We start from the raw sequence: 72,089 nt of genomic DNA, 5'->3' as shown, positions 1-72,089 counted from the left end.
GGCTCATTTAATTTATATAGTTATATAGGGTTTTGTTTTTTTTATTCATTCATTGAACTTATACCCCACCCTACCCCCTACCCCATAGGATCCCAGGATGGCCTACAGTTGTAATAAAATATCATTAAAACAATTAAAACCATAGAAGCTCTTGAACATTAAAAATACAACAAACCCTTAGCGCTAGGCTATTATTGCACATGTGGACTCAGAAATGAATGGTTGTATTAAATGAAATTATCTTGTTAGCGCAAGGGCTTCCCGCTGCAGAACAGCAATTTAAGGATGTTCATGATTATTATTTTTTTACATGCAGACCTAAGGAATATAACATTTTACTTCAGCTTCTATCCATGGCTATGGACTGTAAAATCTACATCCAACACAGAGATCCTCATTATTTTTACATGCAGGTCTAGAAACTGATCATCTAAGCCAGGCATGGCCAAACTCGGCCCTCCAGCTGTTTTGGGACTACAATTCCCATCATCCCTGACCACTGGTCATGTTAGTTAGGGCTGATGGGAGTTGTAGTCCGAAAACAGCTGGAGGGCCATGTTTGGCCATAGCACAGATCACAATTATGTGTGTTGACTTCATAACCATCACATCTCACAACACCCCAGTGTCATAAAATTCCCTTTCTGAGGCACAGAGCCTCATGTATCCCCATGATCTTTATATGCACACCTGAAAGCCACCCATGACTTTCATATCACATCCATTCCTTCTTACACATTGCAAACTAAAAATCACAGTGCACACAATTGCCAAATCTTCCACTTCCCTCAGCTGTTGAAACAATCATTGCTCTGTTGGAAAGACTCAGCCAAATTAGTCTTTTCTAACTGGCATCTTTCTTCAGAAAGAACCTTAAAAGCTTTCATCATTCCCTTTTGAAAAATAGCAATAACGTGTCATGACAGAAATTTGGAGCTGAGTCAGGATGAACACCTTCACCTGAGTCATGAGCACCTTTGCTGGCAGCACGTAGTATATCTTGCAAATCTCCTGTCCAATCATCTTGTCTGTTGGGATTCATATGCAAGTTGCTACAGTATTGTGGTTGGAGTGCCTATTCATTTACACAAAATTGGTATCTGTGGACCTTAAATCCTGCTGGATTGCATTTTCTTGTGTTTTCGATGGAATTTCCATCAGCAAATCTCAGTAACTGCAATTTACTCATTAGCAGAACTTGACGGTTCATAATAATGCACCATTTTAACAAACCTAGCTGTTTACAAAAGGTGAATATTGTATATTAGATATATATAGCACAACACCAGGCTATGCTGTTGTAAGCTTGTCAAAAAAAATTCTTCTCTGCCATAGGATGGGTTTCATATCTATTCTATATTTTTATCTTATGATTTTGTAATTTCCTATTATTATTACTTCTAAAATAAACATAAGTAAAACTAAAGTTTTATGAACATCTTGTACATAATCAGCACAATGATCAACTTACCATTCAATTCAAATTTCATCATGATCTGCTGAATTTTTGATTTAATTAATAATTTGTACTTTGGATCAGCTTCTACTAAGGATTGTTAGCTTGACCAGTCTAGCTGTCCACCATACGTTTAGTAAGTTTCTTTTGGGAGAGTTATGAACATAATATTTCTTGAACACCTGATCTCTAGTTTTCATTTCTCTAAATTCCCCTCTTAGAAGTCAATCAATTTAAAAAAGAGATTCTTTTGTTTCCCAGTCCGCGCCCAGCCTTTCATGCTGTGAGGGGAGAAAAGTCTCATTGCCAGAAAAACATCACAAAAGTCATTGGACGGTTCCAAATGCTACATTCTTCACCTAACACATCTCAGTCACAAATCCGCATTGGTTGAGGCCTGATATTTAACATTTGCATTGGCAAATGAGCAGAACCAAATGTGAAGAGTTTTGTGCCTGTTTTTCTAGGTCCCCAAGTGCCCTTTATATCTGTCTCCTTGCATTTCCCCCACTGTCTCTGTTTGCCACTGCCACCATTTTAAGTTGGGTCTCAGCTTTATCCCTGGAAGCCATGGAAGGTCTAGGGTGCCTAGCCAGCCATCATTTTATTGGCTGGTCCAGTGAAACTATATTCTGACCTGAACTAACCAGAACTAGGGGCTACCCCAGGTGGTATTTCAGAGTTAGAGTGATAAAGTAGTATTGCAACTGGAGCGCCCCTCTGGACTCTGCAGACACTTCCATCATACTCTTTATTCATCAGATTCCACCCCAGCTTTGCTCCAGTCCTGATCCTAATCTCACCATGTGATGGAGAAGCAATACTTTTGAAATCATCCATTGGAAGGTCTACATTAGGGGTCCATTTTTAACAAATTATAGCAGTGTCACTCAAGTAGACTTTCCATTCAAGGTACCCAATAGAGAAAGGCATTTCATCTATTACTGGCTGTAAGTTATATCCAACTATAGTGCAGTGTGTCTAAACAGGATAGTCTTGGTTAGTAGTTTGTACCGTGGAGCTAACACCGTTTGTATGGAAGGTAAATCATTTTGTTTTCAGGTGAACTCTTCCCAATGTGAGCTGAGTATTGCAATAAACATTGTGTTTTGTTTCCAGGTGACATTTCTTTCCGTACGCAGTTTGTATACAGTTGAAAAGTGTTGTTAGGCACAAGGATTACAAGCTGTTTTGAAAAGTGGGCTTGTGGGATTCCTCCCTTCTCACACACACACAGTGATTTGCAGCTAACCGTAGTTTGCCACACTGTCTGAACACAGCAAAGCGTGGTTTGTACATACCATTGTTTGCCAGACCAGCACGCTGGGACCAGAAACCCCTGTGGTTAAGTTCTGCATCCATAGCTTTAAAAATTTATGTTCAATGTTCTGCAAATATAGAAGATAAATTATAGCACACTGAAAAATTAGCAATTGATGTTCTTCCCCTGATTTTCCTTCATTTGATCTCTCTCATACTATGCCTTTAGTCTTTCGTATACACACAGCAACATGGATGCTTACTCATCTGTCCTGTGGGCATTGAAGTTCTTTTCTCTTCCTGCTACAAGAATATGAAATTGCAGTTGCACAATGATTGAGCATACAAAAGGTAAGAGGATTATGAAGAAAACCAAATTTTAAGCTTGTTGATCTTGAACGTTTTTTCCTGAAGACTTTTCTTTTCCATAACTATTTTTTTAAAAAAAGGTTGCTTTATTTGGAAAGCACTTCTTTTCTGGAAGCTTTATGGAAACTGTAGACTTAGCAAATACTTTGTGACTCATGGTGGGATTTCACCCTCAAATTATGTTGCGTCAGCAGAACAAAATGTTGCAGCAGTATAGCAGATTTACACCAGCAATAAGCAGCATTAACATTGTTGCACGCCACCCCAATCTCAGAGCATTGCAAAATTCCAGGGGTTTCAGACAGGTTTCAGTGTTTCCTTCTGGGTGAGGTAGAGCAGAGACTAAGGTGTCTTTAGGTTATATGGTTTATTTACACATATATACAGCTTGAGCCTACAATGGAGGGGTTCACAGTATTAACACCCCAAGAGGATCTTGATTCCTCCATAGTCACAGCCTGGGATTCAATCAGAAGTCAAACATTACTCTGTCTCTCTCTCCAGCTTCCTGCTTTGCTTCTAGCTTACATCACTCTAACAACTCTGCTCTCATCTCTGCCTTTGTCTTTCTAACTTCCTTGAGTTGAGGGGGGGGGACACACCCATTTGCCCTCTTGCACAGTCACCTCACCAGGAAGCTAGCCTGGCTATTCCAAGAAGTAAAAAGGGGGGGGGGGAGCCAAGGCATTAGAAGGGTCTTGGCATACAATCTACCCCTGAAAAAACACCTCATAAAAACTTATTGTGGAATATCAAAACAGAGGGGTATTCCATAGATGGGATTTATCAAGTGGGTACAAGGTGCCGGCACTTATGTGCATTTATATTCAGTGTAAAAAAATTCAAACAGTTCCTTTGCTAGACAAGAAATCTGCCTTCAGGCAAATATTTCTTGTTTGGAAGGAAGTGGTATATATTTAAATACTTCCCCCTTTCCCTTTGATATATATCACAAAGTTAAAGGCTTTGTTCAAGCAGCAGTTGTAAAAATTGAACTCCTATGATTTTTCCTCAGTTACATATGACAGTTATTCTAATGTCATAATGATTTGTGACAGGTGGACATAATTCATTAGAATGCTGCTCCTATGCTGCCGTTCAAACATTAAGCGGGATTGTAACAGACACTTGCTTTGTCCAACATGGAATATAGAAAGAGCAGAAGGAAGCAATTTTCTAAGCAGGGATGGGGAATCTGGTGCAATCCAGATTTTGTTGATCTCTTATCAATCCCAGTCAGCATGGTCAATGGTCTTTGTTCGTGAGAACACGGCAGGCTCCCCACAACTCTGGTTTAGAGGATAACCAGTGGCACAATGTGTCTAGCACACTCCAGATTCAATGAAGGCCAGGGTCAGATTTCATCAAGCTTTCTGGGTCTCTTTCTTCACATCACCTGCTCAGGCAGAGTTTAATCTTTAAACCACCACCTACACACAAATTTGGAATAACTGCATAACCGTGCATTAGTGTAAAGGTAAAGGGACCCCTGACTATTAGGTCTCTTCGTGGCCGACTTTGGGGTTGTGGCACTCATCTCGCTTTATTGGCCGAGGGAGCCAGCGTACAGCTTCCGGGTCATGTGGCCAGCATGACTAAGCCGCTTCTGGCGAACCAGAGCAGCAGAACAGAAACTCCGTTTACCTTCCCGCCGGAGTGGTACCTATTTATCTACTTGCACTTTGACGTGCTTTCGAACTGCTAGGTTGGCAGGAGCAGGGACCAAACAATGGGAGCTCACCCCATCACGGGGATTTGAACCGCCGACCTTCTGATCAGCAAGTCCTAGGCTCTGTGGTTTAGCCCACAGTGCCACCCGCATCCCTGTGCATTAGTGTAAGCAAGCACTAATATTAGTAAATCGCAAGAATTGATGAAATCAGTAATATATATATATATATATATATATATATATATATATATATATATATATTAAAGCAACAATTCTTCAGGTCCCCTTTCCAGGCTAAACGCAGCTATAGAATATGCTGCACTCCTAGAATGTCTCGCTACCTGGAGGCGGGGTGTGATTGTAGGAACAGCTTGGAAGATTCAGGTTAAAGAGAGAGGTATTTGAAGTCATAATTTTGGATGCAAAGAAATCAAGCCAAAATAGACTTATTAAAGTAGGGGGGGGAGGGATTCTAACGGTTGAAAGTGCCAGGAGATAAACAGATTGTTGTGTTTGTTATGAAAATTAGGCTCTTTACATTTCCCAAAAGAATAAAACTATACATGCTTTTCCTCAGGCAGTATTCTGAGATTTCAGAACCACGTGAATAGCTTGAGTGTGTCGGGGGGATTTCTTCTTGGTTTGTCACATCAGAAGCTTCTAGAATGGCTCACTTGAACAAGCTGCCAAATTGCTTATTCCCCTCCCTTCCCCACCCTCCCCCCAATATAAGGGTTCAGTACTATCATGCTGGAAAATACTGCTGGGGAGAATGTAAAGGAGAAAACTGGCTGCATTTCTAGATTTTTCATAGAAAGAAATGGACCCCAGGATTTGAGGTTTGTTACATCCTGCCCATTTCTGTGGTTTCCTTAATGTGATGGCCTGTGGTTGATACAGATAAATGAACTCAGCTGAACTTTGTGGGTGCTGATTGATTTACATTAGCTCCTGCTTCCAGACAGGATACATGTTCTCTCACTAGAAGCTGTTATCAGCCATCAGCAAATAATTTAAATTGCCCCTCGATAACCTACTGCTCTCTCTCAGTTACCATCCATTTTTTCCTGGTGCCCGAGAGTTCAATATTCTAGATTACATCCTTAGTGTTCTAATACCGACAAATTGCTTAAAGTGTAGCCGGATGGGATATTAGGCTTAAAAATGAGGGCATGATCCATTCCTGTGGGGATGAAGATGCTTCATTGTAACTCATCCACATCCTTCCACCTGTCTTCTCCTAACCCCGATTTATAACTGGTCCATTGCATGGAACCGGATTGTATTCTCACCTCTCTCCTTCTACTAACACAGTTCATTCAGCCATTTCCAGTAATACAGGGGTGGGAAAACTTTCTCAAATCATTCCCCTCTGGAATGTAAATGAGTAAAATTGATGGTAACTGCAGCCAGACAGGTTATAGCGAGTAATTGGAAAAACGCAGAAGAGTTAGGGGTGAACCAATGGAGGAAAAAACTGGATAATATTATAATTTTAGAATATCTAACTGTGAAGATACACAGAATTAAAGGGTTTAAGGTCAGTGAGAAAGAGGATTGGTTTGAGAAGATATTGAATTATTTGGGTCGGTTTGAACAATTTGGGGCAAGTAAAATGTTAAAAGTGAAATAAACCTTGTGGATGGAGGAGTGTTAACATATATAAAATTGTACATATGGTTGATTTGAATATGTTATTATTGATTATGTATACCCAATGTACCAGCCGCCTGGGGGGGGTTCACTCTTTGTGCTTTGGTTGTTGGTAAAAAAATAAAAATAAAAATCATTCCCTTCTGGGCAACCTGCCAAGGGCCATATGCCAGTGGAGAGTAGGGCCAGAGGCAAAAGATGGGGAACCAACAGATATTTCTACATCCCCTTATATGTCCCTTTCTATCCTCCATCCAGGAGCAAGCAAAGCAAAAGGCATCAAGGGCACATTCTAGCCAGCTAAAAACAGTCAAGGAGGGTGTGAAGTAGGGCAGGGAGGGGGTGTGACTGAGGAGGCAGCCACAGCACCTTCACCCTCCCTTTTGGTCAGTCTAGGGGTGGGGTGGGCACAGGTGTCCCTTTGCCAACCATAAGGAAAAGGAGGCGCCACCGATCTCATCCCCGGTTTGGGTGTGGCTTCCCTCCCTGTGGTTCCAGCCTCAGTGAGGGAGCCTATCATGAGGGCACTTGGTTTTACACCCCCTCAAAAAAATGTGGCCAGGGCCATGCCCCTGCGGCCACCCCCCCCCCCAAGCTATGCCTTCAAGGATCACTTTTTTAAAAAAAATCTCAATTATTTATAGAAATGTTTAAAGGATAACAAAAACACACCTTTCAAAAAGGCTATGCTCAAGTTTTGCTGCTATAAACAGTGCTTTTCTTGAAATAAAGTCAGGAGGGGGGTGTATGTGTCATTGGGAGACATTTCCTAGAGTGGGATGAAAAAGATAGCAAGTGACAACAGTGCTACGAGGAATTTCAGCTGGAGAAGTGTGGTGGTGACACGGTTCTTGACATAATGAGGCCAAATGCCTTATCTGGCTCTTCTGCAAGAATCATTCCCTTCTGGAGTCTGATCAGGAGCAACTTGACATTACAGTGGTACCTTGGTTGTCAAATGGCTTTGCTCCCTAACAAATTGGCTCCTGAATGCCGCAAACCCAGAAGTAAGTGTTCTGGTTTGCGAACTTTTTTTGGAAGCCAAACTTCCGACGCAGCTTCCAATTGAGTGCAGGAAGCTCCTGCAGCCAATTGGAAGCTGTGCCTTGGTTTTCAAACGGTTCCAGGAGTCAAACAGACTCCCTGAATGGATTCAGTTTGATAACCAAGGTACCACTGTACTTGTTTGACTACATTTGAGGTGTCATCATCTGGACCCACCCTTGCCTTAGGTAAAGGGACCCCTGACCATTAGGTCCAGTCGTGGCCGACTCTGGGGTTGCGGCGCTCATCTCGCTTTATTGGCCGAGGGAGTAGGTGTACATGTGGCCAGCATGACTAAACCACTTCTGGAGAACCAGAGCAGCACACGGAAACGACGTTTACCTTCCCACTGGAGTGGTACCTATTTATCTACTTGCACTTTGACCTGCTTTTGAACTGGTGTGCTAATAGATCCATCCACCTACCTTGTCCCATCTGTCATGTTTTGCTCTGCAACACGATTCTTTTATCCAGCTCAAGACCAAGCAGGGCAGTTCCTACATAAGCAACTTTCCATGTTTTCAAAGTGTTTCTCAACCATAATTTTTGCTTTAGCACTATGCTCCTTCAAAGCTTCTTTTTAATTAGGGGAGAGAGATCTGGAAGCAGAGGGTGTGATGAGGGAAGACATGGGACTGTTCGTTCCTTTTCATTAAAAAAAAAACGGCAGAGCAATAAGGAAGTAGGAGGAAAGGTCTGCACTAATACCCAAAATATTTTCTTAAGTGCATGCAGATGAAACAGTAGATCAGTGGGTTGGCAAACATTCTGGGCACATGAGCAAATCTGCAAGCCGGAGAAACTGTTGTGGGCACCACAGTACACAATTCATCCAAGCAAATGTCACAACCCATTCTAGTGACTACAGCGGAATATAGTGGTACCTCGGGTTACAGACGCTTCAGGTTACAGACTCCGCTAACCCGAAAGTAGTACCTCGGGTTAAGAACTTTACCTCAGGATGAGAACAGAAATCTGGGGGCCACAGCGGCAGCGGGAGGCCCCATTAGCTAAAGTGGTACCTCAGGTTAAGAATAGTTTCAGTTTAAGAATGGACCTCCAGAATGAATTAAGTTCTTAACCTGAGGTACCACTGTACTTATTTTGAGCCTACTTTCAGTGACAGCAGGAACACCTCTTTGGAGCAAGCACACCTACAGAATGTACCTGGGTAACCCTCTGAAGTAGATTAGCTGCTTAATAACTCCTGTTGCTCTTCCTTTCTGTGCATTAAAAATCTTCAGCAGTATATTAACGGTTGTCAAGGCGGGGGGGGGGAGAGAAAAGAAAGAAGATGGCATTACTACAACCAGAAAAATATTGCTTATTGATTGCATCAGAATGCTTTCCTTTGTCCAAAGAACTGGCGTAAAGGTGCATACGCTGTCCCCATTTTACCCTCACAACAATCCTGTGAGCTAGGATTAGTCTAGGAAAAAGTGCCTTGTTCAAGGCAAATAGGTAAAAATATTGCTAGGTAGGGAATTTGAATAGTTAGGACTCAGCTAGATTGGTAAAGAAAAAGTGTTCTATATGCATTGTATATGCAGTATAACACTGTAACACCAGATGGTGCTGTGGAGTCCTGTCTTTCCCTACCAGATTTCCCTGTATGAGTTTGCAACGCGTTTAACTGAATCACTTCTTTCATGTGTCTAGATCCAGCCCAAGTCTTCAGCCAATATTCTATTCACTGAACATGTGGATGTGTTTTATACCATGTTAAGACATTGTTCCATGTGGCCTAGTAGATCTACTCTGACCAGCAGTTCTCCAGCAACCCAGGCATAGGGCTTTCCTATCATCTCGTACAGCTGAGTCACCAGGAATTGACTCAGGACTTCCTACATTCAATACGTAAGCAATGAATGTGCTATGTCTCCAATTTCAGTCCTTGTACAGTACATAGATGGGAGATACTCAACCAAACACACAGATGAAAAAATCCCTCTGAAGTGCACAGCCAATCAGGGCACATGCTACCTCAGCAAGGATCATGCTACTCTGCCTGGTTGCTAAGCAGCACCTCCACCCATCCCACTCTTGGCTGATTAACTTTAACGCTAACATAGTTAACTCTTACATTTCACACAAAACGATCTCTGCTGTTGCACTTCCAACAGCTGGAACACAACTCCCATCAACCCCCGCCAGCATATCTGAGGGTTAAAGGGTGATGGGATTTGTACTACAGCAACATCTGGAAGGTTACGAGTTCCTCACCCACACTTTAAGGTTATGACCTTAACTGAGGTCAGCTACAACCAGTAGATAATAATCTCTATAATAAGCTGCCGGCAAAATGATGCAAGCTGTTAACTATAAAAATTGCCAGAAATAAATGAATACTGTTTACGAGGAAATAGAAATACAGAGAAAATAGAAATACAGGAAATAGCTGACATGGGGACTGTTTCTAAGCAAAGCTGTTTCTAAGCAAAGTGTTTTCTTAAGGCAGTAGTAGTGACAATTCCTGGAATAATTCAGTTTTTTAGAAAAACATGGGAAAGAAGTGCATGTTAAAATAGTCCTGAAAGTGATGATTACTAGGTAGTATCATCTATTCAACCAATTTTCCACAGTGTCCATGAAACTTAGTAAGTTGGCTATCCATAACACCCTTCCAGGGGAAGAGGGAGGAGAGTTTTATTGTGCATCATGCCAAGATTAAAGGGTGTGGCAAAATGTGACTCCTGTCTTGGCAGGCCATGGCAGAGGGTGAATACAGACAACCATTACCCAACTGGCAACTTTCCATCAGGTCAATTTCTGCCAAGTGTTGAGAAAATGCTTATCGTGGTAAAATTTATTATGGCTCTACTTCCCCAGATTTATGATTGGGAACAGATATCTAATAAAATTATCCTGAGCCCTTTGTGCATGTAAGCACTTGAGAAACTAGGAATATGAACATCTTGAACCTTTAACACTTTAAATCCTCTTAGGTCACTACTACTACTCACTACCTGGGTTTTATTCCAAATGGCCCTCCTTTGTTTTTCCTCTCCTCCCAAATATGCTTTTTCATTACTTTTAAATGATTGTAAGCATGTGAGTGTGACCTGTTTTCATTTTTCATTTCTGTACAGTGCCTAATAATTCCATGCTTTCTAAATGCAAGCATGCATGCTGCTGCCAAGAAATAGGGAGAGTTTCACTACACATCTTACTACAGAGCGAGCTGGTGCCCAGCATGAATGAACTCTTGGCATAGTTCCACCAATGCCACGAAACCATAAGGCAGCAGGCAGGTCTCCCCTTCGCTTCAAGACCTGAGCTCCAGCTCCATTGTTGTCGAGCTAAAAGAAGGGTTAAATCTGGTCTACGCTTCATTGGAAGCAATTGCAGCTAGCCTGTGTAATAAACCTGTCTCTTCTGGTGATTAAATGTGTGGTGCAGTCCTCTTTATTACATACTTCAAAGCATTCAAGGATGCAATTATACTGGGACAGCGTGACACTCGGATTTTTAAAGGAAAGAAATGGCATCGTATTTCAACAAACTTACACTACCCGAAGTCTGATGGTTTGCTTCAGGCCAATGGACACTGATACCCAGAGCTCCCCTGCATAAAAGGGCTCCATTCATTTAATTGGACAAAGCAGATCAGCATGCAAGTTGCATGCACATAGAACCCATGCACTTTCCATTGAAGCAAATAGGGCAGACCATGCAACCCTACAGTGGTCTGGTGCAGACAGAACCCTAAACCAGAGACAGGGCATCTATGGCCCTCTAGTTGTTGCAGGACTCCAACAGCTGTCAGCCCCAGCTAGCAGGGCCAATGGTCAGGGAAGATGGGAGATGTAGTCCCAATAACATGTGGAAGGCCACACATTCCCTACCCCTGCTCAAAACTAAAGCTGAGCAAGCATGAGCCTGCTCTCCTTCAATGCTGCCATGAGAAGATCAGATATATCTGCTTTTGTTTCCAGAGTTTGAATGAGCCTCAGATGAAATGACAATTTCATCTGAACTGGGACCCGGGGTTAGTTTTAAATAATTTATCAAAACAAGCCAGGTTCAGAACCAAGAGCTTGAAACTGACTCGTTTGGACAAGCTATAGTTAAAACTAACCACAACAGTCCCAGTTCAGATGAAACAATAAACGGTGGTTTGTTGGAAACAGAAGCAGGTCCTTTCAATCTCTTCCTAGCAATTGTGCCCAGATGAGGGGTGGAGAGGGGGACCAGATGAATCTGAGGCTCATTCAAACAGCTTTAAATTGTGTTTTTAGTCTTACATCCAAATGCAGTCTGTGGAGTGACTGTAGCTATTCATTTATTTTTGGTTTTACTAATTAATGGGTTAACTTTTTGCAGACCAGCACTTCCAAAACATATAATTGCGATGAGGATGAGAGCGGAGCTAATTATTCTGATTTCAGCCTAATGTAAGGGTCTCTTCACCTAACCAATGAAAGACCAGAAGAAGAAGAAAAAATAGATCCTACAGTCTTGCACACATCCAAAACACACAGCATTGGGGAAGATTATTCTCAAACGTTCTCTGCAATTCTTTTGATTGAACTTCTGGGCTTATTGGGTAGGGAGGGCAGAAATGGATAGTATTGTGTACAGTTGAGGCAGGTCACAGGTTCACACAAAAAACAAGGACACCATTAAGCAATGGAGGCAGTGGGTGTTGCACATTCAGCTTTGGGTATCATTTCTCCCATGTGGGTCTTCTGCTAGAGGGCTATAAATGAACAGGGCTGGCTTGTACAAGTTCTAAAATTCTCCATTGTCAGGTCACCTACTGGCATGAAAAATTACCATTAGTCTATAGCAGCGCAAAACCAAAGGCATTCAGGTTTTGAGGCATTCAGAGATAAATCATATTCAATACTCATAGCCAACCTTTGATTATTTGCCTGCCAATGCTGTACAGGAAGCTGTGTGCTTCCGAATCTCTTGATGGTCACACAGCTGTTAAAAGCACAGGATTCCTGCCAAGAAAAATAAAAATGGCAATATTAAGAATAAACCAGGCCCTCCAAGTGTCCCTATTTTCCAAGGACATCCCTGGTTTAGAGAAGCCATCCTGGTTTCTGATTTGATCCAAGAATGTCCCACTTTGCCTTAGGACGTTGGAGAAATGTTGGAGTGTATGGAAGGATGTCCATGTTTTCATTGGAGAAATGTTGGAGGGTATGGAGTTATCTGACCCCTGAGCCGTTTGAACGCAATCCTGTATAGGGAAGTTTTTTTAAAAATGTTTAATGATTTAATATGTTTTTATATATGTTGGAAGCTGCCCAGAGTGGCTGGGGCAACCCAGTAAGATGTGTGGGGTATAAATAGTAAAATTATCATTATGGAATGGGACATCCCTATTTTCATTGGAGAAATGTTGGACAATTTTTTTATTGCTGACCTTCACCTGATTCTGGCTCCTGACAATATTATCTCGTTTGCTCCCTGGATGGAGGTAAACTATTTTTTTAAGTTTTGTAAAAAAATATCTTTTTTTGCAATTGCTTACTTTGCCAAGTGACCTACCTCAACCAACTTAAGTCAAGATTGGGACCTTTGTGACCCTTTTGTTAACCAGAAGATTATGCATTCTCCTATGAACTAATATTCCCCACCCCCAAGCTCAATGCTTTTTCCTAGTTTGTTTTATCTCTGATTTTTAAACTGAGTATAAGGAGATGGGAAAGGGTTTGTTTTCTTTTTCTGGTTGGTACTTTAATTATAGATAAGTACAGTGCTTTTTAAAAAATCTGGCTGTATTTTCGAAAACCAGCAATAAACAACAGAGTAGGCCACCTAGAATGAAAAGACACTGAGCTAGCTACTGAAATTCCCTCCACTGCTTTCAGAACCTCTGAAATTCAGACTTAGACACTTAGGCCTTGGTTGTTATCTTTTTTAAAGTCATGCGCTTTACGGTTTGTGTTGAATGTGGATGTTTTCCTGTTAACCTATTGAGTTCGTATGTTTCTTCTCGTTGATCTGATGTAGGTGCCCTTTGAAACAAAAGCCAAATTAGTCCCATTTGCCTCTTGCTTTGCAAGCTTCAGCACAGCGATAAGGAAAAGTCTTTGCATGACGCAGCACTAATCCATGAGTCACAAGAAAAGTTCTCTGCAAACACTATGGGTAGTGCTGTAGCTCAGTGGTACAGCCTCTGCTTTGCATGCAAAAGGTCTCAACATCTTGAGGTAGGGCTGAGAAAGAATCCCTGCCTGAAACCTGTTATCAGCAGAGTCATTACGGAGCTGCGCACACCTTTCTGTGTTCTGCTGGGAGACCAATATTATAAAAGTGGGACTTGCAACAAACGTTTCAATCTGGAGTGCTCTACAGTGGTACCTCTGGTTACGTGTTTAATTCGTTCCGGAGGTCCGTTCTCAACCTGAAACTGTTCTTAACCTGAAGCACCACTTTAGCTAATGGGGCCTCCTGCTGCTGCCGCGCCGCCGGAGCACGATTTCTGTTCTCATCCTGAAACAAAGTTCTTAACCCGAGGTACTATTTCTGGGTGCTTCGGGTTAAGAACAGTTTCAGGTTAAGAACGGACCTCTGGAACGAACTAAGTACTTAACCCGAGGTACCACTGTAGTTGAAAACACTTTCAAGAGCCCCCTTGGCTCAAGGAACTCTGTTAATCATTGTTTCCTCCCTCTGGCCATCCATTGGTCCTCTCACCTAATTTGCACTGTTTAGATGCCCCCTGCCTCTTTACCTATTTTCCATTCAGTCCCATCCCCAAAGCCATGATAGCTAGATTCCCACCAAACGCAGGGATGTGTGAGTGAGTCCTTTTACAATGAAGAGGACTTGTTTTTGTTTGCTCCAAACCTTGAGACATGTACCAGTCCGTCTGCCTCAACTCACGTTTTCTCACTCACAGTAGCTGGGCTGGTTTGTTGCTTACCACATTCATTCTTGATCCATTGCTTCAAGGTCTGACAGACATAACACTCTCCTTATTGAGGGATTCATTAGTCACTTGGAATGGATATGAGATGAAGGTGAGTTGTAATTGGTTGCTGACTCCACAAAAGCACTAATGGTTTTCTAACCATTAGAAATCAATGGGGTTTAGTTCCTTGAGGGAAAGTGCACTTGAGGGTCTCGGTCTTTCAACAGAACATTGCAGCCGGTTCTTTACAATCCCTCTACAAGCAGGCTCACAAAGAGGTAGGAAATTATTATGGAACATGTGTAACAATGGGATAAATTGCCAAGGAAAGGTAGTGTGTTTTTGCAAGCAGGCTAAAGTGTGCAGGGCATGTACAGCCTGTACTTCAAATACCCAGCTTTGGAGCAGCTTTAATTACCTAGCAACTGCTTCAGTGCAGAACACAATGACATTTTCAGAAAAAGGAGATCCTGCTTACATTAGGTTACAGTGTTCCTAATTAATAATCTCATCTTAAAAGGTCTTGCTGAGATATTAATTTCTTTTGCTTCCGTCTTAGTGTGGGAATCCAATGGTTATGGTTATTAATTCTTAGGGAGATGTGAGTTTCTAGCAAGGTTGCAACAAGCAGAGGAGATGAAGAACAGAGGACGAGTGGATGAACAAATTGACCATTGGATTCAATTTACAAGAAAAAAGGGGTTTAGACTAAACACTAGGAAGAACTTTGAGATGACACAGGTTGTTTGACAGTGAACTGCCTCAGAAGGTGGCATACTCTAATGCATGAATGGCAAACTAAGACCCAGGGGCCGGATCCGGCCCAATTGCCTTCTAAATCCGGCCCGCGGACGATCTGGGAATCAGTGTGTTTTTACATGAGTAGAATGTGTCCTTTTATTTAAAATGCATCTCTGGGTTATTTGTGGGGCATAGGAATTCATTCATTTCCCCCCCTCAAAATATAGTCCGGTCCCCCACAAGGTCTGAGAGACAGTGAACCGGCCTCCTGCTGAAAAAGTTTGCTGACCCCTGCTCTAATCCATTAGCGGTTTTTAAGCAAATGTTAAATGGCCACCTGCCAGAGATGCTGTATTTCTATTGTTACAGTTGTTGTAATTTTTACCTGCCCTTCCAGGGCAAGTTACAACAATTTATCATTCAGAATTAAAAACATATTACATTCACAAGAATAGGGTGATCCTGAAAACATACATTTTGACTGTCAACGGCTAGGGTAAAGATGTGTGTCCCCAGCATTTGCCAAAAGCTGTATAATAGAGAATTATGGGATGAGAATTCCACCACTTAGGGGCTGCCATGTGGAATGCCCCTGGGCCATAACCACCCCACACTTCTGAAGGAGGTGGAACTACCAAGAGGGTCCTCTGTGCTAATCGTAAAACCTGGAAGGTCTATAGGGAGGGAGGTAGTCTTTCAGATATTTGGAGCCTAAGTTATTTAGGACTTTAAACATCAACATGTGCACCATTAACTGGGCCCAGAAATGGCATGGTAGGCGATGCAGTTGTTTTAGAGCAGGTGTTCTATGAATTGATATCTTGCATTAGCAAGCAGTTGGACTAGGTACAGTATCACTCAGTTCTGTGTGGTAAAACTCTATGCATGTTTACTCCAAAGTGAGCTCCACCCAGAAAATAATACTGAAGAATAATACTGAAGCCTAATTCTGTTTGCAAAATGTCATTAAATGAAGGAAGAGGAAAAAACATTGAATCTGTGTGTTTGTTTTTTAAAAAATGCTGTAGGTTTCAAGCCTGTCCTTGATTATCACTCCACTTCCCACTTCTCTGTAGAAGATGGTTGCAGCATCCACCTTGCCATAAATGCCTTGCAAAGGAGGCCGGTCTCACAAGTGGTGTTGCTTATTGTCTGCCAACAACTCCCCTTATTTCCTGTTCACTTTGCCCAGGGAGGAATTCCAGAGCTATGAGCCAATTAACTGCATGGGCAATGGAGCATCCAGCTAATACCTTCCTGTCTCTGAGGGACCAGGGCATCTTGCTTTCCTTGTACTTTCCCTAAGGCACCCATTGGTAGTTTGAAGCCAATTAGTCCAGCGCATGGAAGAAATGCAGTTCCTTGGCCTTGTCACATATGCACTCTTACCCTAAAACCAAAAATAAGGATTGTATTAAGTATGAAATACAAAATGTAACGTAGGATAGTACTTTCAGATAATAAACAAGCATTAAAGAAATAGCTAGCTGATGAAAGACTGCTGGAGGAGCATGTTACTCACACATGGAGGGTCGCCCAAATTTAGATTCTAACATACAACAGCCTTGGATGGTCAAAGATGAGGAAAAAGAAATATTTGCACCATGCACGATATTTATTTTCTTTTCACCTAAGTGACTTTGATTGATAGGTTGCCTGGCACAACTAATGGGCTGAGTAGCACATAGTTGAAGTTGCTCTTAACGCCTTTTGGGAAATGGGCCAATTTAAAAGGATATTGTCCTGACAGGCAGAATACCTCAAAGGAAGGCATAGGCTGTGTACTCATAAGTGGAAGTAAAAACATGACTATGTACTTAGAAGGAGCAGAGGACTGGAGAATTTGTATGTCTCAAAGAGACACATCTGGCCAGGCTAGAACTATGTCACAGTGACACCTTACTATAGAGAAATAAACTTCCTAAGATTAACTGGGACAAGTGTATTGTAATTCCCATCCATTGCAGTAGCCTTCTTCCTTCACTATTTAGGATGGGAAACCTGTGTCCCACCAGATGTTGCTAGACTACAACTCTTGCTGCCTAGAACTGACTGGAGTCAACAACTTATATAAGGACACAGATTTCCTATTCATGAGTTAGAGCCTTTTCACTATATTTTCCAATCTGCTTTCTTCCATATATTATTGACAGTGCTATTATTTATTAGAATTTTCCTCCACTTTCCAACAATGCTCTCAAAACAGCATTCTCACTTTCATCTGCTGTGATATGTATGTGGACATTGGGATGGCTAGAGGGAAGGGATGAAATAGTTCTGATCTTGCACAGTTCTGACTACTTTCACATATCCATCTTGCATACCCTCCAACATTTCCCCCCCAAAAATAGGGACGCCCCATTCCATAATGATAATTTTACTATTTATACCCAACACATCTTATTGGGCCGCCCCAAAACTCTGGGCAGCTTCCATCATATATAAAAAACATAATAAAACATTAAATATATTTTTTAAAAATCTTCCCTATTATACAGGATTGCCTTCAGACAGCTTGGGGGTTGGATAACTCCATACCTTCCAATGTTTCTCCAATGCAAATAGAGACATCCTAAGGAAAAGCGGGACATTCTGAGATCAAATCAGTAACTGGGACAGCTTCTCTAAATCAGGGATGTCCCTGGAAAATAGGGATGTCTGCTGCTTCATTTCCTCTCTGTGCCTCAATTGAGTTACCGAAATTTGGATGTGTGCAGTTATACAAATTCCAAACTCACAATTCTGAGAGGAGGAATTGTGGGATGTGCAAAGATTAGACCCAGGATAATGAGATGACAAACTGGCATAAAATTAAACAAGAAGCAACAAGGGTTCTCGTGCATATACAGTGTGTTGTTGCTGCTTGTCTAGCCTTCCATGGTAAACAGCTGGCCCTGGGATGCAGGCCCTGTGTAGGCAGAATGCGTCTGAATGCCCAGATTTACATAACAGCTAGGATAAGTGCTGCCCAGAAACTCAGCACAGACACATTACAGTCTGTTCTCAGTCTGTTCTCAATTCTGCGTTATCAGTTGTTGCAAGCAGGGAAGAGAAGGCAGTTGGTTGGTCTGATAACACACTTAACTTCATGCAGCCTTCACTGTAGGTCTTACCCTATGAAACACCACCCAGTTGCTCTCTGCCTGTGGGAAAGTTAATGTTTTTCTGAGCAGTTTGTTACAATATGTAACAAAATCCATTGTTAGCGGTCCTATCTGGTTGATAGGCATGCAAACATAAAAATCAGAATGATAGTTTTTGAAAACATGGAGCTCAATGTTGGAGATATATCTTCCTCTTCCCCATTTAAAACTGCTCTTGCGCTATTAATAGAAAGTTCATTCTGTATTAGAAGGTCACTTTGCTGTTTACGTTGAATATACCCAACCCAGGTCAACCATGTTGCTTTCTAGTTGACCCCGTGTGACTCTAGATCAACTAAGGGCAAAGTTAATGTTCTAAGAATATGTTGTGGGACCCATCTGTGAAGGTTCCTGAGTGGTCAGGAAGATAAAGTCAGCTTCATTGGGTGACCCCAGCTTCTTCATCTCTCAGAATACTAGGACCAGGGTTCATCCAAGGATGAGAGATTCAGGGCAGACGGAAAAAGTACTTCTTCACATACCTGATAGTTAAGCTATGAAATTGGCAGCAAGACATTGTATTGTCCACCAACATGAACAGCTTTAAAAGGGGATTGGGCAAATTGATGGAGAATGAGGCTTCCTATGGCTACTGATCATGACAGATATTTGTTACCTCAAGTATCAGAGGCAGCACACTAGGGAGAGGGCTATTGTGCTTCCAACAGGTATTTGACTGCCTAGGGCAGGCATGGCCAAACCTGGCCCTCCAGATGTTTTGGGACTACAACTCCCACCATCCCTAGCTAACAGGAACAGTGGTCAGGGATGATGGGAATTGTGGTCCCAAAACATCTGGAGGGCCAAAGTTTGGCCATGCCTGGCCTAGGGTGTGGAACAGAATGCTAGACTAGATGGGGGCCTTTGGTCTGATCCACCTGGCCTCTTCTTATCTTCTTAAATGTTACTTGGATCTGTTCTGTACCTGTTTCTCCTCATCATGGACTTCCTTTGTGTGCTGTGGCATTCTTAGGCATGAAGCTGATGGATTTCAGCGGAACTAGTGTTTTTTCTTCACCAACTATTAAGTGTGTTATCTGACCAACTTCTGACCAACTACATTGAACATAGGATGCACAGAACCTTTGATGTGCTTTACATTTGGGCTAGGTGTTAAAAATTGTGATTCAAACTCATTCAAAAGAAATCTGACAAAAATGAATGGGAAATGGGATTGATGTAACTGATCCTTAAAGCAATGCATTGCCATTGTGGTGTGATATACTAAAACTATCTTTTTCCTCCTACAGCACTTGTGATTGACATTATATTTGCCTTTAGCAAGATAGTTTTGCAAAACTAGTGTGATGTATTATTTTGCTGTTTCCTGAAACCATGGGTGACACTCATCCCATTGTTGACTTCCCCACTTTTCCTCCTCCTGTATCAGCCTATATTTGCAATGCAAAGAGATGGTACAGGGAAGGGGATGGAGAGCTGCCAATGGCACTAGATCAGATGTTAACACCACTGCAGTAACTATTTTGGGCTATGAGCTTTGGAAGACACCAGACACGAATAGTGCCATCTCTAGAAATAAGTGCTTGTGCATTTTTTTGTTTCATGAACATTTATAAAATAAGGGTCATTGATTGGAAATTGCAGCCAGTCCTGAATAACATTCAGGCTTGACGTTGTTTGTCATGTTCACTCTTCACATTTTTTAGGTGAAATCTTAAAACATCTTAAGTGCTATGGAAACAAATACACCTTTCCTCCCTGGAGAGAGGACAGTCCTATAATTCATGGTAAAGAGACCCTCACAAGTGTTGTAGAAGTATGTGAATGCGTAGCCTCTGTCCTGGAAACAAATACCTTTAAAGGTAAAGAATGTCTAGCCCTTTTCAAGTGTCCCCTCTCACACAATTAACATTGCATGAGGGAAGGAAAGCAGAAAAATTCCATAAGGGCTGGCCCATGCATGGGGCAAGGTGAGGCAACACCTTAGGTAGCAGGAGTCACAGGGGCAGCAGATCCCAACGTAGATCTTTATTCCCCCTTTGTTCTTAGTGTCGATCTTCACTCCCCACTTCTTTCCTGGATGGGAAGGGGTTGCCATTTCGTGGTTCACCTCAGGTGCCAATATGTATTGTGCCGCCCTGACTTCCATCACAGGCACCAGTTGCAATAACCTCCATGCATTAGGGGCTGAATGTTTGTATCAGGAAGCCTTTTGTTGACTCCCTGCATGATATGGAACCCTGAACTTCCAAGATTCTTAATTTGCACAGAATGCTTACATTGAAGTTCAGCCTCCGTGGGAAGCAAGACCAGGGATAGTGAGGCAAGAGAAGCAATGTGGATAGGAAGCACCCTCCCTGATATGCGATGGTAATTGCTGGATGGGACAAGGGGAAGAAGGCCTGAACACGGTTCCTGTTCAAAGCAGTTCCAACACAATTAGAGTGCTAGGCCTGTCTTCACCCACAGCGGTGGCTTTTTTGTGGGGGAAGGAGTTTCAGAGACAAATGTGGAATGCCTATACCATACACACAAGCAGATATTGAGGATGAGGCCTCAAGCCACATCTGCCAAGGGTTAAAGGTAAGGGGACCCCTGGCCATTAGGTCCAGTTGTGACCGGCTCTGGGGTTGCGGCACTCATCTCGCTTTATTGACTGAGGGAGCTGGCGTACAGCTTCCGGGTCATGTGGCCAGCATGACTAAGCCGCTTCTGGCAAACCAGAGCAGTGCATGGAAACGCTGTTTACCTTCCCGCCGGAGCGGTACCTATTTATCTACTTGCACTTGGACGTGCTTTCGAACTGATAGGTTGGCAGGAGCTGGGACCAAGCAATGGGAGCTCACCCCATCGCGGGGATTCAAACCACTGACCTTCTGATCGGCAAGTCCTAGGCTCTGTGGTTTAACCCACAGTGCCACCCACGTCCCTCCCCAAGGGTTGGATGCTGTAATTCCCAACATCTAATGCATGCGGTCAATGCCAAACCTTTGCTCTTTGACATGAGAAGCAGGGATGAATGTGAGAAGCCCAGTGTGGGCTCTGCTATTCTTGTACACAATGTAAGTGTGGTTCCCCCACCCCAGCACAAAGACTGACTTATTTGGAGGGGAGGGGGTTGGGGGATTTTGCTTCCTACTTCTGATTTGGTACTGCAGGGCAGAATCAGGAGGAGAGATTTGCTTTGATCAAACACATGGGCTTTTCCTCCTCTCCCAAAATAATTTACATTTAAACGTCTGGGCTTTTTTTTAAAAAAAGAAAAATAATCTAATAAAAGATGTTAGATAAAAGGGTGCTTGGAAGTGGTGTGAAAGCAAAACTAATGTTTGATCTAAATATATGCTTCACAACACAAAAAGGCTGTGCTGTTTCCAAGATGTGTGGGCTTCACTCACTGCCACTGCTACCCTCCAGTGGGGCAGCCTGAATATGAATGTTGGGACTTTGCCAGGTACCTTCGACTATTTTATCAGTGAGGACCACCACCACCCTCCCCTACTAGGGAAGCAGAGCATTCAACGTGCTTTGAACGCATGTTAAGCCCATACGGCACAGTTGCTTCTTTCCCTGCGTTCTGGAAGCTTGTTTTCCTATCTCAGTGATTTCTGAGTCATCTCATCTCCACCTTGTGTAAATCAGACAGGATGACATCAGTACACAAGATGACAGTGTGTCAGCTCTGCAGCACACACTTTTACACCTTCCAAATCAGGTTGCGGCAGAAACCAAATTTCTCCACTGAACCCAGGGAAGAAAGCTACCACCCAGTATTTTGCTCAGCTGTTTGTTGCATTGATGTGATAATGTATGAACAGAGGATGCTGCCTTACACCAAGTCAGACTCCTGGTCCAGCACTGTCTGGCAGCAGTTCTCTGGGAGTTCAGATCAGGCTTGACCTGGAGACGTCAGGGATTAAATCTAGGACCTTCTGCATGACAAGTAGATAAGTGAAGGCTAACTTTATTTTGATTCAAAATAAAAAAATTCCTTCCAGTAGCACATTAGAGACCAACTAAGTTTGTTATTAGGGATGCGGGTGGCGCTGTGGGTTAAACCACAGAGCCTAGGACTTGCCGATCAGAAGGTCGGCAGTTCGAATCCCTGCAACGGGGTGAGCTCCCGTTGCTCAGTCCCTGCTCCTGCCAACCTAGCAGTTCAAAAGCACGTCCAAGTGCAAGTAGATAAATAGGTACCGCTCCAGTGGGAGGGTAAATGGCGTTTCTGTGCGCTGCTCTGGTCCGCCAGAAGCGGCTTAGTCATGCTGGCCACATGACCCGGAAGCTGTACGCCAGCTCCCTCAGCCAATAAAGCGAGATTAGCGCCACAACCCCAGAGTCATCCACGACTGGACCTAATGGTCAGGGGTCCCTTTACCTTAAGTTTGTTATTGGTATGAGCTTTCGTGTGCATGCACACTCCTTCAGATTTTGATTGGTGTCTAATGGAAGGAACAATAAATGCTATTCTAACAAATGCTATTCTGATGCTTCTCATTTCTCTGCACCCCAAACTTCAGCCCACAGAGGCCTCTGATGAATCCAGTGGTTCCCAACATTTTTTGGCCATGCCCCACCTAAGCATTTCTAAAATCCTGACACCCCCCCCCCCCTGTGACATATCATTCTTATTATTCAAAAAGTGAACTATGCACATGGAGGAAGCCTAAAAGGCCATTCACCGTTAATAACTCATTCTTGAATTCCCCCCTTAAAAATCAAATTGCCCCCCTGTGGGGCATGTGCCCCACATTGGGAACCATGGGGTGAACCATACAAGTGCTAAAAGGGACTCAGGTGGGTCCAGAACATTCTGTATTTCTTTTAGTGGGTTCAGAGATTATCTGGAGAGGTCTGCCATTTCAAAACACCAAGATTAAAAAGCTGTTCCAGAACCGAGTTCCAGTGAGTTCTGGCTGGGGGAAAAGCCCAGTTTACACCCCAGTTGACAACCCACCCAGCCCCTACAGTTTATTTATTTCAAAACTGTAAAAAGTACAGTTTGCAATAATTGTTAGGGGCAGTGCTTTTTTTCTGGGGGGATGCAGGGGTATGCATACCCCTAAACGTTTTGTGAATCTTTGTACTTTTCTCCATTTAGTGTATTTATTTTTCTGGAATCAAAATGAGAGTACCCCTAGACATTTTTAGGGGGTGGGGACACTGGTTAGGAGACTCCTATTCCCCTCACAGAGCTACAGTCCCCAGAATTCCCTGGGAAGAGGGGTTGACTGTTACACCACCCAGAAAATTGTAGCTCTGTCAAGAGAATAACAGGTCACCTCATAACTCTCAATGCCCTTAACAAACTACAGTTTCCAGAATTATTTGGGGGAAGCCACAACTGTTTAAAGTGATAAGATACAGTGATACCTCGGGTTAAGAACTTAATTCGTCCTGGAGGTCTGTTCTTAACCTGAAACTGTTCTTAACCTGAGGTACCACTTTAGCTAATGGGGCCTCCTGCTGCCGCCACGCCACCGCCACAAGATTTCCATTCTCATCCTGAAGCAATTTTCTTAACCTGAGGTACTATCTCTGGGTTAGCGGAGTCTGTAACCTGAAGCATCTGTAACCCGAGGTACCACTGTACTGCTTTAAACCTACAGTGCGTATGAGGCCTTAGTGGCAAGCAATGCTGTTGGGTGAACTTTGTTACAGCATCTTCAGGAGTCATAACTCTGTGCTCACCCTTTACGATGTTTACATTCCCTCTCGTAAGCCTTTGTTCCCCACACTCAATAATTTATCCAGGCAGTCCCTTCTCCATCTGGCTATTCTGTGCTATGTTGGATTGCAATAGGGGTCTGCCTCGGTGTAAATGATAGGAGCTGACTTCTTGTCGTCAACAGTGTTCCTAGCATACAGGAAAGAGGTCAGACGAGCTCACAGAGCCCTCGAGGAACACTCGCTTTGCAGAAACTGACATCATAAGAAATCTGAACAAACCAAGCAGAAATCAGCCAAAGGAGATTTTAGTTTCTGCCCACCACTTTAGAAGAGGGGGAGGGGGAGCTTTATAGTGTAGCAGTTTAGCAGTCTCTTGGGGGATCTGTTTGGATTTGCAGATAAGCTAGGGCTGATTTCCTTGAAAAAAACTAATGAATAAATGCTTTTAGGTATTTACTGATTTTCATGATCTTAATTCGGAGGGGTTGGGGGAGGCAAAAGGAAGCTGCTTCCAAGCCGTATTGTCTTTGCAGAGTGGTCTAAGGACCCTTTCATATCATATCAGCAACAAAAACAGGAGGTATTTTTCATCCTGCAACAGCCACCACAAATGGTTGTCTGGCTGGAGTTGTTAGCCTTGGTGGGTCATAAACTGTGCAAGCCTAATGCGGTCTATGGAAGGGAGCCATGCAACTCAGTAAATGTGTGCCTGTGATACTTTAGCTGTTGCAGCTTTGAGGTGCGTATGTGTGTGCATACTACCTTTTTGCAGGTGTTTTACAGATATATGAATGGGAACTTTAAATAGGAAGCTGATCTATTCCAAGTCAGGCCGTTGGCCCATCCTGTTCAGTAATGTCTACACAGACTGGTAGCAGCTCTCCAGGGTTTCAGACAAAGGTCTCTGGCAGCCCTGGTGGGAGATACTGATGATTTAGCCTGCATGCAAAGTGTATGATTTACCTTTGAAATACCTGACTTTACTGTGAGGTTTGCAACAGGTATAAAGGCTCCACTGCAGCTGCGTAAGCTTTGTTTCTGCAGTTAATTTCTTTGCTTTCTTTTCTTCCGTGGAACTGGGTAGCAAAATTTGCCTCTCATCTCTCTCCCTGCTCCCCCGCCCCCCCCCCATCTTGTGCAGCTTAGCTACATGAGATTGGGATGGAGTCCTGACGAGATTCTGAGCATTGTTTGAAGAAATTCAGAGACGAAAGAGAGACTTAGGGGAGAGAGAGAAGATGGGAATACAGTGGTACCTCGGGTTACAGATGCTTCAGGTTACAGACACTTCAGGTTACAGACTCTGCTAACTCAGAAATAGTGCTTCAGGTTAAGAACTTTGCTTCAGGATGAGAACAGAAATCGTGCTCTGGCGGCGCAGCAGCAGCAGGAGACCCCATTAGCTAAAGTGGTGCTTCAGGTTAAGAACAGTTTCAGGTTAAGAACGGATCTCCGGAACGAATTAAGTACTTAACCAGAGGTACCACTGTAAAAGCAATGACCCACAGTGGAGGAGACAGCTGCTGCTGCTTTCTGCTCACACTGTGGCAATCCAGCAGCTTCTTCGCAGCTGAGGGGGTGGCAGAGAATGAGCGACGCCCTATAGTTCCCTTCATAGCAGGGAGTTGCTTGCAGGGAAAGTGGGGTTGCACATTTTTACTCAAATGTAAATCCCAGGAAATTGTGCATAGGGTTGAAGTCTTAACAGTGCAAACCTAGGCATGTTTGCTGAGAACAAAGCCTCATGACGTTCAATGAGGTTTACTGCCAGAGTTTCTCCCAGTTTTGCTAGCTGACCACCCACTTTTTAAAAGCAGGTGCAGTCTTTCAGTTTCAGAAAAAATTCCCTGAGTATTTTATACAATAATGAGCCCAGCAAACTTTCCCACAATGAAGAAAACAACTTTCTTCTAAATCAAATCTTGCAGGAAATGGGAGAACCCTTGTAAAATGCTATCCGTTTTTTTATGTCTCCTCATCCCTCTTTCATGTTGTTCATCATTTAAAAAAAAAATCATTGTGTGTGTTAACTGATGTTTACTACTGTGCCTTGTTTGGTTAGTGCCTTGTGGGGTGGTTGCTGGTTTTTAGTTTGTGCTTCCTTTGAACAGAGCAGGCGCCGCCATGAATTCTTAACGAAAACTGTTGCGTAAAGCAATCACTTAAAGATGTCTATCTGTGTAGGAACTGCTGTTGTTTCTCAGAACTTATGAAAACTAGATCCAAGCAATTGAGGGCTGTCAGTGCCTTTAATAAATGATGGTGTCACGCAGAGCTGCACACAGGCCGCTATTGCTTTAAGAATTGGGTATATCTGTGATATTTTAGTGTATTTTTGGTTTCTATGGAAGCCGCCCAGAGTGGCTGGGGAAACCCAGCCAGATGGGCGGGGTATAATAATAAATTATTATTATTATTATTATTATTATTATTATTATTATTATTATTTGATAGCCATAATTTAGAAGCCTTCTCATAATGTCCTCAGGATCATGTACTTCCCATATATGATCAGAGAACCCTTTTGTTCTGTCAAGTCTGTCAGAGATAGCTCAGCAATCTTCTTTACCTTTCCAGCCCAGGTTACCAGAAGGTGACACGACCTATGCCTGCTTGCAAAGGGGCCCTAGTATCAGCAGCTATTCCAGCTGGAAGGAGCGCAGTGCCTTCCCATGAAAACACACAGTTAAAAATATCACATTCTCCCCTGTGCTTCGTCCCACGTCTAATATCCAAGGAGGCCTCATGTTTCTCAGGGTGACCAAAAAAACCAGTATGTAAGTGATACATCTCTGTTAGACTGTCGAGTGTCAGTTAAGTTAGTCAACTCTTTTTATTTTCTTTGATAGTGAATACTCACTGTTTTCTGTTTTCCACCTTTTAATTTTCCCTCAAATTAAACTGAACACAATTGGATTCTGGGCTGATTTCGATTTTCATAATGCCCAAGGCTAAGTGCAGAACGGCCAACTGTCCCATTTTAAGTGACACATGCCAGATCTATCCCATAATGCCCCGTGTTTTTGGTTCAGTGCTATATATATAGTTTGACAGACTTTGAAGGCTTGTTATACAATATCAGCAATGACCATTTTGGTTTTCTATGTGATAGGATGTAAGTCTTCCTTCTAGGCTGCTTATGGAGATGAATAAATGCAGGGTTCGCTCCAGTAATCTATGTGCAAGTGGATTCATAGCCAGCTGACTTTTCATCGGTAACACGTCTTTGTGTGTATATTTATTCCTTGTTGTATAAATGTCTTGTTTACAATTACATGGGTATGGAGAGGCTCTTTGAACTGCCTTCCTGTGCAGGGAATTTTTCCCACTGCTCCATCTTCTGAGACAAATCCTCAGTAAGCAACTAACTTCCTCCAAGTCATTACAATTAATCCCCATGGGGTCAATACGATGTTTGCATGAATAGTTTAGGATCACATCCTTAGAGGGGGGCAGGCTTACTACTGGGTCTATATATCCCTTTTGACTTTGGTAGTTCCCCTAAACAAAACTGTTGAGGGTCTCAACTGTATTAGAGCAGGCTTACATAATTCAAGAAAATAATGAGTTGAGAAACTCATGTTAAATTAATAAAATGTATTAGTCAGTGTTTAAAGAATAAGCACTTATTCAGTCTACTTATGGCTGCACTCCTGATAAATCTTATCCATTAGGCTCACCACCAATAAGTGGGTCTGTTTTAAACCACAATAATAGTATTCATCCCTGCTTGGTTATTGATCACCACTGTATGATGTATTTACTCATCTCTCGTGTAGCTATGGTAACTGCATATGATGATATACTATAGATTCAAATAACAGCTAACTATGGAGTAAACTCTGTATAGAAAGAAGGTGATATCATTTATTCCAAAATGACATTTACTTAATTTCCCCCTCGGAGTAAGTGAGTTATTCAGCTTCAGTGCGATGAATCACTTGCGTTACTTACAGCTCAGTTTGGCAGTCAGAAAGAAATCTGCTCTCTTGAGACTATATTCAAAAGCAACCAATATCTGTATCTCTGTCGGAAGTCTTAGTTTAACTAAGGAACATCATATCTGCAACTCGTAATTTATTCTGTTGTCCTCCCTTTAACAAACGCTGATAAATATAGCAAAATGTTTAAGGATGTGATGTAGGTGGTGCAGAGAATAAGAGCTTATCCAAATGATGCATTTCTTGATCATGATGTTCCCTTCATGTTCCCTTCCGTTTTTCCTTCATGTCTTCATAGAGAACATTATGTGATTTTCATGGCTCATGGAAAAGCAGTAGCCTTGGTTTGGGGAAAAGATAGTAAGAAAGGAAGAAAAAATATGCAGAATGTGGAATAGAATCTCAGAATTGTTTTCAGTGTAGTACTGAGTGTCCAAAAATGTGGGAGATACATCAAACAGATACATCTATTCTACTTTCCCCCATTGTTTAGCTGTCCATATCAGTAATTACTTAACTGTTTTTGACTGCATGGATTATTCTATTCTAATTTAACTCATTTTTTAATACGAGAACATACCTTTACAAAAATCATACTTGGTTATGTTTGAAGGGAAGAAGCATAAATAAATTGTAATAGATAGAGGAGGCAGAGAAACAGTGGTGGCTGAAAAATAAAGGGGGACTTTGTAGTGGAAACTATTGTAAAAAAATAAAATTAAAATAAAGTGAACATGTTAAATTATTTATTACCAAAACAAAACAAAACCCAACCCATTTTCCATCATACTTCTTCATGGTATCATCATCCAGTAATACTGGCTCTGCCTCTTTGCAATTATTCTACTAACTCAAAGGCCAACTTTAGTTCTTAAGGGACTGACCAAACATAAAGGAATCCCCCTAAGACTAAATTGGATGAAGTTCCCTCAGGAATCACTCAGCTCTAATTGTTGTAATTGCTTCTGGAAACTCGAAGGAGGAAGTTGCTCCTCTTGTGATGCGCTTCTGCCACCTCCATTACTGAGTTCTTTAGGACAACAGTGCTGTACACACAGGTCTTCTCTGCAAGATATATGTTGCAAATTTGTTACCATGATCCTGGGCACCTTGATTTAAACCTAATTTGCAACCTGTTCATCTGTTTTCCTGTTGTGTCCAAATTAAGGGCCTCCTGGATTGCTGTTTGTTTAGTGCAGTAAATGTGCAGAGATGCTTATCTCACCCTCACATAAAAAAAACACTTACTGTCTTATTTTTCCTCTAGGAAGTTCTTCTGTTATAAGGGTGCAACATTTTCCCAGCACTCGGATTGCATCATAATATAGAAAAATGCATTTGATTTCCTCTCCTGGGGCTTCTGTTGCAATGGTATCTGCAGTGTGGAATGTGATTGCATAAGTGAGACTTTGCAAATTGTTTTAATATGTTCCTTTTCCTTTTCTTAAAGTACATAGTTAGAGCTGAGTGGCTAGAAATCACTGCAATGTGATGTGCACCTAGTGTTATGAGTTTGTGGGTCAATCTATTTGATGCCAGTATGTGAGAGCTGACAGCAGACTAGAAGCTGGGGGAGAGACATGCTTGATTTCTTTTTGAATCCAACACTGTGACTGTGGGAGAAGCAATATAATTTGGGCAGTGCTATTTTTCTAGAAAAAAGAGGTGCCATAATTCACTACTAAGGCCTCCCTTGTTCTCTTATAATGGCAATGGCACCCACCTGAGAAGTGCCGGAACTGAGTTTCGGTGAGCTCCAGCTGAAAAAAAGCCCTCATTTTGGGGTGTTGATGCTATGATGCTCCATCTTCAGCTCAGGTTGTGTATATGTGTAAATAAACCATACAGTGGTACCTCGGGTTAAGTACATAATTCGTTCTGGAGGTCTGTTCTTAACCTGAAACTGTTCTTAACCTGAAGCACCACTTTAGCTAATGGGGCCTCCTGCTGCTGCTGCGCCGCCGGAGCACGATTTCTGTTATCCTGAAGCAAAGTTCTTAACCCAAGGTACTATTTCTGGGTTAGCGGAGTCTGTAACCTGAAGCGTATGTAACCCGAGGTACCTCTGTATATCATAAAGGCATCATAGTCTCCTCTGTCCATCATTCCAAGGAAACCAAATGCTGGGTGAGCACTGGGAACCCCTGGAATATTGCACCACTCAGAGATTGGGGCAATGTGTAGCAATATTGATAAATATTTAGTCTATTAAAAGGGGGAGGAACCTCAAATCCTGCTGGCTAGAACTGATAACAGTCCAGAAACATCTGGAAGGTCACAGGTTCCACACCTCTCATTTACAGTGGTACCTCCAGTTGAGGACAGGATCCGTTCTGGAGGTCTGGTCAGATCCCGAGGTTTCCGCAACCTGAGGACCACTTCTGCACATGTGCAGACCACTTCTGTGCATGCACGCACGCCGAAACCTGGTAAAATACTTCCGGGTTTGCCGCACACGCATCCCAAAGTTTACGTAAATGGAAGTACGACTGTATTAGGACTTTGACATTCTCTTTTCAGTCTAAGAAGGCGGAACATGGAAGACAGCTGCTATAAAACAATTCCAGTGGTGTTAGCTACAATGCACAGACAGTAGGGGAGATTCTATAAGAGACTTTCATGGCTTTATGTTTCTATTCCAGTATCATAGTTCTCTTTCACCCCATTTCATTCTGCGCCTCCTAAGCATTACTTCCAGTCATCCTGCCTGCTTTGGAGAACAGTACATGTTTGGTGATTTCTCAACTTGCCTAGCTGCATGAGTCGCTTTTTCAGCAGACACTTTGACCCCAGTTAAGAGAAAGTCCCACAGAAATCAATGGAACAGGCTAGCTAAAACGAACTTATTACTTCTTCATGTCAATGAGATTTTTTCTGGATCGGGATGCCTGAGTCCCATAGCTTCTTTTTCCTGTCCCTCCAGAGATTCTTTTCTTGCACAACAGCTCTTCCCTTTCCATAAACTGTAATTCCATTTCATTGTTTACATGACTGTGTGATGGGTGTTATTTTAAGTTCTTCTTTTGTCCTATTCTTCATATACAGCATGTTTACATTCCAAGTCAGTTCCCTTCTAACTATGGGACGTTTTATCAACACACGTATGCACACGTGACAAACTAGACCTTCTCGCAAAATATCCTAGCACAGGGGATTCATGTGGCTGATTTAGGGGCAACCAGGATGGTTTCATGCCAGCTTCGTACCTGCTGAAAATTCTAATATGTCTGACTGCCAGCTACTGCATATGACAGCTGATATGGTAAATGCTGCTGCATTTTTTTCATTTCATCTCTACTCTTTATTAGGACTATTCCACTATCACTCTTTGCTCTTGTATTCTTTCTCTCCCACACCCTTTACTGGATGTTAATTTAATGAAAATGTGGTGCTCAGAAATTGAACAGAGCAACCTTTTTGTGATTGCGTATCGCCAGGCCAAGAAAAGTTCCATTGGATAAGTTCACATCAACACCGTACATTTAAAGCACTCTTACACCAGTCATAGCTTCCCTGAAACAATCCTGGCAACAGTCATTTGCTAAAGATGCTGGGAACATGGGCGTTGTCAGGGGGGCAAGGTGGGCAGCTGCCCACCCCCCAAATCAAGTAAATAAATAGAAATACTTAACTAAGTGACCAATAGCATCGCAGACAACTTAGTTCTGCCCTCCCTAAAATAAATCCTGGCTACGCCCATGGCTGGGAATTGTAGATTTCTGAGGGGTAAACTACAGCTCTCCCAGGTTTCTTTGAGGGGAACCCAAGGCTATTAAAATAACTTAATTGTACAGTGGTACCTCAGGTTACAGGGACGCGGGTGGCGCTGTGGGTAAAACCGCAGTGCCTAGGACTTGCCGATCGCATGGTCGGCGGTTCGAATCCCCACAGCGGGGTGAGCTCCCATCTTCGGTCCCAGCTCCTGGCCACCTAGCAGTTCGAAAGCACCCTTAAGTGCAAGTAGATAAATAGGTACCGCTTTATAGCGGGAAGGTAAACGGCGTTTCCGTGTGCTGCGCTGGTGCTGGCTCGCTAGAGCAGCTTCGTCACGCTGGCCACGTGACCCGGAAGTGTCTCCGGACAGCACTGGCCCCCGGCCTCTTAAGTGAGATGGGCGCACAACCCTAGAGTCGGACACGACTGGCCGGTACAGGCAGGGGTACCTTTACCTTTACCTTTACCTCAGGTTACATATGCTTCAGGTTACATATGCTTCAGGTTACAGACTCCGCTAACCCAGAAATAGTACCATGGGTTAAGAACTTTGCTTCAGAATGAGGACAGAAATTGTGCTCCGGCGGCACCAGGAGGCCCCATTATCTAAAGTGGTGCTTCAGGTTAAGAACAGTTTCAGGTTAAGAACGGACCTCCGGAATGAATTAAGTACTTAACCCGAGGTACCACTGTACTTCAAATGTTTGGTGCTTTAAATGTTGATGCACCAGAATGCTGTTGAAGGCAGAAAAGCAGTGACTGTAAATCCCAATAAATAAACCCTAATTTTCACTACTGCAGCTAAAGCCATGCAGTTCTCTGACACATAACATTGACAAGCCTTAAATGTCAAAGCCAGAAAATTCAGTTGCCAAGTTTCACCAGCTGTTTTGACCTAGCAACTCATTCAGTCTGATAAAGCAGTGGTGGGCAACCTGTGCCCCCCCCCAATGTTGTTGGATTCCAACTCCCATCAGCCCCAGCCAGCATGGCCAACAGCCCTGGATGATGGCAGCTATGGCCCAGCAATACCAAGAGGATGCAGTTTCTGCATCCCTGTTCTAAAATGTCAAAGATGTTGAGGAACAGAATCAACCCATCAATCAGCAAGGGCAGCACCTACACCTGTACTGAGTCTGTACAGAGATCTTTCTTGTCCAAGTGGGAAAATTGTGCCTTCACACTGGTAGCAGGAGCTTTATTCCAGATCACAGGGGCCACTGTTTCAGGGCAGCAATTTATATCCTATGGGGCCACGAATGGGGGGGGGGGGGGAATAGACTAGATGGGAAAACAAAATGTTAGGATAATATCCCTCTGCTCCTGGTGCAAAGAATTCCTGTGTCCAAAAATAAACAAAAATGCATGGGGAAAAACCTCTCCAGGCTTTTTCTGTTGCTCCCAGTTGACTTAATTCTTTCAATTCAGCAGGGACCTTGACCTGCCAGTGAGTACGTTCTGCTTCTCATCCCCAATGCATTCCCTCGCAACAGGAAAACACCACCAATTCATGCAGTGGGGAGGCAGACCATGGCAGAAAAGGTCTTCATAGCATAGGAAAGCATGCTACAAAGATAGAACAGCTGCCCAAACAGAAGATGAAGTGAAAGTTTGCAGATTGCAAGGCAGGGGGAGCAGATCTCTAATTGCTGCAGAGCTATTTAAACAGTACTTGATATTTAGAAGTGGTAATTTAATTGTACAAATATGTCAGACTATCAGAAATAACTTTTCAGTTACTGGATTGCAGGAGAATCCTGATTTCAAACACCCTCCTACAGTAGTGACAACAAAGATTTTGCAAATTCAAGATAATACAATCTATATCTGTAAGTCTGATCGTTGCAGGTACAGTCATGTTTGTAAATCCCAACTTAACTTAGAATTTGCAAATGTCTGTTTGCAAGTTTCTGGCAGGTTTTGCTTTATTTTTAAATAAAAGCAGTTTTGCGGGTGTGTCAGCATCTTTTGCAGCAGATAGTGTAATGTTCAGATGCTTATCAAGAGCATCGCTTTCTGTTCTTTTACTGGAAGGTTTTAAGCCAGTGAATTGGAATACAGTACTGGCAAATGCTGTGGGTGATTTCAGGCACATTCAAAGCTGATGCCAATACTATTGTCCCATATACATAACCATGTGTGGATGTCCATTATTGCACCATAGCCAGATTGTGGCACTAAGGCTGCATTCCATCTAAGCGTTATTGTTTAGGAGTAAGTCCCACTCAGATGACTTCCTCCAAGTACAGTGAACATGCTTGGTGTTGCTCTGTAGTTGAACCTTATCAAGAATAATTTCTGCTCCATTTATATATTAAATTTATATCCCTAGGTAGAAAGGGGCAGGTGCATTGCTAGGTCCCCTCCGACTCTATCATTCTATGTGGATGGGTTTGGTTGCCAGTTGGCTAATCGGAACAGTAACACCAGTTGCCAAGCCCAGATGACATATAATTTCAGATAATATATAATTTCTCTAACCTGTGTATTTTTCAAAGCCACAAAGAGGAATGAAATTGGTATCTGAGCAAAATTTAAGTGCAATGCCCAAACCACATTTCTCTAAGTAGACACTATTAATTTCAGAACAAACCCTCACTGATGCATGAACCGATGGGGCTGTATCTACAGATAAGAGTGAAGACCCTCCAGTTCTCTCTATTTTCCAGGGATACTCCTGGATTTACAGAAGCTGTCCAGGTTTCTGATTTGATCCCGGAATGTCCTGCTTTTCCTTAGGATGTCCCTATTTTCACAGGAGAAATATTGGAGGGTATGCAGTTATCCTACCCCCATGCCAAGGAGATAAGTACCTATACAACCTTTAGAAGACATCTCAAGGCAGCCCTGTATAGGGAAGTTTTTAAATGTTTATTGTTTCATTATGTTTTCATATATGTTGGAAGCCGCCCAGAGTGGCTGGGGCTGGTATGAGAGTGGAATACCGTATTGGCCCGAATATAAGCAGCACCTCTTTTTTTCCCTGAAAAGTTAAAGTGCAGCTAATATTCACGACTTTTTACCATTTGCTGCTGAAAGTGGCTGGGGAGTGCGCACGCTCCCTAGCTGCTTGGCGGTGGGGGGAGAGTGGCGTGCCCGCTTCCCAGCTGGTTGGCCTATGTGTGCTCCCCCCCCCACTGCCAACCAGCTGGGAGGTGGGCAACCAGCTCTCCAAGCCTGTGCTGGCACTCCAAGCCCCTCCTGGCACTACTGCCCTGAACGGGGGTGGCTGGCACCTTCTTGGGGAGTGAGCATCAGCACTGGCTTGGTGGCCACACCCGCAAATAAGCCTTGAATTTTAAGGGTCTGGCTTATATGCAGGTGCAGCTTATATGCGGGCCAATATGGTAATTTGCTTTACACATCAAAGGAGGCCCTTGCCTTGCTCCTCACCCTCTCGCTAAGCAGCAGTGACCTGCTCTGTGGAGAAACCAGGAGAGCTATGGCGCTGCACCCACACTGTGCCTCACTGGCTGCTACTGTTGATAAGCATAGATGCAAATTTAGAAATATTTACTACTATTTAATTGCCTCTCATTATCATGGGGAAGACTGTGGCCTATGGACAGCTTCAGGGTATCTAATCCTCACCCTTCTAGGTGTTCTTTGTTTTTAAACTTTCTCTTTAAACTGGACATGGTCAGCCCTTCAAACAGAGGGCTCCTTAAGAAAGAGTCCTGTTCTCTGCCAGGCCTTCAAAAAGAGGGCTGCCCTCTGTAAAGTAGGACACTTGACCTCCCGAGATCCTGGTTAAACGTGCACCAGTACCCCAGCAAACTCCAACCATCAGCTACTGTGTCTTTGAACCAGGCCTGTGTTGCTGGATTTAGAACGTGTTGCTGAACAGCACAGCGAAAGCCTCAACATAAACACACCAAAACATCATAATGCTGTCAGCAAACAGATCTCTCAGGATGATTATCAGCTCTCCAGAAAAAACACACTCCCCTCATCTAGCAGAGTGTGTTTTAAAGGACACTTAACTTCTTCTACTTGCATTGCGATGAGTCAGATACTGCTAGCTCGTTCCCATTTGTTAACTGCTTCATTTATTAAGGCCTAGAGTCCTGCTTTAATGTACTGTAACTGGACTTCTAGATTTCACTCTTGGGACTTTCTGTGTCTCTAGATTTTTATTCTGAGCCAAATACAGTGCTTAAAACAAAGAGCTTTTAAACTGTGTATCCACCGTGCCTAGGGTTGCCACATATTCATTTCCAAGTGGTGATGATGAAGAGTTACCTTAAAAAGCTAGGGTCATATAGTATTGTTAGGCCAAAGGTCAAGTCAAAGCCTATTGCTAACCAGGTTGGAAAAATCATGGTTTTGCGTGGGAAGCAGATTGCTGCTTCCTCGCCTCTCTTTCTGCACAACCAGATTTCAAACTGGTTTGCCTTTGTACGCAAATGAGCAAAGAGGAAAATGGTTATGCCTTTCACAATCTACAAATATTGTAGGGAGTAAAGCAACTTTTCTGAGCCTACTTCCTCTTACTGGGAGCAATGAATTCGTAGAGACAGGCTCTTAACTATGCACTATGTGAATAAGTACAGGCGATGACTGTTTTATGCATCACAGTGACCCGGAAGTGGCAGGAAAAGGAGGCGTAACGGGGCAAGGTTGGCAGGGCATCAGGAACGTAAACCCTGTGCAAATCGGTCACTGCCTATACTTTCTTTTGTCTGTCCTGAATCTTCCAACATTCAGCTTCCCATTGGCTGTCCCAATGATATAAATAATCACAGAACATATAGAGCATAAAGGATTCCTCCCCAATCCATCTATTTTGGCTGACCCCTGAGTTTTAACAAGGATTCAGTAACATGTGAGCAGACTGCCGAGCTGAAGCTGAATTCCAGAACAGACCTTACACTTTGCCTTACTATCCCAGGAATTCTAAAGGAATCTGGACTATCAAATACTAGTTTTTCCATTAGCAGCTGTTTACTGAGGGCCACTGGCCTTTTATCAGCACCGTTTTCATTCATAGTGTTTACTTTCCAGCTCAGAGTCACATTTCCCGAATGAAAAGGCACATTGTCTTGGAATAGCTCTGACTTACAAGTTGTTCTCCCTTCTCTGCACTGCCATGATTGCACACCTCCGCAAGGTCAATCTGTCATTAAGATGTACATTCCGCTCTTCTCTATGGGTGGCACAATAAAGGATATCTAAAGGAAGTTGTAACTCAGTATTCTACTTACTTACAGAAATGAGGAAGATGCTTATTTGCCTCCTTTATATAAAAGGCATTACAGAAACAGCCAGCTCATCGCGTAAATGGCATTCCTGTCTAGAATTCTAATGCTCTCCTTATCCACAGGCTCAGTTTGATGTAACGCAATATCCATTTTCTCATTTAAGTCAATTTGCATTTTCAATTTATAATGGAATTTAAGTTGGGGAGGAAAGAGCTTTACTCTCCAGAATGCTTACTTTCTGAGGGAGAACCTTAGAAAGCTGTTTCCAAGTTTCTCTGTATGAATGAGAATATATATGAATGAGATAATATGTGAATGACCATGTAGACGGTCATTCTATAGTCCTCACTACAAAACCTTGCCACACCCTAGATGACAGAAAAACTCTTCACTAAAAAAGAAAAAGCTTTAAATAGCCACCCTTTGCTATTTATGGTTTGGAAAGGGGATACTTCACTGTATTTAAAAACCAAATGGAGAGCCAGTGTCCTACAAAACAGCTGCTTGGTATTACCATCATCCCGAAGGTGCGTAGATGGACATCCCTTTTCCCATGTTGGTTCCTTCCAGGAAAGTCCAGTGATGGAGGCTAAATATGAGGCATGCTGGCCACAGCAATCACAGAAAAGGGGAGGTTATGCAATTAAGGGTGAATCTCTCTACAGCAGTCTTCCCCAACCTGGTGCCCTCCCGATGGATTCCAAACCTCATCAACCTAAATCAGCACAACCAATGATCAAGGATGATGGGAGATGTAGTCCAAAGCAACTGAAAGTCCGCAGGTAGGGAAAACTCCTTTGCAGCGAACCACTCACATAGCTAAGCCTCGGCTCTCCAGAGGAGGGGCCTCCTTATTCCCCCCCTCCCCCCACATCCCTGCAAAACATTACAGGTTTCCATTTTTATATCAATAGGTTTGTTTGCTTGCTTGCTTATACAATTCCTCAGAAATTTAACACAGAGATCTCAAAGCCAAATGCATGGAATTATGCAAGTGCAATGGGACTTCCCTGTTTGGGACCACTAAATTTGTTCTGGAGGGTTCCCCAACCCTCCAGAGCAGATTTGGGGGGAGTGCATGGCATGCACAGAGCAAGAAGGGGGAAGAAAGTCCTATTATGCAAGCAGCACTTCATTGAATACAAGCCAATATACACACAAAACAAGCAAACGTGAATTGTGCATTTTGCCACTTTGCCAAGCTCTCCCTGCATCAGCTTGTAAGCTGTAATGTTTTGCTCCACATTTCTTCGTTTTCCAGGACTATAGAATAGGTACCAGTTTCCTTAGTGCCTCTAATTATATATTAAGGCAACACAGGCAGAATGGGGACACAAAAAGCATAGTATTATGTAGTGACTCTCCTGTGAATTGCATTGGCAGTTTGTGAGAGACAGGTTCAAATAATAGGGAACAGAAACGTCTTTTAATGTGTCAGCATTTGGCACATAAGTATCTATGCTATTGTAAGTGCTAGACTTCTCTAGGAAATAACAAAAGCTGCTTCAATGTATTTTTACATGTGAGAACGCTTTCTCGTTCCTCTGACTGGCAAACATTTACTTGTTCAGACACAGTCATGCATCAAGTTAGAATCATAGAATAGGAAAGTCCACCAATTTCTGTCTGAAAGTTCTTCCTGGTGTTTAATTGGAATCTCCTTTCTTGTAACTTGAGGCCATTGCTTCAGTCCTAGCCTCAGGAGCAGGAGAAAACAAGCTTGTTCCCTCTTCCGTGTGACAGCCCTTCAGATATCTGAAGATGGCTACCATATCTCAAGGACATGGGTGGTGCTGTGGGTTAAACCGCAGAGCCTAGGAACCCGCGACGGGGTGAGCTCCCGTTGCTCGGTCCCTGCTCCTGCCAACCTAGCAGTTCGAAAGCATATCAAAGTGCAAGTAGATAAATAGGTACCGCTCCGGCGGGAAGGTAAACGGCGTTTCCTTGCATTGCTCTGGTTTGCCAGAAATGGCTTATTCATGCTGGCCACATGACCCCGGAAGCTGTACGCCAGCTCCCTCGGCCTATAGAGCAAGATGAGTGCCACAACCCCAGAGTTGGTCACGACTGGACCTAATGGTCAGGGGCCCCTTTACCTTTACCTTACCATATCTCATCTTAGACTCATCTTTTTCAGGCTAAACATACCCAGCTCCTTCAGCCATTCCTCATAGGGTTTCCTCCTCTGCATGCATTCCAGCTTGACAATATCCTGCTAAAGGGTTTGCAGATCAGCTTGTGAGATTTTGTGTCTCTTCTGAGATATGAGTAAGTCGCCAAGCGGCCAAAGATTTCATCCACTGCCCTCATAGGCCTGTTACCAGTCCTCTATAGGCCTGAATAAAATAAAAATAGGCTGTGACACATCGTGTTGGCAGCCCTCCATGCTTTGGAATAGTGGGTGCTTAAAATAACAAATTGTATATTTTGTTAGCACTCAGCGCATTATGCTGGCCGTTTGACCGTCTGTTTTGCAAGAGGCACTTTCAGCTGAGGAAGACAGGGAGCACTTCCGAACCGATAAGAACTTTTGTTCTTGATTTCCTTTCAAATCCTCTGGTGAATGCCGCCCTGTCCCCATTAGCAACTGTAACCTAATCCCATGGGTGCTTTGCTACTTCATTTCAGATGGGGCCACCCCTTTGTATTTAATGCTCAGCCAAAATTAATCTAAAGGCAAAATGTTTTATTGCAAACAAGAGTGGAGAGCACTTGGGCAACCTGGTCTCTTGTCCTTTTGGCTTTCTCTTTAGGTCTATTAGTAGGGCTCCCTCCTGGTTCCTTCTTTCAAGGAACAGTTCCTTATTTAGAAATCCTAAATAAAGAACCATTCCTGCGAGCCTCATGGCTGAAGGTGGATTTGAACCCCAGTTTCCCAGGTCATAGTCCGACACCCTAGCTGCTATACCACACTGGCTCTCAAAGATGATAGATAGATAGATGATAGATGATAGATAGATAGATAGATAGATAGATAGATAGATAGATATAGATAGATAGATAGATAGATAGATAGATAGATAAATAGATGGTAGATAGATAGATGATAGATAGATGATAGATAGATAGATAGATGATAGATAGATGATAGATAGATAGATGATAGATGATAGATGATAGATGATAGATAGATAGATAGATAGATGATAGATAGATAGATGATAGATAGATAGATGATAGATAGATAGATAGATAGATAGATAGATAGATAGATAGATATAGATAGATGATAGATAGATAGATAGATAGATAGATAGATAGATAGATAGATAGATAGATGATAGATAGATAGATAGATAGATGATAGATAGATAGATAGATAGATAGATAGATAGATAGATAGATGATAGATAGATAGATAGATGATAGATAGATGATAGATAGATGGTAGATAGATAGCTAGATAGATGATAGATAGATAGATAGATAGATAGATAGATAGATAGATAGATGGTAGGTAGATAGATAGATAGATAGATAGATAGATAGATGGTAGGTAGATAGATAGATAGATAGATAGATAGATAGATAGATAGATAGATAGACAGATAGATAGATGATAGATATAGTTAGTTAGTTAGTTAGTTAGTTAGTTAGTTAGTTGATAGATAGATACACGGCTATTTTTCTAGAAAAAGAGATGTCAGAACTCACCATAAACACCTCCCTTGTTCTCTTATAATGGCAATGGTGTTCACCTGAGAGGTGCTAGAACTGAGTTCCAGTGAGTTGTAGCTGAAAAACATCCCTAGATAGGTGTGTGTGTGTGTGTGTGTGTGTGTGTGTGTGTGTGTGTGTGTGTGTTAACCAGAAGATTAGTGGTTTGATCCCATCCAGGGATGTCTGTGAGCAGGATTCCTAGATTGCAGGGGGTTGGACTAGATCAGGGGTCAGCAACCTTTTTCAGCAGGGGGCCGGTCCACTGTCCCTCAGACCTTGTGGGGGGCCGGACTGTATTTGAAAAAAACCCCAAATGAACGAATTCCTATGCCCCACAAATAACCTAGAGATGCATTTTAAATGAAAAGAAACACACTGATTCCCGGACCATCTGCGGGCCGGATTGGGAAGGCGATTGGGCCACATCCGGCCCCCAGGCCTTAGTTTGCCTACCCATGGACTAGATGATCCTCAGGGTCCCTTACAACTCTGCAGTTCTATTATTGCTTTGGGGGTGGGGTGGGGAGAGTGACTAATAAATAATTAAATAATGGAGTGCTCTCACAGCACTAGTGGAAATGGGATGGTTCTGTTATCTTCGGTGCTGACACTTCTCAGCTTGGTGGACCCATAATATAAGTGTATTATTTTCACCTGAAAGTATTTGTGCCCTGAGGAGCCCTTCAAACTGACAACCCCACTGTGCTTCCACTTGATTCTCTTTGATAATGTTTTAACATAGGGCTGAAGGTTACAAATACTTTAGAAATGTTTCACTTGTTTTGGATCTGCGCGTCATCAGCTTTATTATTATTTTGTTTCTTTTTTGTATAAAATGGCCCCAGTTTGCAGGTTCTCAGAAGGAAGGAAATCTGTTGCAGGCGGTTACAAAATCTCGAATGAAGGGTTTATAAACACAGCTCGAGACTCGCTACGGTAATTCTGCTCTGTAGCTGCACGGTTCCCTTTGACTCTGGTTGCTGTGTTGAGTTTCAGTTCCCCCGTGCTTTGAGGCTAAAGAGGCTGATATGTTAAGCTTCCATAAACCTTGAGGCCCTGACTCAGACATTTTATGTTGAAGTGCAGAGCCGTCGTCGGTGCGGTAAAGAGCAAGAAAAATGCTCCAAGATAAAGTTTGAGTCAGACGCAGCGCTGCCTGCCTGCACTCATGCCGTGAGTACTATGCAGCCGCTCACGTGGGTAAAAAGAATTTGGCTGCGGCCCAGCAAAATCTGTGCTAAGGAAGAGGTTCAGAGAAGTCAGCAGCTTCATATGCTGTCTTCTCTGAACTCCTTCCTTAGCGAGGATTGTGTTGGGACGCAGCCAATTTTTATTTTTACCCACGTGAGCTTCTGCAAAGTATTCACAGCAATAGCTAGATAGTTGACGGGGATAGCTCAGTCTGAACTTATAACACCTATCCTGGCATGTTGGTTTCTTGGCTCAATTCAAAGTCCTGGTTTTGACCCCAGTTCCTCAAGGACCACATCTCCTCACATGAACCAACCTGGACCCTGTGGTTATCATCTGAGGCCTTCTTTGGGTACCCTTCCTCAGGAGGTTCTGAGGGTAGCAACATGGAAATGGATCTTTGCAGTGGTGGTCCCTGCTTTTGGAATTCTCTCTCAGGGCAATACACCAGACAGCAATACACCAGAGAACTGACTGCTCCTTCCACTTGAATAAGACACTGCAGGAGCAAAGCAGTGTGCAGAAGCTCCCTTGCGATGAAATAGAAAAAGTAACAACTATCTTAGAACATATCTATCTCCCACCCCACCCTTCATTTCAGTCATTGGATTTCTATCCTGTCTTTTTTCCAATGAGCTCAAGGCAGTGGACCAGGTTCTCACCGCAACCCTGAGAGGCAGGTTAGCCTGAGAGAGACTTAATGGTCCAACATCATTGAGTGAAGTTCATGGCTGAGTGGGGAGTTAAATCTGGGTTTCCACACACCTTAGTCCAAGACTCTGACCCAAGAGTGGAGAACTGGTGGGGGGGTTCGAGTAATACCAGACAACCAATGGTCAGGGATTGTGGAAACTACAGTTTAACAACATTGGTTAGCCACCCCAACTCAAACAACTCCTGTCTCTAACTTTCCACGCTTTCTGCACCACTTAACAGGAGCTAGATGCTGTGTTATTTTGTTTACTTATATCCCGCCTTTCCTCCTAGCAGCTCCCCACTCCCTATTTTATCCTCACAACAATCCTGTGAGGTAGGTGTAGCTGAGAGCCAGAGGCTGGCCCAACATTGCCCAGTGAGTTTGGCCCTTGTCTCCCAGGTCCTAGTCCAACACTCTAACCACTGCACAACATCAAAGGAGTCTGGAATGTGTTTTATTACATAAGAGAAGGGAACTTATTCCTCTCCATTGTACACTTCAAAGTATTCAACCCATCCAAAAGCTGCCATGCTGTGATGCTTAATGGAACTGTTGTTCCACACTTTGCTGTGAAATAAAGAAGCACAATTATGGCCTCTCAGTATAAACAAACAAGGAAGGAGAAAATAGTTCAGGAAGGAGAACCCAGCAGTTCTGAACATGTCTCTTTAGGACAAAACTGGCAGGGAAGAATGACCTGTTAATATGTTAAGAATAATTAGAATTCAGTTTGTTTCCTGATGGCACAGGGTTTGTGTGTTGCCTAGTCAAGTTTGTAGGAAGCAACAAGCTCCTAAGTATCTTTTAGAAAAAATCAGTGTCAAGGTTGTAAACAAGTAGGACCAGAGGTAACGTGCTCTGGGACAGACCAGATAATATTTTCTTGCCCATTATCACAGCCAACCATGCTAATGGAAGGGAAAGGAATAGATGAGTCTGTCTGTTATGCTTGGTTTGCTGAGCACAACTTCCATTTTTCCCTACATACTGGGAATGGCAAGTCAAACGCTAGCAGAGGCCTGGTTTCCAGGGATGCTGATTTGAATTCTATCCAAGGCAGTGTAAGAATTGCATGCACTCCAGTAATCCTAATAATTTTTTAATATTCATTCCTAGGCAATGCCTCTGCCTGTAATCCACTTTTAATAAGCGTGGGCTTTTACAGCAGTAGAAACAAGCTTTGCAACATCCATTGACTGGGTAAGTGTACTGATGCAAATTTAGCCCTGCCTGCTCTGACCTAGTTGTGCATTCCATTCCACATAATCAATGGTTTCCTACTATGGACTAATCACTTCCCCCATTTTTCATCATAGTGGTTATCCTAGTGCTTAATTACTTACACCCCATGCAATTATTAAACTTTATTAAAAAGGCAGCACGGTATTTGCATCGCCCAACCTTTCCCACAATAAATTAAGTGGGGGTTTTGTCAGCTTGTTGCTACCAAATGTAGATTATTGTGGGGATCATTGATAAATCGTTGAACTGCAGCTCCATCAGCCCCAGTCAGCATGAGCAGTGGTCAGGATTGATGCAGTTCAGAAACATCTGGAGGGCCAATTATCTAGATGCTTAGCTCCTGAAAATATCAACAATTTATCTCTCATTCTGCCAAAATCAACAGAATTGAAGAGTCAAAAAGGGCAAAGGTGATCTACATGCAGGAATCACTGCTCACCCTTCTGATTGTAGTCTCATATGCATCAAAGGTAGGGGGAACCTCATGTCCACCTGTGGGTGCATATTTCTGGCCCACCTTGATGTTTGCTGCTCACCAGATTTGAGAGTACCAGTCATCTGGGGATGAGGGATGGGGAACTATCTTTAGCTGCTTCCCTTCTCAACAGGATGGATGAAGCTCATAGTGTCGGCCATGTGTTTGGCAGAAGCAGCCAATAATAGTAAGGGGTCTAATAGTTTATGCCATCTTTGGACTGCTGGCATAAACTTATTATGACCGGTATTATTAACTGTTTACAGTGGACCCTCCAGATATGAATTCAATTCATTCTGGGGGTCCGTCTGCAACCCGAAAAGTCCATAGGCCGAGGTGCTGCTTCTGCGTGCATATACACTTCTGAGTTTGCCATGTTCATAACCTGAAGAGCGGTACATAACTAGAGGGTCCACTGTATTTAGGAAAGTAACACTATCACATAATTGCAGCGAACTTTGTACTGCATGCCAGCCTTCCCTGGCCTGGTGGTGCCTTCCTGATATTTTGGACTACAGCTCTCAGTAGCCTCAGCCACCACAGCAACAAAGCAAAGACTCTGTGCCAGCTAGCAAATGGAGGAAGCCCCTCTCTGAGCTCAAAGATAGTGAACACTGACAAATGGAAAGCAGTTGCTTTAGGATTTCAGCTGGCTGTGGCATGATCAAGGGGGAAAGGTGTCACTTTGTTAAATGCGGCAAGCGGAATAGAGTGTCTGCACCCAGGTTTGGAGCTCCTTGCCCATTAATGTTAAATGAGAACCATCAGTGTTTGTTTCAAAGGCTTGCTGAAGACCTTTCTGTGTACACAGGCTTTTTCTGATGTATAATTCAATCCATCAGTTATTGTGTATCACTGTCCAGATGTCAACACCTAAATAAGCTCATTTCTTGTGCAGCACATAAGGCTGTAAAATTCATAAATAACTAAGCACATCGGAGAAAGTTAGTTGAATCAAAGGCAGCTGGAAGGTCAAGAAGGACAAGGCCTTCAGATTTTGCAGTGAGGAGGCAATCAGTTATTTTTGTGAGGGCAGTTTCATTGGCATGTAAGTGATGCAAAACAGATTGCAGGGTGTTGAAAGTTGGAGGGGGCTGCTGATGGTCTGGAGAGCTGATGGAGTAGGCAGCATGCTTCAGAACTCTGGGGGTCAAGAGAGCTGGGGAGATAGTTGTAAAGGAAGATGGGTCAAGGGATGGGTTTGTGAAAAGTGAGAGTGAAATCACTGAATGCAGGGGGAAACTGTGGCAGAGGAGGGATAATGATGGGGAGATATGGTAACCAGGAACTGGAAGGGCATGGGTTCAAGAGGGTACAGGGAAGGATTTGATGAGATGAATGTTAGAGGAGGGCAGAGGGTAGTGATTGGTACCAATATGTATTCAGCAGCAGAAATACTTACTGACAGTTTGTTTCTGCGAACAAGGCCCTCTTGACCAAGGCTACTCTCTTCAATTATATGCTATTAAGTACTTGTAAATACTACTCATTTTAGTTCAATAGAATGTACCAAAAGTAATAGACATAGACTTTCCATTGCAACAAAACCAGCAAAGAGTTTTGTAATGCTATCCGAAACTAACAAATGTATTGCGGCTTAAGTTCGATTTAAAGTGCTGCAAGACTCTTGTTGTTTTTCAAAGCCACAATCTTGTAATTTCCTCCTAGATTGAAATTTCAAGAGTTTTTATGTTGCATCCTCTTTTCTCCCATTGCAATAAATGACTGAGAACAGAAACATAAGTATATATATATATATTTCTTTATTTATTAGCGAAGGTATCTAAAATACAATATTAATTTCTTTTTTTAAATTATGACATTATTATTTTTCAGTGGAACAATACTCTGTATTATAGCTATGGTATCAACAATTTTTACACATAATAGTACTTAATTTAGCTCAGTTGACATTTTTGTAATTAAAAAAATAAAGTAACACTAACATTAAGACATGATTCAGATTTATGGCTAAAAATGTAAAACAATTAAAATATTTACACTTCAAACTTTTTTAAAAAGCTAAGAACTCCATCCTAATTTTGCATTACAATGCCTATGTTGCTACAACGTATTCTCCTAAATCAGATGTAAAATGTTCATATTAGATTGCATTCCTGTGCTTCCATGAAAGATTCAAGTTACTGAGTACGTTTAACCTCATATGTTCCATGAGGTTATATATTTTTTTAATTTTAAAAAAATGGCTTATTGTTTTCTGTTGCTTATCATCCTATCCTTTGGCAAGCTGCCAAATGAAGATCTCCTATTACAGCCTCAGCACCAAAAAATAAAAAATCACAGCAATTCTCATCAAGCATCACACCATGATTCCCCATCCCTGCCCTCTTTAGCCTGGCATACACACTGCAAACATGCCGCAAACACAACCACACTTTATGGCCTTCATTATTAGAAACGTTAGAAGATGATAGGCAGAAAGCACTGGGGTTTAGGGAAGAAGAGAGATGTTGCCAGTGCATGTATATGGCAGTAGTTTGATTTGTGCTTAGCGGAAAATAACTCAACCCTCAAGGACACAGCAATGTTTAATGGGCACAGCTTATTGGAATGAGGCTCTAACTTCCCTGGTCTTCAAGGGCTGGCAAGGGCGCCAGTTGTCCACCATGGCACAGTGGGACTCGCCCTCGCAACTGAAGCAAAGGCAGCGGAGCTTGTCCATCTGGAGAAGAGAAAAGGAAGAAGCAGGTGTCTTCAGTATTCATGCACTTCCAATTAATTTTTATTCATTTATCTGTCACGTTTATATCCCACCTTTTTCTCCAAGGAGCTCAAGGTGGAGTACATGGTTCTCTCCCTCCATATTTTAATCCCTACAACAACCCTGTGAGGTAGATTAAGCTGAGAGGCAGTGACTGACCCAAGGTTACCCAGTGAGCTTCATGGCCAACTGGTCATTCAACTCTGGTCTCCCACATCCTAGTCCACACAGGCTTTCAGAGCACCCTATTGGAACTCTCAGAATTTGGGGTGATCTTTACACTCTCAGCTTAACCTACCTCACAGGGTTGTTGTGATGATTAAATGGAAAAGGAAGAGAAACCATGAGAGCCTTGGAGGAAAGGTGGGCTATAAGTGGAATGAATAGGCAAAACATAGTTCTGCCACAGTAGTTCTGTGTCTTAAACCATGCATTACAATACTTCCGCATACACCCAACTACACCCAGAAATATGCTTTTCAAAAGAGACCTTCTTTGCTAAACCTCTATGTGTACGGGATGTATTCAGCTGTAGCAGAGAAATCGGAGGGAGACCTTTCAGATCCCCTATGTGTGATTTATTCACTTCTTCAGATCTAATTCCAAATTCCAGGACAATGAGTGGATTTCATTATGCAGCACTCATCCATATGTGAAGCTCTTTCATGTGTGATGTGGCGAATGTACTTATAAATCAGTGCGAGTTGTGCTGGTTGGAAATATCCCTCATTTCATTTAACTGATTGAGGGTGTTATGTCTATGAACAGACACAAGTGAATGGAAATTGTTTATGCAAATGCGAGAATGGCCATGCCATATGACAGATTAATATGCCTTTTGCACCAAAAAAAAGGGGGGGCAGGGGAATTTATTCACCTGTTCCTTGCTGACAGTCACGGGCTCCTTCAGAACAATCCAGATGACACATTCAAGCAGAGGAGGAGTGGTCAGTGATCCTGGGTAGGTCCAGAAATCACGGGAGGCAGGAAGCAGACCGGTTGGATCAAAGTTTGTGAAGGCAGCCTGTTTGCCCTAGAATAGATAAAGCTCTTTGATAAAACAGTCCGATGCAGTAGTGAGTAGATGATGTGTACACACATTTTGCCTTTAATTCCGTAGCATGCAAAGGAGAGCTGTGTATTTCTTTCCACAAGTGTATAACTATGATGGAGCTGGGGGGGGCTGGAGGGGGGCGGGGTTGGAGATGCAGGGGGGTCTGGCAGTGCTTCAGACAAGGTGGTGTTGCATTCAAAAGCTGCACGCTAAAAAGTGGTGCAATCTAAGTGAGGGTAAACCTACTCTCCTTAGAGCAATTGGTGGTAATATGGGACTATGCAAAGCAACTGAGCAAGGGGAGGAGGATGCATTTTCCTTTTCAGCCCCCTGCCCCCCCCCCACTGCACCAAATGAGCAGAATCTTTCAAAATGCTGAAGAAACCAAAGTGCATTTGAAAGCAGCATTTTTTTGCTGTTTGAAGGCAGGTCTCTTACTGACAAAAGATTATTGAAGAATAATTGCCCAGGTAGAATAGATGGAATGAGAAGCTAAAAGCAATCCCTATGGAATTTCCTTGCAATTTTGTTCTTTGAAAGAAGAATGCAGGAAACTGCAGTGCAGTCATTCTTAGCTGCCAAAAAGGCAGAATCATTACCTTGTGTTTAATGGTGTCCAGCGCATCAACAACTTTCTGTATTCCAGGACAGGCACTTCCTACCTGTGATATAAAAAGGCGTAAAGAAAAGGTTATGTGCACGAATGCATATGTATTTATATCATTTACACCTCACAGCTCAGCATACATTTATATTCCCAGCATAAATTTATGTTACTAAGAGAGTAGTAAGAAACAAAAAAGTGCATTTTAATAATATTATAAAATAAAGGATACAAACTAACATAACAAGTTAAAACATCAACAATTCATCTAAACAGTAAAATCAAATTGCTCTAAATTAAAGATGCTTACATTCCCATTTCTTAAAAGCCTGGGGAAACAGAAATATATATTTTTGAAGGGAACCTAAAAGATAATAAGGTTGTCTCCCTGGGGAGGGAATTCTAAGAGCGAGGATCTACCACAGAGAAGGCTCTCTTACATTTACTGATTGAATTTTAAACAAACACAGTGCTCCAAACAAGGTCATCTTGCATTCAAAAGTTACATATTAATGAGAGAGTTAATCCCGATTATCCTGTCATCTTTCAGAGTAAAAATTTAACTGTCTTTCACTATCTTCATTTGGTAAGGGAACTAATCAGTTAGCATTGTTTTAAAAGCTGAGTATTTTACAACCTAATGCCTTAAGTATATATCCACATGAAGGAAAATCTAATTTATTTCTCTGGATTTTTGCTCCAAGCTAGAGCGCCTTGGTTCACTGTTTCATATACAGACACCTAATGTGTGCACCATCTGGCTGGGTTTCTCCAGCCACTCTGGGCGGCTCCCAACAGAATACTGAAACAGGATAAAACATCAAACATTAAAAACTTCCCTAAACAGGGCTGCCTTCACATATCTTCTAAAAGTCAGATAGTTGTTTATTTCCTTGACATCTGATGGGAGGTCATTCCACAAGGTGGGCGCCACCACCAAGTAGGCCCTCTGCCTGGTTCCCTGTAACCTCACTTCTCGCAGTGAGGGAACCACCAGAAGGAAACACCAAGCACATGTACGCCCTATAGAACTGATTCAGTGTGAGTACATGTGTGCATTTTATAACCAGGTATGTGCTACGAAATGTGTAAGAACAGAGCCAGGTCAAGACATTTTGTTCCCTGAAGCAAAGGCAAAATAGCACCAAGCATTTGGTCAACTAGAGTGAAAGTTCAACACTCGCATCCTCTGCTATACCAGAGGACAGCAGACTAGCTTAGAGGGTGAGGGATGATTGGCTGTCACAAATAGCTCTGCCTTCCAACACCTGACAGCCACTTGCTCAACTGGTCCACTTGGCACCCACTTCCTGCCCACTCAAACAAACACCGCAGTGAAGTGGCTGTGGCTTGTCACATGAGCGGAGCAGTGCACCCCAGCACTTCACTCTGCCTAACGTTAAAGCTGAGCCTGTGTAGGAAACTGCTCTGTATGCTTAATATTTGGGACCCAATCATTTTAGCTTTTTAAGGCTTATCAGTACAAACTGAAGCTGCTTGACATTTACGCAGCATGTGGTTTGGCTCACTTGCATGAGTCACCTGGATGTATTTGCTCTGCAAGCAACTTTCTGCACTATAACTTATCTTGGGGCTTGCTATGGGTGGGTTGGGTTGACTGATTTGTAATGTTTGCTAGCAGATAATGGTTCTGTGTCATAGAAGGAGGTTGGTTTTACGTAGCTTTTTGGACCCTTCCACTTCTAAAATACTGCGATTTTATTATTATTACTATTATTTAAAAAACACTTGATCAGTTCTCACAGGACTAAAATAAAGGGAACACAGTATCACAAAGCCACCTTGAATGCCTGTGAAGAGAAAATTCAGCTTCTGCTGGAGGCGTAAATCACATTGTACAAAATGTTCTCTTGCAAAGCCAACAATGATAGCAAAAGAGGACGTAATGGTACTAACCTTCAAAAACACGCCCACAACAGCCAGACCATCGGGATGTTTCACAGCTTCACCAGAGCTACCATACTTTGTGTTCCAATGAACCAAATGAAGCTGGAGCCAAAGAAAAATGCAGAAATAAAGTGACCTATCAGAAAGGCCTTCTCTCAAACTGAAGAACCAAGATAATTCCTATACTAAACATTAACACGTCCTTTTATGGCCGAGACAAAAAGCTACTGAAAACTTGTTCAGCCATTGATTTGCGCTTTTCATTCACTGAGAAAGGCAAACATAGATATCAGAGCTGTGCTCTCATGCTGGCATTTTACACCTACTCAAACAATTTCCTAAATGCAAACATTCTGCCATATCCTGATGCATATATTCTGAAAAATCCCTGTGGCCTTTACCAGGAGCCCTGCTTGATTGAGATCTATTATATATTTCTTTTAAGTCAGTAGGTAATTCAGTAGCTTGAGTCCAAGCAGTGAGGAAAGGCAAGCAATGACAAGCTTCTCTACAAGGGGAGTGCCATAATACCACTACCAATGTGGTGTAGGGTTTAGATTGCTGGAATAAAACCAGGGAGACATGGATTCAAATTCCCATTTGGCCATGAAGCTCAAAGGAGAGGTCTTGGGCCTGTCACTGTCTGCCTTACCAGGTTTTTGTGAGGATAAAATGGTGGAGTCAGGGAATATGTCTTCTGCCTTTTAGCTTCTTGGAGGAAGGCCTGGATTAAAAACATCTCATGAAAGGACTGGCGCCACCATGTAAAGAACTTGCTCCTTGCCCCAGGTGACCTTCATATGCTTCATATCAAAATGGTTGGGAGTTCACATACTCAATAAATTTGATGTTTAAATAATCCCACCTGCCATCAAATTTTAGAAGCTTTTCTTTGATCAGAAGATGCCACCATGTCTATCCTTGAGACCTGCTTTTATCAACAGTTTCAGGACCTTTTCGAATACCTGACATAAAGATACCCAGAAGGGGGGATCCTTCCATATCAAGTGATCCAACTTTTGTACCTGATGTCATCCAATTTTATTAATATTTTGTACACCTGTTGAATGATCGAAACTAAGTGTAAATAGAATTTCATTTAAAAAAAAATTCTAATCCCGCTTGTGAGTTATGAGGGTTTGAAATTTCACTTGATATGGAATGACCCAAGGAAGCCCTGAGAAGAGGAAGAACAGGGCCTTACCTCAGCATCATATTTCACCCCATCCACAGTGTGTTCAGAGCCTTGGCCTTCACAAGAACCCCAATGAATGTGGAACTGAAGCAGCTTGTAAGTTCCCTCAACTGGACCACCTTTCAGCACTGCAAGTGAAAAGAAAGAAATAGCTATATTTACAACATTTTATTAATTTATTGACTTAAAATACCTTGCCATTTCAAGGTAGCTTACATAACAGAAATAAAAACTACAACATCATTAAAAAAATATGTATAAAAACACAATATGACTTCTACAGATCACCCCTGAGGTGAATAATAAGGATAAAAAATGCACCCAGCTCATAATATAAAACTTGATTTCCACAATTAAAAAGAAAGCAGTCAAGCCAAGGAAGGTGGAATTCAGTATAAAAGGGGGGGGGTTACATGAGAAATATTAAAGGCACAATAACAAAACATTAGACTTGGAAAGGCAAACATGAAGATTGGATAGAAGGCAGATAATGTATGTGTGAATTCACTGAGCTTCCTGCAAGTAGTGCAGTTAAGCCATTATAGACTATGGACTGAGAGATCTCTAGGGTCTCTCCCCTTCCCCATCATTTTAGATCAGCGCTGGGGGAAACTTTGGCCATCCCAATGTTATCGGACTCCGATATCCATCAGCCCCAGCCAGCATGGCCGGCAGCTAGGGACTATAGAAACTGGAATCGAACAAGATCTGGAGGCTTACAGGTTCCCCAGCCCTGCTTTTAGATGGGAAGTCAGTTCTGCTGCTTTTGGGGATGCGTCCTCCTGCTCAGTGATGCTCTGGACCTGCCACTGGTAAGAAGAATCAGTGGAAACAGAAGGCCTCCCTCCCTGCTTGCACTGAGCTCATACAAATTCTGGATAGAGACAGAGAGAGGTGCCTTAAATGTGCTTTTTTCAATAATAAAAAACAAAGCTTTCCCAGCATGAGCACACATAGTTTTAACTCTGCAGAGGTTATCAGCCATATTTTGCCTTTTTCTGTTTGGTAAAATTAAACTAAGCTAGATGGGTCAATTGTCTGACTTACAGTAAGACACCTTTTTAAGTTCCTATACAGGGCTATAGTATAAAATGCATGCACAGTTCATTATGTATGGGTTGAACCGCCTCCCCCACCAGACAAATAATCCCATGCCTGAATGTACTGTACTACTGCTGACATGAGACAAACTAATAAGGATTTTAAAGGATTAGGCCATGTTGTCCCCGACTAACCCACAAGCCATTATTGACGAGTTCAATTGGGGCAAAGTTCCAATCACTATCTAGCAGCAGAATGCCGTATTTTGGGAGGCTGCATATTTTTAAAACATTATCTCTCATAACCATGCTTTCTATATTTAGATATATTTTTGACTTGGTTCTGTACAAACTGAGTGGCACATTCTGAATAGCTACACAAATGTCCTGGTTCAGAACACATAGATAGAACACATTTAGAGAGTCATGAGAGTACCTTCTTTCACCCTAAAAAACTTTTTAGCAGTGTTGATTTTTTAAAAACCTGATAAATAGCTGTAGGGTGTCCCAGGGTGAAGTCAGCTGGGGTTTTTGATAGCACCAGAAGGTTTAGCAAAAGGAGATAACTTTCAGAAAAGCGCAGCACACCCAACTTTCTTGAAATGGCCCTTATTTGCACATACTTGGTGTTGATTGTTTGTCAGCGATTAGGACTTGCCCTAAATGAACTTGTCAGGAGAGCTTGAAGCCCTGAAGAAAGTCTACTCCTATTTAAAGACCCATTGCTATTCCTGGGTATCCCAAGTCCTCATATGACACAAGGGACTTAGGGTTACTTCATATGCATTGGTGTTTTGCACTGGTATCACTTCTGGTTAACTTCACACACAAACACACTCACCCCAAACCTGCATGTATGTTGATGAAGCAAAAGGAACCTTTTCGTGCTGAATATATAAACAAGTTTATGACTTCCCAACTCTTTTTTTAAAAAAAGTAGCAAAAATGGTACATTTGCTTCATCAAACACAACAAAATATCCAACTTTGTCAAACTGCACAAACTGTAGTAGTCACGGGACTTGGCAGATGTGTCCCACCTATGACCCACATGTAGTTTGCGACACATAAGTGCTATTTTTGGAGTGTGTGAAATAATTCTATTAAGCTGTTAAGAGTTTACACATATATTATTATTTTATTTGTTTTATTTAGATAACTCCCTTCAACTGAAGATCTCAGGGTGGTTCACAAAACAATAACCTCCCCTCCCACAAACATATTTGAATGGCTGTGTGATGTTAATCAGCCAAAGAGCTGGCTGAAGAGGAACATTTTCACCTAGCGCCTACAGATGTATCATGAAGGCACCAGGCAAACCTCTCGGAGAGAGCATTCCACAAATGGGGAGCCACTGCAGAAAAGGTCTGTTCTCATGTTGCCACCATCTGGGCCTCTGGTAGAGGAGGCACACAAGGATGGGCCTCATAGGATAAATGCAGAGTCTGGATTGGTTCATATGGGGAGAGGCAATCTTTGAGTACTATTATTGGGCAAATAGGTACATACATTCACGGACATCTACTTTATTTCTACTTGTATGTGTTGTTCCTAGACATGGTAGGTAAGGGGAAAAGGAAGGAGGACAGAAAGAGGGGGGAAATTAATCTTCTAGTCCAGGTTATATTTGTTGTTGTTGTTTAGTCATTTAGTCGTGTCCGACTCTTTGTGACCCCATGGACCAGAGCACACCAGGCACTCCTGTCTTCCACTGCCTCCTGCAGTTTGGTCAACTCTGAAGCAAATCCTATTGATTTGAGTGGGACTTCTTCCAAATAAATATGCCTAGAATTACATTCTGTGTTGGAAATGTTCTATTATTCAATGTTGCCTTAGTATGATATTTATTTGTATTTAAATGTTTTCCAGATGGAAAAGCAGAGCATTATCATTATGCTCAAAACAATTAGAAAATTTAAATAATAAAAAATAGAAAAGCATGAATTATTATTGTTATTATTTTGCTCAATACCATTAAAAATGAAAACAAATACGCAAAAGCTGTCTATTTATTCTAAGGAATACTGAGTCTAAGAAACTGAGGAAAAAAGTCTGGGGGAACTCTTGCTGTTTAAGAGGGCCATTTCTCTTGATGATCCTCGATTCTCAACCACCCATCCCAGCCCCAGTGAGGCAGTTGTCTATAATAGAAGCCACTATTTATGGCATGAAGAGACATTTGAAAAACAGGGTGGAAAATTGTCCTTATAGAAAGGTGGTCTCCCTCTGGTTGACACCCACAGTCTGTATCAAAAAGTTCAGCCAGGGTGAGGCTCAACTGCTGGCAAATTGTGAATGTGTGCATACATTGGATATTTTGGGAGTTGTTTCATAATTTTTTGAGTTATCACTCCAAAACAAAACTTCTGCCATATCAAGGTTTCCAGCTGCCTACTTTAAAGCTATCTTTCAGGGATAGCATACTTTTTTCTGAATCTTTATATGCTTCGGTTATGAATATTAAGCATAATGATTAAATAATATATACTAAAACTGGACAAATAAAACTGTATCAGAATGAGCAAAAAAACCTTAAAATGTTTTGAAATACAGTATTCATTGTACAAGGAGGAATTAACCTGCTTCAATACATACATACATACATACATACATACATGTTAAATAAATTAATCCGTATAAGTATGAGATTAACTGAGCTGTGGGCTAGATAATGATAACCAATCCTGGTTAAGCACAACTGGAACCTCTAGAATCTCACACCGCTCAGAGATTGGGGGTGGCATGTAACATTTTATATTGTGCTAATCCTTGGCTAAACAACAAGCAAGTTTGCCAGTTCACCCATTTGCTCTTAAAATGAATTATGATTCTGTGATCGCAGTACTGCATTACATTATAGACATGTCAATTTCAAAGAGTTTTCAGCTTTTCATGTTTTATTACTCATCCTCCATGAAAGATAATTTATATCTATGAAGCTATGCAATCATAGCTTTCAGTATTTCGCCTGCTTTTAAGAGCACTGACTTTCTACAAAGAACATTCTACAAGAAGGCATGTCAGGAGGGAAAGATTATTTTCTATTTTGTTTATTATTAAAAACCATATATAAGTTATTTATTAACTGTCATCAACTTTAGCTCGGTTTATGCCGCTACATTAAAACAAATTCACTAGTGATGGATTCTTTGTTTCCAGAAGCTTGCTCAGTCAGAAATTAATTAATTTACTATGGATTTCACCGTTTATTAATCAAAAGGTTCCAAACTGGTTATAAATGCTCTCTTTACATTATTGCTTTCTAACAACCTCTTCCTTTTCTATAACTGCATTATTCAAGTGGTCATCACACTCGGCTGTGGCTTTCTAATAGCGGTGGTCTGGATATTTTCTCACAACAGGCTTTAAAACTCCCAAAACTTTAAATTGCTGATGAAATGCCTTTATTTCTGAGCATCACCAGTTCAGAGACTGATACCAACTGCAATGTTCTGGTAAACAAATTTTGGGGTGATCTACTTGTTGGAATGGCTCTGGCATGATCCAACAGATGTACAGGACAATCCTGGGCATGTTTACTCAGAATAAGACCCACTTAGATTTACTCCCATGTCAGTGTGCATAGGCCTGTGGAGTAAATGAACATTTTTTGACACGACTGCAGAGGAAGAACGGGTTCAGAATTGGATTCAGAGATCTATGAGCAAGCAAGCCACTCATTTCTGCCACTGAACAGATGATCAGCAGCTGGGGGCGGGGGAAGAGAGGAAGCACTTTCCTGCACTTGAAATCCCTCCCAACAGAGAAGTCAAGACTCTGTGAATTCAGCAGAGGGCAAATAGGCTGCTGCAGCAACCCTCAGGCATCTCTGAACTGAGGGCAGAACTAAGCAAGCCCCCCAGACTGCTAGCTGTTGTGAACCACTGTGTGATTTTTTGGATGAAGGGCCAAATACAAATTTAAATATAAAAGATGAAGGGTATTTTTCCCACCCAGGTGTCTCCTGCTTCTGTACACATAGGGGCCTTTTGATAGAACTGTGTGATTAGCTAGTATTTGTTTCAGCAAAATCTGCTTCAGTACCAAATGTGCTGAGCCAAGAGGAAAGCTTATTCATTCTAATGTCAAGAGGTTAATTCTGCAAACCTTTTCTGCTGCATTTAGTGGTTACTACTGATGTCCATACGGGGCAGGTCCATAAAATAACAGTTAAACAACCCAGTTATGCTTGTGTTTTAAGCTGGTCCCAGCATAATTCTAAAATCCCAATACTGCATTGCAATCAGGCTGTGATTGGGCTGTAGAGCTCACATGTAGATGTGAATCCTATAACTGGCCCATAAAAACAGTCTGAAGTCTGAACATTTTGCAAGGGATTGTTTATGCACTTTCGGAGCATTTACTAGTTTGGCAAAGGTGCAGCCACCAGATACAGGCAAACGAACTGCAGCCTTGGGAGTGGGGACAGAGAAAACTGAACAAATGATTACAAAGGGAGCTTAGGTTTGCAGAAAACATGTTTCACAAAAACAGCATACAAATCAAAATCCCAAATGTAATCCCAAGAGGGAAATTGGACCCTTTTGTCAAAGTCTTTCAACAAATGTATGTGCTGAATTGATTTTCTGCTGTCCGAGGACTTATGGCATTTCTGAAGCTGTACTGGAGATCATTAAATGTTATGGGTGTGCTATAAATGGCCAACTGCCAAATCCTGCCCATCAAATGTAACAGAACTGAGCAGACGAGTGTATGCAATAAGAACTGCAGCGATAACTAATTTTCTGGAATTCCCTTATTGCACCAACAGAGTCTGGTTGTAAAAGCAGTCCTACACTGCCATTTTCTGTTAGGATCAATAGTGGCTATCATGTACAGAATAGTCGCTTTATAACTGACAGAATACATGTTTGGAGGATTCTGTAATAGATAAACATAGAACAGGATGTGCCGCCACAGAACACATTTTATTAAATGTCAAAATATCATATAGGATTAAACAGCCACAAAATTTCCCTTCCACCAAAGAGGTGCAGCACATGAAATGTTTCAATAAGGAAGTGACTGGATTTTTAAACAGCAGATTTTCAGCTTGGTGGCCAAAATAAAAATACAGCAGGCCATTCAATATGCAGGGTGTGTGCACCTTGCAGCAGTAGGGGGAAACCTATGGCCCTCCAGATGTTGATGTACTCCAACTTTCATCTGTCCAAGCCAGCATGGCCAATTGTCAATGAGGATGTGAGTTGTAATTCAACAGCATGTGTTTTAGCAATTTGTAAAATGGTGTGTGTGTGTGTGTGTGTGTGTGTGTGTGTGTGTGTGTGTGTAAACAGGTTAATATGTGTAGTTACAAAATAGCTTATGCCTTAAGACTTCCTCTATACCAGTGCTTCCCAAAATTGGGTCTCCAGCTGTTTTGGAACTACAATCCCCATCATCCCTGAATGCTGGTCCTGCAAGCTACAGATGATGGGAGTTGTAGTCCAAAAACAGCTGGAGACCCAAGTTTGGGAAACACTGCTCTATTCTATAAAAATGTACATAGGCATAACAGCATTGACGAGAACATGGACATGACTGGACTTCAATTTTACTTTATTTTTTCTACTGAGGGTTATATCAAATGTCAGCGCTACCCAAAGAAGACCCCCTGAAATCAATAGCCATGACTTAGACTGCTTGAAATTAATGGCCCTATTTGGAGTAGGACTTAGTTGGCTACAACTCTAAGCTTTTAATGGGAAGTCAGTGAAATTTGCAGTGCTGGAAATCTGTAAACAGGTAGCTTGGGAAATCCAGTCTGGATGGTTGTATTTTTGTGTGTCACATAAACAGGACGGCTAATTAATTTCACAACAGATTATTAACTTGTTAAACTGCTTTATACTGAGTCAGGTCTTTAACCCAGTTTCATCTTCTCTGACTGGCAGAGGCTCTTGCGAGGTTACAGGCAGAGGTCTTTCCCAGTCCTGCCACCTGACTTTGAACTGGATAGGGCAGGGATTGGGTTTGAGACCATGAAATACACAAGGATTCCCTTCTGAGCTTTAGACTCAATTTAGATAATCAATACAATTATGTGTGCATGCAGGTTCATTTGGTTATGCATTGTGCCTTTTGAAAACCTGAGGAAAACCTGAGGCACCTGCTGCTAAATCTACATAGCTGTGGCGGCTCCCCCCCCCCCACCTGCCACCCGCATACTTGCAGTCCACAGATGAGCTGCTTTGAGCATTTCAACTCTAGCCCTGTCCTCCTCCCACTTCTCCCTCCCACTCTCTGCAAGCTGTAGCTGCCTGAGACTGGCTTGCTGGCTGCTGCAGAATCAAAATGATCAATGTCTGTGCCGTATTTTCTGGCTAAGCCACTCTTCCAGTGGATCTGAAAACATCCACACATCCCTTCAATTTGCAGCTTCTTAGGGACTTTATAAAAACACATGCTACAGAAAAGCCTTTCATCGTGCTAGATGTATGAAGCCTGGAATTTGGAGGTGTTGTGTGTCCTCACAGCCCCCACTGCCTTGCTCCAGCTTGAAAGGGACTCTAAACCCCAATGAATAATACAAACTCCTAAGCAATGAATAATACAAACTCCTAGCAAAGGATTCTGAAATGTGGAACAACGTGGGGGAGGTGGCATCACCACTGCCACAATGAGTTGCCAACTCTGCCCACTAGCAAAGAGATCTGGTAAGAATTTTGAACATCTTAGTATCTCTTTTCTTTAAGGAACAACTTTAATATGCACCCTACTGTTAAGTGGGAAAAAGGTGTCTCTTTCCATTAAACTTTAACAGTTAAAGTTTAGAAACCAATGCCGTTTTGAATATTGCAACTGTATGGAGCACAGATCTCAATGCCTTGCCCTCATTATTTGATCTCCCAGCACCATATGCCCATTGTACCCTTTTATATTTTTTTCCCCTCTCTCTCTCACTGTGCATAATAATTGAAACCAAAGATGTAACATTCTAGAGAACCCCAGATTTTCAACCAGAGCAATATATGGTATTTGCACAATTGCAGAATTTGGCTTATACGATTTTGGAGAAGACTCCTCTTTCTGTGTGCAAAACTAGTGTGCACAGACAGATAACTGGATGAGTCAAAAAGATTGAAAGCATGAAGCATGCAAAAATTCAATTTAATACTTAGTAGGTCTCTATTTTTAAATGTTTTTCATTTACTTTTATAGTGGACTTCACTGAGAGTAAGGTGCTGGGTGCCTTTAACTTCTTTTGGCTACAACTGCTGTCTGTTGCGGGAAACTGGATACCAAGGAAGTGGTGTGTGACAGAACTAAAAAGCTATTGGAAAGATATTCTGCATTTCGTTTGACATTTACTTCGGCTCTTTCTTCCCCCTCTAGTAAATACTGATAGTAAAATGGGGCATTGCAGATTTAAGTACATGCGCTGGCTCTAGTCCACCAGCCATTTTACCCCCAGAGTTGTCCTATTAAAAATCAAAGGAAGTAGGCCTTGGATTGCAGCCTGTGACATGGTTGCTTGCAATACTGTTTGGAAAGCTCACAAGTCAAAGCTGCTCTGGGCTCTTTGAATTTGTCCCCTCAATGACACTGCCAACGTGGGAAAAAAATAGGACACTTGCTCAAGCAAGTTAAAGGAGCCAGTGCCTAGTGAAACAAGCAGCTTCTGTCTTTACAGCAGTACCATTTCCTACATTTAAAAGCTCATTCACAGTCACTGTAGGCAGGTGAAAATTGTTGCACAGGCAGCTGATGGAAAAATTACTAAAAACCAAGCATGCACACTCTTACTCATAAGTTTGGAACATCAGGATTGTCCATATGATCACGGAATTATCTTTAGAATAGGGACTTACAAAATGAGTTTTTTCTGTGTGCTTTCTAATTTGGCGTGACTCTGCACAGAGGATAGTGCTGAAAAGGATGACTAACTAGCCCCCAGTGAACTGTGTGGGGATGTGGGAAGAATGTACTGCAGCTTCTATTGAAAAAAATGCTAAAATGAGAGGGAAATCCTTTTAGGAGGTAATTTGCAGTCAGCTCCCCTAGGACAGCTCTAGCATACCACCACCCAGCCCTGAATATCAGATACCCCTTGTCTTAAAGAACTGCCTGTTATTCCAATTCAAAAGATTTGTACCTAGAAAGTATTTTGCACATCAGCACTACACAGGACGGGTGCTGCTGCATTGCAAAGGTCCTTTATGTATTAATGTTGTTTGAAACAGAGGTGAGCATACACCAATCTAAATTGTTATCAGAACACGCACGCCTGCCCTGAAATTGTGTCTGTCAAATTAACTCCTATTTACCTACCAAGGAAGAAAAACGGGACTGATAAAAAGGAAGCAGATGCATGCTAAATACTCCATAGCTGCTAAAAGGGAGAAGAGATATTCCTCTTGCTGAATTATGTGAGGTTTTGTTCTGATGTTTTAGGCTACAATTCCACACAGGCTTACTAGGGAGTAAAGCCTCACTGAACACAGCTACACTTTCTTTTGAGTACACATGTATAGGATTGCACTGTTAAGACTCATTTGGGAAACTAACTTGCATCACAAAGGTAGCAAAACACCCCGTTATGCAAAGTTAACATCAACTAACTTTGATAACATGGGTCCCTTCCATTCCTTTGCTTCCTTGCCTCTCCAGCAAAGGCTCAAGTCTAAAAAGCCCCCCAAAGTGACCAAGTACTAACCGCATTTGTCACCAGAGTCATCAAACTCCACGTTGAAGGAATGCCCATTGTTCACTATGTTTTTGGCTGCAGATGGGTCATAACTGATATTCAGGGACTTCAAGGAGGCATCATACTTGGCAGACTTCGGCTGGATGTTGATTGGGGACTGCCGCTCTCCATTGGCAATGGGGAAGTTCTCATGCCAGTGAGCAGGTCCTAGAAAGAGAGAGAAGCACAAGAGTAAAACACCCGCAGACTACAGAGCCATGGCTGATTTTTTTTTTTTAAGGGAGCAAAACTCAATGGAGGCTTTAATGCCTTAAGTGCAGCTGGGAGGCTTTAACATTTGCCTCATCAATATTGAATGCAGGAATGAAATGATCTCTTGGCCAGCTGGAATTGGAAGCCTTAGCTACCAGGCAGAGTCAGATCATGCTGCGGAGCAATTGGTGGGATGAGGGAGGTTTTGTAAGCCTGGATCTAAGCTTGCCTGGATCTAGGAATTGGTGTGCGGGAGGGAGGGAATAACTGGCAGAGAGGGATCTGAAAGGAATGCAGCAACCTCTTTGTATTTCCAAGTTGAAGAAAATGAGTTTGTGACCATAGCACCTGGCAATCACACTGCTCCGTGGGCATGACAAGCAGCACCTCTGCAGCTCTGCAAAGCAATGAACTGGACTGACAAAATCCCCACCACACAGTTGCGGCAGGGTCCCATCTCAGACAATCCAATTTCCCAAATGTGGGGAAGAATGGAAGGTGGGAGATGGGGGACCTATGCCAACCACTCAAACTTACCACCTTTCCTAATTCATGGGGAGCCAAATTCCTATGTCACACTTGTGAAATTGCCCCCAATAATCAGGTGGGGATTGGAATGAAGCGAAAGGGGTTTCTGTCCCTCTTGCATGTTGCAAAAAGCATATGTGCGCAGGAAGTTTCAGGCAGGCTCCCTGCGCGGAAGATGGGAGCCTTAGGCGCACTACACGGGGCTGACAGTCCTAGGGAGAGCCAGGTGGCCGTGGGAGTGCAGGTCAGAAGAGTCTGCCTAGAGCTCCCCATCACTTCCCTCTCAAACACCTGTGGTGGGACCCCTAGAGGTCCTCGCCCTCCCCATTTCCTCTGCCAGAGATGTCCTGCTGCTGGGAACTCTGCTCGGACGAGCCGTCCTTTGATGGGAGCAAAGATCGCACCTCTAACTGCGGATCCATTAATGGATCGCAGCCGCTGAGTTGCGCCCCTTTCTGAGCCGGACTAAGGAGTCTCTCCTTTTCGCCTGGGAAACCTGAAAAAACAAAACACAGGCTCTGTCCTGAAAGCCCCTTCCCGGGCTGGAACCGCAGCCCCGCAGAGCCGCCTCAGGTAGCGCCGAGCGGCTGCGGAGTGCGCTCCCCTTCGGGATGTCCGTCCACGGCAGCAGCAGGTGCCGCGCCGGACTTGCCACGAATGCCAGGGGAACAAGCAGGAGCAGCCGCGGGGTCGCCGCGTCAGGTGGGCGAAGGCGACCCTCCTTGGTGGCGAGGGACTCACCGTTGTCCTTGCCGTAACCCCAAGACATGGTGATGGTGATGGCTCAGCGGCGCCCGGGTTCCTCCTCCTCGTCTGCTGTGGCTCGTGCTGCTGCTGCTGCCGCTGGCGCGCTGTGTGCCGCCTTGCTCTCGCTTGCCGGTGCTGGCGGTGGCGCTGGGGTTCTTGTCAGGGGCTTTTATAGGCTCCGGCCAACTCCATGCCCCTCGCGGACATCGCTGAGGTGAGCGAGGGAGGAGCACGAGCGGCAGCAGGAGGAGGAGGAGGAGGAGGAGGAGGAGGTTCCCAGCGGAGCGCGCGCTCCGAGAGCCGCCGGGAGGTGGGGAGAGAAGGTGGCCGGCTGCCAGGCAAGCGCCGCGCGCGGTTGCCTCCTCACACGGTCCCGGGAGGAGCCGCCGCCGCCGCCTCTGCAGCTCTGGTCGCCGGGGCTCCTGTTCCGTCACTGTAGCGGCAGGCGCCGCCACCGCGCCGCGTCACACCAAGCCGGAGCCTGGCACAGGCGGGAGCTGCTGGCGCTGCGCAAACGAGGGTCGCCTCAGGCCCGCCGTGGAGGAGTAGCGGGTGGGCGCTCGCGGGGCAAGAGGAAGGCTGTGTGTGGCTTGAGGGTGGCGGGGTGTATGTGTGTGTGTGGCGGGGTCTCGCGCGCGTCCTTCGGACCGCGGCCTTCCGCCTGGCTCTGGGCCGCCGCCGCGGCGACTCCCTGCCACGCAACTCCGCGTCCCACACGCGCTGGAGCTCCATTCTTCGGAGGCGGGAAAAAGGAGCCCTGGCGGGGCTGACCTTGGGACGCGTTCGCGCGCGCGCGCTGCGGGGAACCAGGGGGACGGAAAAGGAAGGAAAGGGGGCGCGCGGAGACGGCCTGTTATGTGAGGATACGCGGCGAGTCCCGAGACGGGGGCGAGGGGGCGTTGGGTCGCCGGGCTGCCCCGGAGGGACCCCGCGGAGAGTCGGCGCCCTGAAGTTGCCTTGGAGGGCGGGGTGAGACAGGGACGCTTTGGGGCATGGCTTCCTTCGCTTGTGCCCTTCAACGACCCTGTTTGTCGGAACTCGCGATCAGGAACCAGTGATTCCGCCTTCCGACGATCTGCTTGCAGATCAAAAGGGGAGCCTGCACGTTTAGAAGTACAGAAGTGGGAGTCGGTGGCTGAAGCCTCTGGCAAGAGGCGGCCCACCTGATGCACCGATTTCGCCTCGCGTTCGTTTTTAAAAATCAGGTTTTCAAAAATTCATTGAAAGAGCGAGACTCTTTTTTAAAATTATTAGACTAATTTTTTTTAAAGAGTCTTGTTAGAAGGGGGGAATCGGTGACAGCTTGCCCTCTTCCCGTCCCCCCCAAGTGTCATTGCTAGCCCTCCTGAGGATGCCCTACTTCTTAGCTGGAGCATGAGAGAGATGCCAATACAAAGTAAGAAAGAAACAAAACTTCCAGCGTTATTCACTGACACCCCCCTGGCGACGGCAGTTGCCTCCTTGAAAGTGGGTAGAGAGTTTGCCAGTAGAATAAATCTCCAGGAACTTCCACTGCTAGCAGACAAAGTTACTGAATCCTGGCAGGGGTTGATGGGAGTTGTAGTCCAAAACATCTGGAGGTCGGGAAGTTGCAAAAAGCTGCTTCATCCCTTCCCAGCCACGTTTTCCATTAGCACAGAAATCTTACTATTTTCATTGTGTGCATTACTATGTTTTTTACTTTTATGTGCAGTTTCGTATGCACATCTGAATTTTTAATGGACTTAAATTAGAATTTATAACAAAAGGATTAAAAAACAAACAAACACATCCCAATTAAATTTGATTGTGAACTTAGGGGCAAACTGTATATAGGACTGCATAAGAAAGCAGTTTTTGTTTATGTTTTTAAAAACAGCTTTAAAAGGGCAACATATGAAATGCAGCAGGATACACACACATTTGTATAAACTCCAACAACTTCCAGAATCTGCTTTTTTTCCAATTAAAGGCTGCCAGGCCTCCTAGTATGCCTTTGCAGATATCATGTAGTTTGTCCCTTAACAGAGCCACTACCTCATTCCAAATGAATAAACCGTAAAGTGTTCCAGTGCTGTAAAGTTTAGATGAAAAGATTCAAATAAAACTATGGTAGGACAAAAGAATATGGGTGTATGAGTAGCACCTTGCATTTACCTTTGTACCTCATTGCCGCAAATAATAAAGATAAGTGAGCAACAGGCTCTGCAAACTCTTCACAGGAGGAAATTTACTCTGTGAGAGTAGTATAAATTGTCGCCAAGTTAGTGACTACTTCAAGTTAAGTAAGTCATGGGCTTGTGTATTTTCATGACTCAGTTGATATGTCAGCAATTTTAGAATAGTCTTATGGGCTTCGGAAGAATCTAGCAGTATCCTTTTCCATGTAAGAAATGTGGAAAAGGACATGCAGTTAATAGTCCTTGTTGGTAAAGGGCCCGACAGACTTACATAATAAAACCGAACGTTGGCATAACTTCATGGTTTATATCTGCGCTGCAGACTGAAATAAAGGGCCATTAGGCCGTTGTCTCTGAAGAGGAAAGTGTGATTATATAATTTATTTGTCCCTCCTAATAGCAAAAAACGAGCCAAGTGAGACTTGCTTGGAAGAAAGAGAAGCACTTCTCAGGGCTCTTTGAGGATTATCAGAAAATGCTTCAAAGATTATTACTAATTAACCAAGTCCTTGCGTTCTCTCACACTTCCATGCTTCCATTCAGAATGCGGCAGCGACCTTAGTGCACAACAAGTTAACAAAAATTAAATACCCATATGTGAAAATCTTTGGAGACTGCGTTCCAGGTTCCACCATATTTGAGAGGTCAAGTAACTCTGCTATACACTCGTAATGATGCATGTATGCTATCACCAGCATTAGAAGCAGCTTGCCTCTGAATTGACAGAGTGTGATGCTCATGTCTTCTGCCTGAGTTGCCCATAGGCCTCTGGTTGGCCACTGTGGGAAGCAGGATCATAGACTAAGTAGGGCTTTGGTGTGGTTCAGACAGGCTCTTTGCTATTGTGATGTCCTGACTGTGCAATGCCCTCCTGAAATATGTTCACCCAGATCCTATAATATATTTTAGGTGCCAGGCGAAAACTTCTGCTCACTGAAGCCACTGCCATGTTTTAATAATGGATGGTTTTCTGTTGTGATGCTGCTGCTTTTCTGAATTGCTATTGCATTTGTATGTTACATTTAATCTAATAAATTCATACTCTGGTTTCCCTTCAGATCGTATAAATCTATTAAATTTGCATTTTTTTGTAATCCGCAATAGAGGTAGTAGTTGCAATATAAATCTTCCATAAATAAATAAATAAATAAATAAATAAATAAATAAATATGCAATTGATTATCCATTATCCACTAATTCCCATATGTGATACCTTTGCTAGCAGAAGTAGCTGATAGACTGATCAGCACAAGGTCAATCTCAGTTTCAGCAATTCATTCATAATTTCAGTGGTATTTACCTTCACCAAAGTGTGTTTAGGATTGGATTAGAAGCATGATCTGAACAAGCTATTAATGTTTGTGTCTCGCATGCTGTCTCCTGGATCTAGTATTTCATTTTTCATTTGCCACCTTTATGTTACACAGTTACATATTGTTGTAATAAACAGAATTCACCTTTTTTTGTTTTGTTTTGTGCTGTGCTGACTTTTTAATGAAGTATGAATGTAAACTTCGCTGGGTTGAATTACCCATTCAGACAGACTCCTTGTTCTTGGCAGGAACTAACTATAATTAACAAACTCTATAATTCACAAATTATAATTCACAAACTCAGAGAGGTAAACCCAAGTCTATGAACCCAAGTCTCAAGGGCAAATCACGTCCAGGCACTGCTTTAGCACAATCTGTTTATTAAAATCCAGTTTGCAGGAATGAATCATAGGAACACAGAATGCTGTCTTGTACCAATTACAGATAGGTAGCCGTGTTGGTCTGCCATAGTCAAAACAAAAAAAAAAATTTCCTGCCAGTAGCACCTTAAAGACCAACTAAGTTAGTTCAGAAATAGACTGGAAAGAGAAGCTGCTGAATTGCAACTCATTACCAAACTTAAAACCATGGAGAGACCTGGTCTGAACAAAGACATTGGATTCTTATCTCATTATACATGACAAAGCCATTTTTCACCTTCTCACCCCTTGCTTTTTCCTGTAAGACCTATTGCAGTCGTTAAGAGTCAACAGGCTCATCTCAGCTATCTGCCAACCACCCATTCCCACCACCCTTCTGAGTAATACCCCTCCCCACCTTCTCACTATATAGAAGGATCTGGCTACTTCTGTTTCAGTGTATCTGAAGAAGTGTGCATGCACACGAAAGCTCATACCAAGAACTAACTTAGTTGGTCTTTAAGGTGCTACTGGCAGGAAAAAAATTTTTTTTGTTTTGTCTTGTACCAAGTCAGTCCTTCTAGTTTACTGACCATCCACTGACTGGCTCTTACTCTCCAGGGTTTCAGAGAGGGGACATTGGAGATGCAGGCGATTGAACCTGAGATGCTTTTGCTCTAACACTAAACTGTGACCCTTCCCACAAGCAAATTTTGCTTAAATGAATGGAACAGCGTTCATTCAGTAGATAAGGTTGGTTGATTTCACCGTGTCCCTACAATGGAGTAGATGAACAACTTGAAGATACATTATATCCTGAATAATGTGTGCACAGCCTTCAGAAAATGTACCTGAGGACAGGAAGTAGTTGCCCTGGGGGTGGGTAATAGTTTTCATTCAGACAGAGTTCTAGGAGTATAAATAGCCACAAGGGTTTACTCTGTGCTTGTCTTTCCTAGTACCTTTGTGCAGATGAGATCTAAGGGCTTTGCCTTTGCCCATGAACATTCTTGGGCTTGATAGCATCTTTGAGTTACCATAGTAAATATTCATGAACACAAATACAGCCAGAGGGTCCATCATGCATTGTGCAGGGGTTGGTAAAAGCAAAGTGCTGTGAACTAGACTTTGTTCCAGTTAAAATGGGAATAAATGAGCATTATGGACAGGAGTCTGTTCACAGTGTATGTGCGCTGTATACTGCACATAAAAATGTACAGCTGTCATCACCCAGCCCCCACTGAAGGATTTGTGGGGGCACATCACAATCCTGGATTTGCACAAAGTCAGGGGAGGGAGCAAAAGAGAAAGCAGGTCACATAATCCCAGTGGTCATGGAATGGGAGTTGAGAAGGGAGAGAGACTGAGAGGGAGAAAGTGGTGTAAAATAACGCAGGTTGAGGAAGGATTGAGGGAACTGAGAAGAAAGTGGCAGATTTTTTAAAAATGCAAAGGTTTGATTAAAAAATGATATTTGAGGGCTTTTCATCTATGTCTCTTGCACAAGACAGCTAAGGAATGGAAGAGGGGAAAGCGCAGCAAGAAGGGAGAGACACTGAAAGGAAGAAAACACATTAACAGTAGTTTTGAGTCTGATCATATAGAAGCATCAGCAAAAGGGGGCTGCATAACAGAAGAGGTGACAAGGCACAGAAATGGGAGTGATCTGTGTGCCAGGGAAAGTTGAGGAAAGGGGGGGAGAATGGAGGGGGAAAGGAAGAGACGGTGACAATGGGGGGGTTGCAAAAAAGAAGGGAGTAGGAGGCATGGGAATGGAGTTCAATATGAAAGCAGGATTGTGAAAGGGTCCTAGATCATAGAAGTGTAGAGTTGGAAGGGATCCTGAGGATCATCTAGTCCAATATACAGATGTCCCATACAGGATCGAACCTGCAACCTTGGTGTTACCAGCACCACATAGCAGCTGGTGGTTTCATAACTGCGCAGAAGGTGAAAAGAGTGCTTAGCAGGTGCAATGTATGGGAGGAGGAGGAGGATGCAGTAAGTTACCATGGGAGTGGCTTGTGTGCAGGGGGCTTGCTCCAAAGATGGAGGGGGAGGCGTGAAGATGGGGATGAAGGTGAAGGATTGTGCAAAGCAGGGGTGCAGAACAGATGGGAGAAGTGGCTTCTGAAATGGGGTGAGAGAGGTGAGAAACAAGCATGGGGTGGGAAGGGAAAGCTTGTGTAGGGGACACGGGATGGCAAGGGTTTGGTGAGTGGTGTGAACATGGGCATAGCCCCCTAGTACCCTACATATGACTTGGGTTACAAGTACATTATATGCTCATTACATTGCTTGGCCACTATAGGCTCCTTTCAAGTTACTTCATTCCCTTACAAAGGTGCAGTCGCCTTTTTGGAATCCTTACTGAGCTGACTGTTTATCTCCCTACACACAGCACAAATATTGGCCCTCGTTATTTCCATATTTCCTTTGGCCCCTTGACAGCTTTTTCATATCCAACAAATAATTCAGTAGCTTTGCATCATAGGAATAGCCATATAAACAGGGCCATATAGTGATAAATACTGCTGTGCTTGTTCTTTAGGGACTCATTTATCTTGATCAATCTCTCACCCCATGTAACAGATTTTCTTTCATTCCTTGATAATAAATTACTGCAATTATTCATATGGAGGCAGTATTGCATCGAGCGATTTACTGATGTAAGAGTTCTCAAGCCCTAAAAGTTCACAAAGCCCACATGCATAACTGCAGCATTTTCAGAGGCAGTATGCTGTGCTGTGCTGTGGTGTTCAGGTTCCAATTGCAGGCTTCCCATGATCATCTGGCTGAGAGAACAGAGTGCTGGGCAACATGATCCCTGGGTCTCCTCATTCAGCAGGACTATGATGTTCTCTACTTTGTCCCTGGAATCTCAGTTCAACTGCTCTTCACAGCTTTCACTGAAAAACTATCACAGCATCTTGTGCATGGTACAATAGGGCAGCCTGTCCTGTTCTGGTATGATCTCATGCATTTCTATTCCCATATATTATCACCATGTAGTCATAGTATAAGTTTGCATGAAGAAAGTTCCATGTTCAATCCCTGGCATATCCCGATAGCTCTGGGAGATGCCTCTTGCATGACTTAAGGCTGCAGCCCCAAACACACCTATGAGTAGGGTCTGTTGAATATAGTGGGATTTACTTCTAAGTAAAGATGCATAGGCTTGCCCCACAAATCTGGCAGCAATAGGCGCTCTCAGTCTAGCAGCACCCCCTACTGTTGCATCGATGCAACATGACACTAGCAAAATGAATCTAATGCCCGTTTCTCTTTACCATTTCCTAGCACAGCAACTCATAGGATTGGGAGTTGAAAAGGCTACAAGAATGAAAGCGAAAAAGCAAGATGCTGTTGATTCCTGCCACTGTTGTTTCCACTGACTATAAGAAGAGTCCTGATCCAGAGATTCATCTGTGTCTGCTTGGCACGGGCTGAACTTGCTCTTATCGAGGAGATGCTTATGAACACAGCTTCTCAATTGTTCGGAACTCACTGCGCAAACCGGGCACCGATGTGTAGGTGGACGAAAATGTGAGACCTATTTCCCAGATTACACTGTTGTCCTGAGCATAACCCAAGAAGGACAAGCAGCCGCTAGGTTGATTCTGTATTGACAAAACACAAACTTACAGTAGCTCTTGAGGTGCATTTAGCATGCACGCACACATTTCTGGAGGCTAGGTAGCTGGTGCCCCTCCCTGGGCTTAAGCTCTGAGCTGGATTGTAGGACCAATGGGTGGCCACACTTCCACCCCAAACTTAAATACTGTTGCACACCACCCCAAACTCCAAGCGGTGTGAAATTCCAAGGGTTCCAGGCCCTTCCCCAGTGTTTGTGTTTCCTTTCGGAATGAGGCGCAGTGGAGACTTGCTCCTGGCCCTGATGTGGTAGCCCTCATGACCTGTTAAAAAGGAAAAGTGAACAACAGGAGCAGGTGGGGACAAATAGCAGCTTTTGTGTGATGCTACTGGGGTGCTCAGCTTTTCCTGACTACTTGTGCCTCCTCTCTTCAGCCCCTTGGATCACAGTGAGCTCTTGCAAAACATCTCTGTCTGGTGTTACTGCCCTCTACAAATCATACTCGAGGGGAGAGCATCAGACCTGCTTTCAATAGCGATAATGCCACGAGCGGTGTGGCTAGCTGCTCGGGTGCCCAGTGTGGCTCAGGTGTCCAGGAGAGACGTGTGGCTCAGGGACACTGCAGGCCCCATTGTAAGTGCCGGTCCCCGTGGTATGGTGCCCAGTGCCAGCTGCGTTTTGTTACATTTCTTGACTGAACTAAAAAGTTTCGTGAGCCCCTTAAAAAAAACAAAAAAACTCATATTTTTGTCACCCCCCTCAGTGATGACACTCAGGGCAGATCACACACCCCGCACCCCACTTCCTCCACCACTTAATGCCACCACAATATTACAATTGTTGGGGCTGAAAGAGGGCATTTGGAGGAAATGTTCTATTTATTCTATCAGTTCTTCCTGCTGCACTTTGCCATCCTCATCAGAGCCACACAAGTACAGTTAACCATTACCTTAAAGACAAACGGATTGTCTTATGTTTGTCTTATGTACCTTAAAGACAAACGGATTGATTGTGGTGTAAGCTTTTGCGAACTTGAGCCCAGTTCATCAGAAGTATGAAGTGTCAGTCCTCAGCTAGCAGGTATATGTTTACCCATGAAACTGTAGAGAGGGAAGAAATAGGGACAAAAGGCAATGGTATGCAAAAAGCAAAATCTGTGACAATTTCATGTAAAGCTTATTCACTTTTCATAGGATTGTGACAGACTTTACTTTCAGCATTTCATTGCCATTTTGGTTCCGTTTTTTTGTCTGTCTATGCTCATGTAACTGCCAAGAGAGGAGATCACAATAAAGTGGGCTCCAATCCACAAGAGCAGCCGCCACAATAAATCTGTTAGTCTTTAAAGTGCCACCATGCTTTTTGTTGTTGTCTTCGCTGTGGCAGACTATTACGACTACGCTGCTGGCAAGAAATGACGCTATTTACTCTTTTCAGGCAACCTCCGATTTCCATATTCCAATTAACATGGATAAGTAGCAGCAAATCCGGAGACAAATACCGGAAGGCAAATGACCATTCATTCTTAATCCTTCCATAAATAAAGCGTAAGAAGGATTAAGCTCAAAAACAAACAAAACATTTTGTTTGATCATCCTGAGAATGCGATTTGATATTGTATGATGGATCACTGTCAACATTTCACCACATGCATGCAATAACTTGTTCATGATGTTCTGGTCCCAGATGGATCCTTTGCAGTTATTTTACAGAAGAAATGTTAGTGCAACTGATATTTTATCTTGCACTCTCCTTCCTTCCTTCCTTCCTTCCTTCCTTCCTTCCTTCCTTCCTTCACTCTAGCTAACTTCACCCAGTTCGTTTAACAGCTTTGCAGTAATTCACTTTTCCAAAAATAAGAGCTGTATGCTCTTCAGAATTTACAGTTTCGTGCCCTGCATTTTTTAAAGTAGAAGGCAAGGAAATTGTTTTGCCCCCTTCAGATGTACAGTGCCTTCTAGTTACCTCACACCTGGAGCCTGGAGATGAACAATAGGCAGCTGGAA

General features: G+C 42.9%; 1 protein-coding gene across 1 annotated transcript; it reads right to left on the bottom strand.

Moving 5' to 3' along the window:
- Positions 1 to 46,492: 46,492 nt before the first annotated feature.
- On the bottom strand, positions 46,493 to 66,272 carry LOC310766804 (carbonic anhydrase 2-like). The gene is made up of 7 exons (XM_083623449.1): positions 62,652 to 66,272; positions 61,140 to 61,337; positions 51,454 to 51,572; positions 50,259 to 50,351; positions 48,337 to 48,399; positions 47,561 to 47,716; positions 46,493 to 46,644 (listed from the first exon to the last, which is right to left on the bottom strand). The coding sequence occupies exons 1-7, from the start codon at positions 62,677 to 62,679 to the stop codon at positions 46,525 to 46,527; spliced, it is 777 nt and encodes a 258-aa protein (XP_083479575.1). The 5' UTR covers positions 62,680 to 66,272; the 3' UTR covers positions 46,493 to 46,524.
- Positions 66,273 to 72,089: the final 5,817 nt, after the last annotated feature.

Source organism: Podarcis filfolensis (genome assembly GCF_964270895.1).
Source record: "Podarcis filfolensis genome assembly, chromosome: 7".
Lineage (NCBI taxonomy): Eukaryota > Metazoa > Chordata > Lepidosauria > Squamata > Lacertidae > Podarcis > Podarcis filfolensis.
Note: the sequence above shows the minus strand (reverse complement) of the source record. Positions and strands in the feature narration are given on the sequence as shown.

Excerpts from the sequence above, each read along its gene's own strand:
- LOC310766804 (XM_083623449.1), bottom strand. The coding sequence starts at position 62,679 with ATGTCTTGGGGTTACGGCAAGGACAACG. Across the intron at positions 61,338-62,651 it reads GGGTTACGGCAAGGACAACG|GACCTGCTCACTGGCATGAG; the intron begins GTGAGTCCCTCG and ends CTCTCTTTCTAG. Across the intron at positions 47,717-48,336 it reads TGGACACCATTAAACACAAG|GGCAAACAGGCTGCCTTCAC; the intron begins GTAATGATTCTG and ends TATCTATTCTAG.